This window comes from Vulpes lagopus, chromosome 11 (assembly GCF_018345385.1).
Source record: "Vulpes lagopus strain Blue_001 chromosome 11, ASM1834538v1, whole genome shotgun sequence".
NCBI lineage: Eukaryota > Metazoa > Chordata > Mammalia > Carnivora > Canidae > Vulpes > Vulpes lagopus.
Window position 1 is genome coordinate 52,228,335 of NC_054834.1, and position 72,089 is coordinate 52,300,423.

Sequence of the window (72,089 nt, forward strand, 5' to 3'; positions counted from 1 at the left end):
TGTGAGGAATAGTCACATTGAGTATCTTCCAACACCATCACTGGGTATTTAGCATTTTCAAAAGACTTTGACTTATTTGTAAAGGAACCAGGAAAAAAAAAAAAATCATGTTCCTTGAAAACTGCCTTCTCTGGAAGTCTTCTATTGGACAAGGAGCCAGTCTTATGCTCTCCGTTCAGTTTTCTCTCTTCTCCTGTGCGTAGTTACAAGTTGCCCATAAATGTTTATCAGATTGGACTGAATCTCTTTCTCTGCAGAGAATTGCAGTGTTATTCATCTTGGAAATATGAGAAAAAAATAGCTTTCCTTCCTATTCCAGTCAAAAGTCACCATGAGGGAACGGGTGACTGGGGGTGAATAATCAGTCATGTTCATGGGGGTTCCAGAACAAATGAGGATCAGAAAATGCATAGGAAGAGATTTGATTCAGACCGATGATTCAAAATTAGATTAGCAACTCATACTTGTGATCACACATTTTCGTTTGATGACTATTCTGATCTTAACTAATGAGTAGTTCCAGTCACGCTAATATATGACTCAGTGAACAGTGGAAATGACTTAATATGACAATTAAGTTCTAGAATCCCCTAACACTGGGGTTGCCGAAGTATTTCCCCACAACACAGGCGACAAGTAGAAATTATTGTGCTCAAAACCGTTTCAGTTAAAATGCACTAAATATCCTTTTGAGGTAAAATGATTAAGACAGTTGAAGACTTGAACATTTTAAATAGGAAAAAAGCATGAAAAGAAACATATTAACTCCTTTTAAAATCACCTCAACGCAGATTTTTATGAGCTGAGTAACCTGAGACTTTCGAGTCTAGAACTTCTTCAGGGCTCCCCAACTCTGTCCTTCATTTAGTTTCTACCGCGTTAGTTAATCTATTACTACATATAACAGTATTGCCACAAACGTAGTGGTTTAGAAAACATATATTTATTATCTCACCATTTTTTACTGGGTCAGGACTCCAGGCCTGGTTTAGCTGTACCTTCTGCTTCAGAGTTTCACAAGGATGCAAGAAAGGCATCAGCTTGGTCTAGAGCTTCGTATGGCTTTGGCTGAGGAAGGATCTGCTTCAAGGCTTACACAGTTATTGGAAGAATTCAGTCCTTTACGTTTTATAGCACTGAGAATCTCAGTTTGGTGCTGTTGGCCTGAGGCCACCCTCAGTTCCTTGCCATGTGGGCCTCTCCATGATGGCCCCTTGCTCCATCAAAGTGGGCAAGGGAGAGTGTCCTAGCAAGAAGGGCATTTAATCTTGTATCATGACATCAGGAGAGTGAGGTTGTTTCACCTTTGCCATAATAGATTGATTATGACCAAACTTATAATCCTTATCCACACTCAAGGGAAGAGGTGGCCCAAGGGTGTGTTGTGCCTAGAGGCAGGGACACTGGGAGTCATTTTTGTCCTGTGCCACACCTGTCCAAGAAGTGACAGTCAGTGGCTCTTGCCTGGCTTGTGGCTCTGAGCCCAAAGAGCCCAGAAACATATTGCTTGATTTTTAGAGGGCAAATTTTCAGTCTAAGAGTGTGTTTTTAGTGGTTCCTAGAATTAGATTTCATGGATTGGTATAATTTGGTTGGGAAGAGAGAGAGAGAAAAAAAAAAAGAAAAAAAAAACAATGAGAAAATGATATAGGATTACCAACTTTTATTTCACTATGTAAAATATGTAAAGGAAAAACAAGAAGCTATTACAGTTTTTTTTTAATTTTTATTTTTATTTTTAATTTTTATTACAGTTTTTTTTAAAGAATGTTTAGTTGGAGATACCAACTAAACAGTAAAGACAAAAATCTCAAAATAACGAACTTTCCTTTTTAACAGATATGTTTTTATTTATAAATTACAGATTTTTGTTTTTCTCTTTTCACCATAGAGTGGTGAAAAGTTGGTGTCTGCTCTTCACCATTTTTCAGATTGATGTTTGAGAACTATCGTGGAATAGAAATGAGGTTTTTTTTTTCTTTAATAATTTAAGAAGTATAACATGTTTAACTCTTAAAGAAATTAACTAGATTTATAACTTAAATATGGAGCAAAATGAAACTTTTAGATATGAAAGTGAACAGAGACCATTAAAGGAAGCAGATGGAATAGACGATAGCAGATGCCAAAAAGAAATGAGCAGAAAGTAGGGCACTGAATTTGGCTCTAAGGTCTTTGGCCAACAAGTTTCCTTATGTAGATGACAAGTTTGGATAAGAGAATGTGTGACTCTAACTAAGAAGAGTGGGGTTTTTTTTGTTGTTGTTGTTTTGTCCCCCTCCCCCCCATTTGAACTCAATCAGAATTTAGCCCATAAGTTCTTCTGGGAAGGACTCATCTTTCTTGTAGTTTTACAGAATTTTAAGCAAGGCTTTTAAACAGAGGAAGTAATATTTCTTCCAACTTCTACCTTCTTCTTCTTTTCACCCTTTAAGCATTGTAATTGTATTACTCCTAGTAGGTAGAGTGGGTACAAGAGGGAAAGGCTGGGCAGGTGCTCAGAGACAATTTCTTGTCCCAGGTAGACCTGGTCTCTGGTGATCTTCCCTAATATCAAGCAGAACCTAGGAGATTTAAATAAAAGGTGTTAGGGATAGAAAGTAGCTTAATTGATCATGATTTCCTTGGTCTCTGTGAAATAAGATAGAGAAAACTTATTGAGGTACAGTTAACATATGGTAATCTTTTAGAGGCTTATTTACCTTCCTTTGTTTGCTTTTAATGTATTATACTGGAGAGAAGAGCTATTGGCCTCAGATGAAGAAAGAGGAGAAAGATTCAGTGATGAAGAGGCTGGCGGTTTAGAGTGAATGGGAAAGACAAGACGAAAAATTAACAAAGAGGTCCAAGCAGGCAAGAAAAGCGCAGCTAGAAAAACTCTCCTGGGAGAAGAGAAGAGGGAGAATCAGAAAATCACAGCATCTAAACATCAGTCACCAAAGAAAGAACGGAAGGGTGGAATTCAGACAGTCTTTGAAAAGCATGGTTTGCAAAGGTGTTACAGGGGTCAGCTCAAAATTGTGTTTAAAAAAAAAAACAAAACAAAACAGGTTATTGGAATATAATTCATTTTTTTCCACCACTGATACTCTTGGAGGAGCTGTCTTCCAGATGTGTTCTTTGATGAGCTGAACTCTTTGTGACAGAGGTAGTTGGGTGAACCATGTGATTGCTGTAGCATTTTAGAAGTTAGACTAGAAGTGGGATGACCTTTGTTCCATTACTGTATGAGTGGAAATTGGATTTGGTGAGGCTAATAACAGTAGTAGTGTATAAAAGACGTGATACTGTATTCGTTGTTCACTTTCTGTGTGGTCCACACATGCAAAGAAACCCAACTAACTAGTGCAAGATCATCTCTATTGCTACAATCACTAACTTTGACATATTAACTGTTCCAAGAGAGCTTTATGATGCAGAACAACAGAGAACTCTTGGAATGGAGGACACAGATTTTTATCCAGAGCTCATGAAGCCATAGTCTCAAGCTTCGGGATGCATAACATATTGTGGGAGCTTGGAACTCTTTTTTTTCTTTTTCTTCTTTTTCTTTTTCTTTTTCTTTTTCTTTTTCTTTTTCTTTTTCTTTTTCTTTTTCTTTTTCTTTTCTTTTTCTTTTTCTTTCTTTTTCTTTTTCTTTTCTTTTTCTTTTTCTTTTTCCTTTTTTTCTTTTTCTTTTTCTTTTTTTAAGATTTTTATTTATTTATTCATGACAGAGAGAGAGGGAGAGAGAGAGAGAGAGAGAGGCAGAGGGAGAAGCAGGCTCCATGCAGGGACCCAGGACTCAGTCCTGGGTCTCCAGGATCATACCCGGGGCTGAAGGCAGCGTCAAATCACTGGGCCATCGGGGCTGCCTGCCCTTGGAACTCTTTTTCACGTAAAGAAGAGCTTCATAGTTTCCAGCTCTTTCAGCTAGGAGAAGCTCTAGAATATAAACATGTTACAAACTCTCAGGGTGAGTCTAATGAGTGTTGTCAAAGGTTCACACTCTGAGAGGCATTTTCTTAGAGGAAATATCCACCTTAAGTTCGCCGGGAGGTAATTCTTGGATTGCAAATTTCTAGGTAGGCAAGGACTCTAGAACTCCTTTTAAGAACTCTTATTTATTGAGTGCTGCTATACTTGGCATTTTTCATATATTTATGTGCAGTTGGACATCAATATGTATGTTCAAGGAATGTAATAGTATATTCATTTTTCAGATGGATGCACAAGCTAAGAGAGGTTGAGAGAATTTTTCCTGGCCACAGAGATGAAATTATTATTCAAAATTAGTTCTGATTCCAAACAATGTATCCTCCTTTTTACTATGGAGGCTATGATGCCTCCAGAATGCCACCCTGATACTAACTACATTTATAAGTATATTTGGAGTTCTCAGAGAAGATGGTAAAAACAAATCTGTAAATTACCATTTACCCCCAGAAAATAGACTATCCCATCTGATGGGTTAATCCCATATCCTGCTGTTATGGGTCATTAGTAAATTCGGTTTCATCCACTAGAGACTTATTGACTGCCATCTCTATACAAAACATTGTTTTGGATACTGTATAGACCAGCAAGACAAAGTCCATGCCTTCTGGAATCTTCCACAATGCATTGGTAGCCTTTCGGTCATTAAAAGCCACCATCCAGATCTCTGGATTCCCAGTCTTAGTTTATGTGATTCTATTCAGAACCTCAGAAACATTATGTTAATGACAAACAAAGAACACTCTTCCATCTTAGTAAATACCCAGAAATTCTATTACTTCTAAATACAAAATTCATCTTATATCCGTACTTCCACTTGGTCCATGCCGCCATTATCTCTCACCTGAATTAATACAGTAACATCTTCCCAACCATTCTTTCTGATTCCACTTTTGCTTTTCTCCAGAACACTTCCTACAGAGCAGCATACTGAGTTAACAGAATTAATGTTCCAAGGGCTAAATTGACTCTGGGTATGTAACTGCTTCAATCCTTTCAATGGTTTCCCATTGCTCTTAGCTGAGGACTTAGCCTCCTAAGAAAAGTCTATCAAACCCTGTATAATCCAGCACTCAGCTCTTCAAACTCCTTTCAAAATGTCTCTCTATTGCTTGCAATTCTTCGGTAATTCCAGCTTCTTTATTTCAGATCCAGCAAGCCAAGCCCTTGTCTGTTCTTAGGGTTTTGGACTTATTTCCTCTGCCCAGTGTTCTTTGCCCAGCAGGATCCATGTTCCTCATGCAGAGTTCACCGTAGTCTACCCCAAGGTACTCAGAACAATGTCTAACACATGGAAGGTACTTGATTAATATTTGCAGTGTGAAGGAACACAAATTCAAAATTTTAAATTCTTAATATAAATCTGTATTCATCACCAAATGATACCATGGTGCTCCCTGAGATAAATGAAAAGGGAAAATGTTGCCAGGTAACTTATTAATTATTATACAAGCAATGCTAGACATTTTCAAAAGGAGGTATTTCAAGGTGAAAAAAATAAATAAATGAAAGAGGAATTAAAGCTAAACTGAAAGTCTTGAGTATAACATTTCCCTTTTCCCCATTCCCAGCAAACTATGCAAAGTTGTTCAATTTGCAATTTATACACCTGCTCAGTTGCCTGCCTTTTCATGAATGCACTTGTTTACTTGTTTTTAGTATCTACATCTTAAAAAGAGAAGGTTGAGAAAAGTATCTGCTTTGTTACCAAGGATTTTTTTTTTCTTCCAAGGATTTTAGCATGAAGAAAAGTTATGACAGGGACAAAAATAAGTCTCAGTACAAAGTTGACAGGCAAATGTACTGTGTGAGAGATCTATCGATAAAATGCTTTGAGAGGTCGGAAAGGGAAGAACTCTACAGAGGAGATGAGGGTTAGTTTTATAATTTGATCTCAGAGGAAAAAGGACTCAAAGAGCAGAGATGGATAGATCCCCAGTAGAGGAACACATGAGAAATGTAAACAAGAAAGAAAGTCTCAGCAAGTTGGGTATTTCTGGACTAGAAGAGGTCAAGAGGAGTTGTGAAAAATAGACAGATAAGGATTGAGTTTGATTATATACCATCCTAACAAAAATTCCTGGGAACTGAATTTGATTTCTGTGATTAAAAAACATTATTTTGAGCAAGGAGTGGGGTTATAAAAGCTCTGCTTGCCGGAGATAAACCTGGGTAATCTCTCCTAATTAAAATACATACGCTATTATTATTTTTCATCGACATATCATTCACAAAATATGGAATTCATTATTTTAATATGTATGGTTTGGTAGTTTTTAATATATTCACAACCATTACTATATCTAATTTGGGAACATTTTTGTCATCCCCAGAAATCCCCGAACCCATTAAGCAGCTACTCCTCATTGCTTCCCTCTTCCCAGCTCCTGAAAAACACTAATCTGCTTTCTGTTTCTATGACATTACCTCTTCTTGGGATTTCATACAAATGGAATCATATAGCACATGGCCTTTTGTGACTGGTTTCTTCCACTTAGCATAATGTTTTAAAGCTTATTCATGACATGTTGTGGACCAGAGCTTCATTCCTTTTAATGTCTAGTTCTCCATTGTGTGAATAGCCTACATTTTAATTGTGTATTCCTCAGTTGATGGACATTTTTTAACTTTTTGGCCACTATGAGTGATACACCTATGAATATTCATGTACAAATTCTGTATGAATGCATGCTTCCAATTCTCTTGGGCATTTACTAGGAGTATGCTGTGGTCACCATGTAGAAATGGGATGGACACCACCCACCCAAAATTTGGTTTGCATATCAAGATTGATAATGCAACACATACTGAGAAGGTATAAGATGTTTATTATAATGAGACTTTCTAGGAAAAGCAGGGCAGATCTCTCAAGTTGGTCCAAATACTGCTCAAGAGGGGAAGAAAAGGCTTTTTTTTTTTTTTAATTGTGCTAGGGAAGTGGAACCAAGATGATGATTTCCACAGGAGGGAAGGAAGATGAGCCATTTGAATCTTCCAGTAATGCCAGATGAGAGACTAGTCATGCCTTCTTATCCATTTAGGCAGATGTGGGGTACAGGTGGAAGAGGAAGGGGTTAAGACTTAAAAGCTTTCAGCAAAACTCAAAAAAAAAAATGGAAGACTCTAGAGTGCAGTTGCTAGGAGATAGGATAATTCTTTGTCTAGCTTTTTTGGCAATTGTCAACCTGTTTTCTAGAGTGGCCACACAATTTCTATTAGCACCAGCAGTGTTGAACAGCTATAATTTCCCTAAATCCTTGACAACAGTTGGTACTATCATTATCATCATCTCGTCATCACCATCATCCTAGTAGTATTAAGTGGGATCTAATTGTGGTTTTTGATTTGAATTTTTTCTAATGACTAGTGATATTGAGCATCTTTGTATGTGTTACTGGCATTTTGCTTATCTTCTTTGGAGAAGGTTCACTCAAAGCCTTTGGCAATTTGTAAATTGGGTTATAGATCTTTCTGCTGTTGTGTGGTAAGTGTTCTTTGCATATTATAGATACAAGACTGTTATCACATCTGTGATTCACAAGTATTTTCTCCTATTCTGGGAGTTGCCTTTTCACTTTCTTTGTAATGTCCTTTGATGCAAACAAGTTTTAATTTTTTTAAGTAGAAATATTTTTTTTCCTGTCATTGCTTTTGGTGTCATATCCCAAAAGTCATTGCCTAATATAACATCTCTAAGATTTATACCCATGTTTTACTCTGAGATTTTTATTTATAATACTCATTCTTACATTTTGGTCTTTTATCCATTATGAGTTATATCTTGTGGATGGTTTCAGTTAGGGGGTCCACATTCATTATTTTGAATGTAACTATCCAAAACATATGTAATCTTGATATTCACGAGGGTTATATTGTCAGTTTGCATATATTATTTCTGTGCTGGTCCCTAGAAACCGTTACTGACCCCTTAAGATCTGCCAAATTGAAGTCAGTTATAGAGAGTTTTATTTTGTTTGCTTTCATGGCCAAGAATTGTCACATTCTTAGGGTACTTAATTTTCTCTGTAGTACAGTAATGAGGATGGGTAAGTGGCTTTGTTTTCTAAGCCACTTTTCAACATGAAACTAAGTTTGCCATTTCACAAGCGTTTTGGTCACAGCAGTGACCTTGAGAGAAGGACCACTTATTCTGAGGTGCCTACCCTGGGTGTTTCAACTAGTCTTGCTCCCAGCTAACTGCTTCATTGATGCACAGTGGCCAGCCTAAAGATGTGTGCAATTTAAATTCTTGTTGAAGCAAAATTAAAAATACCTATAACCCAGGGATCTGTAGAGTTGCTTTGGATTGTTAGAACCATGATTGTTCTATCCCCGTTGCCATCACACTATACCAAGTGATTTCTTTAGTCTCCTCTGTTCTCTGCCCTGGAGTCAGACACTTATTTATTTATTTATTTATTTATTTATTTATTTATTTATTTATTGGAGTCAGACACTTTAATATCAGTAGCACTGGTCACAAAACACATACATATTCTCTTAGTAGTGTTCTGTTTCCATATTCCCTCTAGGGCCCAAGAATTAGAGTCAGAAAAACGTAATAAAGGGTCCTTCCACTTATTAGTTGTATGATCTAGGTTACTTAGTTTAATTAAGTCTACGTTCTTGTCTGTTTAAGAAAAGGGGGGGCAGCCCTGGTGGCGCAACGATTTAGCACTGCCTGCAGCCCGGGGTGTGAACCTGGAGACCCGGGATCAAGTCCCACATCAGTCTCCCTGCATGGAGCCTGCTTCTCTCTCTGCCTGTGTCTCTGCCTCTCTCTTTCTCTGTCTCTATGAATAAATAAATAAAATATTTTTAAAAAGGCAATGATACTTTCCTTACATCGTGGTTATAAAGAGAAAAAGAGATGAGCCATGGTACAAAGCACCCAACCCAAAATCTAACTACTAAAAACACAGTAGTTAGTGTTAAATTCATATTGTTATAAGAACGAAACATAACTTTTACTTATTAGCATTTCTAAGAGCAAATCAACCATTAAAACTTTTTGAGGTGAAGATGTTAACCATAAATGTAGCCAGTTCAAGTATCATAGGAATAAAGCAGAGCTAGTTTCTCTGCTCCTTTTCTTCCTACTCATCAGCTTGCTGGTCTTTAGATCTTTGGAACCAGGTTAAAAAAAAAATAAAAGGCACTTGTATTTCTGTAAATTTTGTGTTTATTACTTCCTTCTATGAGAAGCAGTGGCTACAAATTGAGAAGTTTGTTGTGAATTTTATATATACTTAAAATTTACCATCTGGAAGGTAACATTATTCCCTGGAGTGGAAAATACCCACAGGGTGCTCTTTGACTCACCTCATCAAAGGCTCACGTCTCTCTGAGCTAGTAAAATGCTTTCCAGATGGAAGTCAGCACCCTGCAACAGCTGTTCCTTCCCTGCATTACATGGAGATTGCTAATCCAGTCTGGACAGGGAATCCTTGAGCCCTCACATCACATGAGATAGTTGTTTTTTTCCTACCAAAGCTTTATGAACTCATCATTTGGCTTCTCTAATCCCTTCAACACCAAGGAACATAAATCTGTACTTGAAGTTAGCAGGGGCTCCCAGAAAAGGATGGACGTTTGGACCTGGCAGATTAAAGACCCCAGCATCCAACCTATCTCTCTGTCTCCATGGTCTGGATTTCTCTGTCCATTCAGTGACACATGTTGAGTAGTAATTATCTTTCCACTAACTTGTTTCCAAATGTCTGGAGAGTGTACATCTTCCCATGGGAGTGCAACAGCTTGGAGAAGTATAAAAGGAGGAAGGAAAAAATGGGTCTCCCATGATGTCAACCATTAACTAAGCCATATGGGCTTGCCAGTTAACTAATCGAGCTGCCTCAAGTTTCCTCACCAACAAATGAAGGAAGTCAAGTAGAAAACCTGTAAGATTTCTTTCAACTCTAAATCTGGTGAGTATTTAAGAAGCAATAGCCTTTGTCTTAGCATAGAAATTATGAGACTGAATGACATTAGTATACAGCTTGGCCAGTAAACAGCAACCAAAGGGGGAAACAAATCAGTCACGAGTCATGATTTTCAGGAAATGTTTGTTGAAATGGACGACAGGAAGCATCTAATTAAAGCTCAGGAGAAATGGATTGTAACTATAAAGAAGGCTCAATGGTAAATATTCAAGGGGAAGAACAATAGGCTTCAGGTGTTCTTTCTTATCCCACATGATGAAATGCCCCTGTAGCTCTTCTGATACAGTAAAGATGTTCCAGAAGAGATTTGGCTTACCACAAGCACTGAACCACAAAATAACATGAAATTCATAGGCAATTTAAATGTCTGTTAGCTGGTAGTTACATTAATTTCATTGGAGGTATCTTGAAGACAGTTTTTCTGTACCAGTGTGTCATGTAATTGCATTTCAAGTAATTTGTTATGAAATGAGTAAATATTTACTCTGTTCTGAACTTTGGACATCTATTTAGCACTATCATATCTGAGCATGTTTTATATGTATGTATTGTCACCATATATATTTGTAAGTTCCCTGATGGCAGTTAACAAATTTGATTCTACTGTTATTCTGACTGAGAACTAGCTCCAGTCTGGTCAAAGGGTTATCACTCCAAAAACTATGACTGATTTTCTCTCATTATTTGGGAGTCAAGAAACTCATCAAGATAAACAGTGGACAGTTGGGGAAAGACTACTCCAATTGTGCTAATTTCCTGAATTCTTCCTCATTCTAAACTGTCGTCCAGATGATTTTGATGAATTCTTTGGCAAAAACATGATCCTGGGCAGCCCGGGTGGCTCAGCAGTTTGGTGTGGCCTGCAGCCCAGGGCGTGATCCTGGAGACCTGGGATCGAGTCCCACGTCGGGCTCCCTGCATGCGGCCTGCTTCTCCCTCTGCCTGTGTCTCTGCCTCTCTCTATATCTCCCATGAATAAATAAATAAAAACCTTAAAAAAAAAAAAAACATGATCCTACATTTACACCAAATGGCTTTGTTTTATATACTTCCACCACTGTGACATGGTGCAAAGTTTTTCTTCAGTCCTTCCTTTTGTTAGTAAAAAGTATATACTTCCTCTCACACTTATGCAATATGCCACCAAGAACATTATTCATCATCTTGTCCAGTTCAAATTTTCTGGAAGACGTGTGACACCTATAAATTAGCTTGTAAGAGATCACCCACAGGAAATGACAGTTCGCAGATTATCAAAATGTGGGAGTCTCCCTTCTACTGCACTATGTCATGTTCGCATGATGATGGGTGGGGGCATTCCCTATATGTTTTGTCAATTCTTTTGACCTATGATTTCAAGGTTCTCATCCACCAAATGGGGGTTATTAAACCTTATCTCTCATTCTTGGTGGTTGTGAGGTTCAGGTAAAAAGTATGTTAAAAAGCCATGGAAACCATATAACCCTGAACAGTGTCCACTAATGATTTAGATTGTTGTTATACCTGATGACTTAGTGTCTATATGATTTTGCCTCTATCATGTCATGATGGTAAAAAAAAAAAAAATTAGATGTGATAGTTCAGTGTCAGACAGCTGTGGATACGATGGCTCATTTTATCACTGTTTGACCTTGGGTGACTTGCCTCGCTTCTCTAAGCTTCAACTTTCCCATCTGTAAAATGGACGTAAGAATGAGTAAGCATTCTGGAGCTAGACCTGGGATAATAATGCACACAAAGCACTTAGCCTGACACAGAGTAAGGACTGAAATATTAGATATAGAGATCTATGTAATAGATAAATATCAATAATAGACTTGGAAAGTAAGCGGGGAGAATAAGCTTTGACACAAACTTCCTTATACAGCAAATTTGAAGAACATGAGTCACACTTAATGTTTTCAATTAGTAAAATGCCCTACTCACATCTAGCATCTTACTGGGACGGGGAAGAGCTGCTTACAATTCAATAACATGCTTTCTAGGCATGTCGATGGTTTGGTCTGAGGCCATAAAGTGCAAGAGCCAAGAGGGTCTGTGTGTCTCTTCCCAGAACTTGCCTATTTGGGGATCCAAGTCAACCTCAGAGAATCACGTCCTACCGTGTCCTTCCTGGGCACTGCAGAAACATGAGAAGGAACAGGTCAAACCTATCAAATCCAAACTCCCAAATGAGATCCCTTCCCTCATATCCCTTCTTATCATGCCAGAAGGTTCTATTCGGTGTCATCCTCTTGGGTTTCTCTGAGGCTGGGATAAAACAAAGAAACAAACAAAAAGAAAAAAAAAAAAACAGGTGGCAATAGTTCATTGGAATGCAAAGGTACAGACCAAGGCATCCTTTTATCTAGTAGTTGTTTCATGGCTCACAATTACTATCCATGCCGATTAGAGCGAGATAAATGTCTTTCCATGTGGCAAGAACTGAGAGACAGCTGCTCCTTTACTACTAGTCGTTTGTGTCCATGATTTGTCTGAGGCTTTTCATCTATTATTTCACCCAGGACAGAAACATTTAACAGAAAAAGGAGGTATCCCTGTGATTGACACAAATTAACGCGTGGAATATGGGTCAGCATGCAACTCCGGCTATTATTCTATTGCCCATTAGCAAACTGGAGATTTCATTACCCAGCACAGCTCCCTGAAGATCTAAGAGAAAAATGATGTGGGTGAACCACAGAGAAATATTAGAGAGAAGATGATGAAGAAGGGACCTTCAGGGAGGTGGAGAGAGCAGAGTTGCAGCAAGGAAATGTGCATTAGACAGTGAATTATGCTTCAATTTTAATCTTTCCACCTACACTCCGTATGGTCTCTCCATGTGGCTCATTTTTGCTCTGACTTTTTTTAAAGTAACTTAAAATTACAAATTGGAGAGTTTTGTTTTCTGAAGGGACACAAAGTTAGATGCCTATAAAGAGACTGAGAGGTCAGATTTGGGAACTCGTTCATTGTATCAAACGACAAACAGACCTACAGACCTTGAAGCCCACCCTTGTTCCCCAGGGTCCCACACCTACGTGCTATCCCCGCTGAGGGCCTCTGCCTCCATCTACGAGCACTGGAACTGCGAGTCAGGGTCCAGGCATAGCAGAAACCCAACAGATTTTCTGTCGTTTGATGAAGACATATCACCATGGAGCAAGTAGCCTGCCCTTTACCAAAGAAGAGACCTTCAAGGCACGGAAAGGTTAAACAGTCGACTCTCCGACTTACAAATCTTTTTGTTGGAAATGGATTGCAGTGCTCTTTCTTCCTCAATTTAGGGACTTAGGCTAGAGAATTTAGGTGGGCAAGTTCTTGTCAGCATATCGATTTGGGAAGCGAATCTTAGTACGGTTGTGGAAAGCCAACAAACGAGACCCCTCCAGATTTCAAAAACATCCACCTGTGTGAGCATATTGCACATGTGACTGTGTTCGGGAGGCTGGACCTGCACATGATTGTGAGCAGGTGTGAGTGTGGAGTGCAAATGTGCAAGTGTGCATGAGCGATGTGCGTATCCGGTGCCCGGGTGTGTGAGCCGTGCGGGTCTGTGTGTGGGTCTGTGAGTGTACGTGTGTGTCTCATTGTGAATTATAATTGAGTCCCCGACTGTGACTCCCTTAGCTTGTAACAGTCACGTAGCAGACATTATTTAGAGGATAATGCTTTGTGCGATCCACGGGGCTGCATATTTCGTTATGACACAAACCTGCGTGAAAACACAATTTTAAAATTTAAAGAATGGAACAGCACAAGCCTATCGCCCTACCATCTGAATGACTGTATGTGGTTAAGTCCCATCTAGAACATTGACATATGTACACGTATGGACTAGAACGTGTTCACGCTTTCCGTCCTTCCTCGCTCGTGAGCGTTGCTTTCTTGAATATTCTGAGTTAGCATCTCTCACAACATTAAAAATTAACTCCTTTGTTTATTGATCGCCCACCCCAACTTGACCTCCGTGATTGTAGCCATTCTTGCTAAGATTTCCCCCATTAATATTTTTCAGTTCTGGAAAAAAAAAAAAAGATACTCCTCTCTGTGCAGAAAACTGGATATATGAAGGTGTTTCGAATGGGATGGTTCTCATTTCTCAAAACCTATTTGCTGTAATAGACCAGGAAAGCACATCCTTTTGTTGGTGACCTCTTAAATTCTCTTAAAAGATAAAACTGAGGTATATTAAAAATTTTAAGGGTTTATTTAAGCAAAAATCAATTTGAATGGAGTAACATTCAATCTAGCCGACAGGAAGGAGCTCCGAAGGAGCTGTAGAAAATGAAAGACTTTTATAGCCAGAAAGGAGCAGGAATAAGGAAGCTACTCTCATTTTTTAATTTTTATTTTTTATTTTTTATTTTTTTTATAATGGGTTGTCTCTTGCAAGCTTACTTTCCCATAGAAGATGGTGGAGGTTTATCAGGCAGGTTACCTAACTAGTCCTGAGCAGGCTACTCCTTTCTTTTTTTTTTTTTTTTCTGTTAAAATTTTATTTATTTGACAGAGAAGGAGAGAGAGCACAAGCAGGTGGAGGGCAGGCAGAGGGAGAGGGAGAAGCAGGTTCCCCGCTGAGCAGGGAGTGCAACATGGGGCTCAAACCCAGGACCCTGGGATCATGATGCTTAACCGAGTGAGACCCCTGGCGCCCTGATCACGCTACTCCTGATGGACTGATTTAAGATTACATTTCTGGGAGAGCGAGAAGTGTAATTGGTGAGCTGCTGCTAAGCATAGGCAACTTCACTGGGGCCTGTTGTCTTGTTTAAATGACTCTAAAATTTATTTCAACAGCAATCCTTTTCAGTGTGATGAAAAATTTCCCCTAATTTTAGCAGATCTTCAATCCAAGTGGTGTGATCATATCTGCACAGAACATAGACAGAGCTGGCCTGGGGTATATGCCACTTACTGTAAAATATCAAGACAAAGAAACAACCCCCCCCCCCAAAAAAAAAAAGCTTTTAAACAAAGGAAAGGCTCTAGCTTCTTAGGACATTTCTTAGGAAATTTCATATGGCTTCAAGGGTCCTTAAATACCAAAGAAAGTTCTTGTGTATTTAATCAGAAGAAATACTTTGGATTGAGTTGAGTCAATATTAAACTCTTTGATTTTCTCAAATGTCACACTTTGTATAAATCACAAGTGTTTAGAAAGAGGATGGGAAGCAGTGTTTGGAATTTTAGTTGTAGGTAGGGAAGTTCTTCATCGCAAGCCTTTTTCTTTACTTGGATTCCTTCTTCTTGGCAGACGTGTGGAGGCCAAGAGTGCATCAGAGACCAAGGAAACTGCTGCAGGGAAATGTGCGCTTCAGTTGACGGGTAGTATTGGGAGAGAACCATGGGGTTTGAAGTGCAGCGTTGACTTCAGTCCAGGTTCCTTTGAACCTTGGATAGTTTGGCATGTGTGCAGTCTTTGTTAAAACCAGTGTGTGCCCACATGTGTGTAGACACCTACGTATGTAATTTAAGAAATTTAGGTTCTGAAAGACCTGGGAAGTCTTAGGACTCTGCATATGGTGGCTAGTCCCTAAATTATTGCTTATTGAGTGTCTGGTCCCACGGTTCTTGAGGTTTTTTGTTTGTTTGTTTGTTTTTGTTTGTTTGTTTGAGATATGCAGTCTTTAGAGAACATGATAAAACTGTTCCTGAGAAAAAGCCATGTATAAACTCATAGAGAATTTTATATAAAATGGCCAGGGAATTAAGGATCCATGAAAGCCTGTCTGTGGATATGTGGACATTACTGACCCTCTTGATATGCCTTGTACTTGCTCCCAAACCAATTCATTTCCTTTTTTGCACAAGCAGAATCTGAGAAACTGACATCTAGAGGTCAAATGAATAAAGGAGGCCTGGAGTAACTAATAGGAAATAGAGGGGGTCTGTGGCAAGGTGAAGAGCACATAAGCCTCCTACAGTGGGGGCTAGGAGGTCTTCACTGGAGCCTGTAGCTGGCAGGTAGGGGAGCAGACCCAGTGCCATCAGATTTCCCAGTGAGGCAAGAGAAGTCTGTAGGAAACATTTGCTTGAATGTAAAATTTCTTGATATTTATTTATTTATTTATTTATTTATTTATTTATTTATTTGAGACACAGAGAGAGACAGAGACGCAGGCAGAGGGAGAAGTAGGCTCCCTGCGGGGAGCCCAATGCAGGACTCGATCCCAGGACCGGAGTCACACCCTGAGCTGAAGGCAGATACTAAACCACTGAGCCACCCAGGCATCCCAAATTTCTTAATTTTTAAGAACAACAACTAATTCCAATTTTTAAAACAAAACAAAAACTAATCAAACAAACAAAGCAACAAAAAAACAAAACTATCCTGGGTGTCTGGGTGGTTCAGCCAGTGAAGCATCTTCCTCTAGCTCAGGTCATGATACTGGCATCCTGGGATAAAGTCCCTCCTGTGCAGGGAGCCTGCTTCTCCCTCTGCCTCTGCCCCTTCCCCACCTCATACTCTCTCTCTCTGACAAGTCAATAAAATCTTTGAAACAAAAAAACTATGCTAACAGTTTGTTTCTAGACATAGGCCAACAGTTCTTTATCTCTCTTTCAGATCCTGCACTTCTTATATGCTCAGGTAGTTCCATTCATATTATAAAAATTCATTAAGCTTAATTATATTCAAAACCCTGGGCTAAGCTCTGCAAAAAAAGAATAAACATGAATATGAGAATATTTCCTATCCCTGAAGTTAATGCAAGGATCTTAATACATAACAGACAAAAAAGGGCATGCAGATGTGTATGTGAAGAAATCGTGTAGTAATGAAAAAAAAATCCACAATGTGCTGAGTCTTCGGATGGTTTGCTGAATTTCTATCATGTTAACCCACTTGACCTGTCATGCAGTGGGGTTATACCTCCTGTAACATCCACAATTATGCTCTATTTGTCTGGCCTGAAGCCTACCTACTGTAGACCATTATTGATTTAGTGGTGGAACTGGGAAGGGATACAAGTCCACCCGCTCCTGTGGATGAGAAGCTCCAAGGAAAGAGACTTGACAGGAAAAGAAAAGAAAAGAAAAGAAAAAAAAAGAAAAGAAAAGAAAAGAAAAGAAAAGAAAAGAAAAAAAAAAGAAAAGAAAAGAAAAAAAAGAAAAGAAAAGAAAAACAAAGAAAAGAAATAAGAAAAGGGAAAAGAAAGAAAAAAAAGAAAAGAAAAGAAAAGAAAGAAAAGAAATAAGAAAAGAAAAGGGAAAAGAAAGAAAAAAAGAAAAGAAAAAAGAAAAGAAACAAAATAAGAAAAGGGAAAAGAAAGAAAAGAAAAGAAAAGAAAAGAAAAGAAAAGAAAAGAAAAGAAAAGAAAAGAAGAAAAGGAACTAGTCTCCAATGCTCCTTTCCCCCCCTTTTTTTCCCTTTAACTACCACAGAGCTTGATGGTCCCCTAGCAGCTGCAGATGCTGAGATTCCCCTCCAGCCAGAATCTTCACAACAGTACTAGAGCACACACAGATCATTCTGCAAATGAAAACATCCCATTCATTCATATTTTAAAACTGACAGTATATTTAAATCCAACTCTGCAATGTCTGCCTACACATGATTATTAGAACAAGTATTTGTGAGTGGACTTTTTTTTTTTAATGTGGAATGGATCATATATTTAGGCGTGTGTATGTGCGTTTCCTTCCATGTTCCCAGTTTAAGGAAGTAAATGCACATTTCTTTCCTTGTTTTCTTGAGTTTATGAACTTGAGCTTCTACAAGGCCCCCAGAGACCATCTCCAAATGTCCATGTGACCAAAGGTGAGCTCAGGTGCTCTACATCATCTCTTCTCTGTCATTCTCCGTCATTAGGAAAAAAAACCCCAAGACCCACCTCTCACCTCATGGAGCGCATGGTAGTGCCAGATTTAGGAGTAGGCAGCAGGAGAAATTGTGGCTGGAATTAGAAGGATTGGGGGAGGCAAAGACAAGAGAAACAAGACAGAGGAAATATCTCATCCAGGGATTTTAGAACCTGGTGGGAAATTAGCATTGGAGATGTAAATGAGGTTAGGGAAATTAAGAGGATTAACTGGCTTACAGGGATTTATATAAAAATAAAAAGAAGATCACTGAAAACCTTTGGGATCTACTCCCCCTCAACAGAATTAAAACTGGTTTTGTTCTAGGTAGGGGTGTGCATGTGTGTGTGTGTGCGTGTGTGCGTGGGCTCCTCCTGTTTTGCCACTACTTCTGATTTGAAAGCCTTGGACCAGTAACTACAAGTTGTTCTCAGAGCCTGTGTTGGTTCTCTCTTCCTCCGTGTGCTCCCTCTGGCCCAAGGCTAGCACCCGGGGACACCGGTCTGTCCCATCCTCGTTGTCGCTATGTTGTAACTTGCATCGTCGTTAAGGGGCCACTGGCTGGAATCTAAGGAGAAGGTGTATCTAACAGCCTTCCCAACCTTTTTAGATTTTTCTACGAATCTCAAATGCAGTCACTGCATTAGAAATAATTATCGTGACATGCAGGTCCTGCGACACGTGTCGCAGAGCTCGCTGTTCTTGAGTCATGGGCAAAGGAGGCAGCCGAAGAGTAATCGAGCTTTGGATTGTATTGTCTAAGAAATTTCAAACCACACCCCCCCACACACACAAAACAAAACAAAACAAAACAAAAAACTTTAAACCACCAGGGGGTGAGCCACAACCTGGACAACAGGTACACATTGTCAAGCCTCTGGTGAACGGGGATGAGATGGTGATGGTGGGTCCCTCTGCGTGGGGACCCCGAGGATGGCTGAAGTCTCCCTGCTGTTGTTCAGTGCACAACCTGGGCCCTTCTGTGCTCTGAGCCCTGCATCGGTCACCAGCCTCCCCTGTGCCCCTGCTTCCTCTGCTCAGTGCTCCCACCTACCTGAGGCCACGTAATGAGGCCGCCCTTCCATCTTGGGGCAGGAGACTGGTTTCCTCCTCCCGTGTCCTAGTTTCCCAGGCCAAGATCACTCTAAACTGACCTCCGACTTAACCCCAGAATTCTCCTACCCTCATCCACCCTATGAGCAACCTAAGCAAGTGCAACAACGCGGCGAGGTCCTATTTGCCTCTGTGGACTATCCCTTGGTTGACAACCCCAAAGGATGCAGCTTTGATTGGGGACAGAGCCCAGCAAAATAATCGATCAAAAATAGATGCATCTGTTTTTAAAAAGCGTACTGGTAACATTTCATCATATCCAGCATATATGTGTGTGTGTGTGTGTGTGTGTGTGTATATATATATATATATAATTTTTTTTCCTAGTCCAGAGGATAAGGCATAGACCTTCTTAGATACCACCATTACAGAAAATGAGGCTTACCTGTAGGTTGAGTATGGCTGAATTGTGATAATTTAGTGTTCTGCTTTGATGGAATTATCTTTGTAAATATTTAGTTAAAATGAGTAAAGCAAATGCATTTACCATAACTAATTCAATTATAACCCAGATGTGAAAACTTATTGCAATATGTTATTACATTATTTTTCTTTTTTCTTTTCTTTTCTTTCTTTTCTTTTCTTTTCTTTTCTTTTCTTTTCTTTTCTTTTCTTTTCTTTCTTTGTTTTGTTTTGTTTTGTTTTGTTTTGTTTTGTTTTGTTTTGTTTTGTTTTGTTTTCAGTTACTAAAGGACAACTGACATGTAGAGTGTGTTGAATGAAAAGAACTAGGTTTCCTTCTTGGGCTAGACTTTTTCACCACTTTCATATGTGTGCCCTAGAGTGAGTGACATTGGATCTGTCGGGCCTACTGATGAGCTGTTTTAGGAGGAAACGATGAACCGTGTTGAGGAGTCGACTAATAGCAGACAATACTGCAGATTTTGTGACACGGTTTTTATCATAATGGAAATGTTAGAACAACTGACAGGAAAACCAAATGCTGCAGAAGGTTTCAATCAAATCTTTCTCTTTGGGGGATTTACAAGGGGTTTTTGGTTTGGAGCAAGATTTTCAAGTCTGTTTTAGGGATCCTATAGGTGGGTGGGTGTTAATTGCACAACAGAGAAAGAAGTCTAAGAGCTCTCACTTCTCCCCAGAATTTTGATCTGTATTACTTCAGCCTGAAGACCCAGCTCCCTAGGAGTCAAGCCTGAGCATTTCATCCCTCGTCAACCCAACAGGAGTTGTGGAATAAATTTCCTGCCAAAGGCTTGAGGGTTTTACATCTGGAGTTGGCGTTTCCCAAAACTCCCACTGTACGTCTCACCTGCCCAGGTTATCTTTCTCTTGTTTTTCGTCTCCATCTCCAGTTTCCTACTGGAATTAAAGATCTTCCTTGAATCCCAGCTCAGCTGGGGATCTGACAACCTGCCTGACCCTGGAGCCAATTTGCCCCCAAGGAGATTTTCGGAAATCACGGGTTCTCCTTTCACGCCGATGTACTTCACTAACCAAAGTGACAGTATGGCCCAGCGGCATCACCTGCAGTCAGAGATGGTGCCTTGCGTGTTTTCAGTGTAGCGGCCTCCTTAGAGATGGCCTAACCACCCAACTGATGCTGTCACTGTCTGGAGCTTGGCTGCCAATCTTCCAAATTGAGGTGTGTCATTAGAGCCACTTGGTATCTGAATCCCACTTTTGCCTGGTCTTCACTTTCTTTCCCTCTTCTGACTGGACTTCATGTGCACCCAGCTTGTCCGAACGCTGTGCCCACCCAGGATATCAGGATGGACCTTTACTGGTTTATCTGCTGGCAAGCTATCTGGTGGGCATAGAGTCACATCCGGAGAGGGCCTCGGGCGTAGTGCTAGATGTAGGATTGGTTATCTGTAGAACCATGTCAAGTTATTTAGAGGCCATGCTACTTTTTCTTCATGCTTGATTAATCATCATCATCATCATCATCATCATCATCCCTAGAAAGTTTGTTTTACTAATTTAAAAAGTGACATATATAAATAGTCCTTTGTAATCTGCATCACCTATTTCTTTTTTTATTTAGGAAGCATATAGTGGATGCCCACAATAGGATAGGTACTGCTCTGGTGCTGGCTGCGAAGGCAAGTGATATGATCAGAGCCCAGAGAGTTTACCACCTGGAAGGGACACAGAATGGTGATGGTGTTGGTATCTGTGTATAGCAGCGGCTTCTGGGGTAAATGTGAGCCATTGCTTGATCTTTGGCCCCTTTGGGCACATGGTACAAGTACCTGCAAATCTTTTTCAGCGATCTACCTCAGGTAGGGAGCCCTTCGGCTCTAAGGAGCTTTGTGAAAAGTGATAATATGATTTCTTTTAAAAGCTACTCGGGGGGATTCCTGTGTGGCTCAGCGGTTTAGTGCCTGCCTTTGGTCCAGGGCGCGATCCTGGAGTCCTGGGATTGAGTCCCACATTGGGCTCCCGGCATGGAGTCTGCTTCTCCCTCCTCCTGTCTCTCTCTCTCTCTCTCTCTCTATGTCTATCATAAATAAATAAATCTTAAAAAAAATAAATAAGAGCTACTCGGTGTAAGCAGTGTCGTAGACCAAATTGTGCATTGGTCATTTACACCAACACATCTTCCGTTTCCTTTAGCAGGACAGAGGAAAGTGAGGTAAAGGAAGAAGCAAAAGAAGGGCATAGGATTTTCAAAGACAGAAACATTTTAGGAATGCAGATGTATTTTTAAATGTTTTCTACCTAATAGCTGGCCTTGCATATAACAGGAGCTGTAGAGTGTATATCTCTTCTCTCTCCTTACCTTCCCCTGCACACCCCAGAAATGTGTAAACACGCCTGTGCATGCACACACACGCACACACACACACACACACACACACACTTTTCCTTTCTCTTACATGCCGGTGTTAGCCTCATTCCAAGAGCTCTTATGCAAGCGGAATGTAAGCAAGAAATCTGTCTTGAGATCATACATGATGATGGAAAATAAAGTCTCCTGTTTGGAAGGTTTCCTCAGGGGCTCGTGGGTTAGCCTCATGGCCCATGTCTTTGTAGCCTTCGATGGGGAAAGAAAAGTGACGAGTGTCATGGGGCACGTTGTGTGACGTTTGTTGGGAGATTTGCACAGCGTCGTTGGTTCCATGGGAAAGCATCCGGCTGAACTCTGTCCAGGCTTTTGATAGTGAAGGGAGGCCCGTCCCTAAGGGCGTCGCGGAGGTTACGATACACAATTGGTCTGAACACATCCAATACAACGTCGCCAAAGCCTCAAGGATTCCTTTTGAGGCTGTTGGCACTGGTTGACCCTCCCATCTTCTCCCTAAGGTTCAATGATTTAACTGTTTTCTTGAGGGATAAATAGCTGCGTGCCTAGTGTAGCGTGGCGTACACAAATAATTGCGTAAAAACTTACAGAGAGCATGGCCCAATGTCTTCGGCACATCCATGCCTTTTTCCCTGCTACACTTTCCACAGTTGAAGTTGCCAGTATCAACAGCTATTTATTGCGAAATTTAATTATGCATGTTTTTTTCCAGCCTTTATGATATCCTGCAATTTCAAAAGACTCGTGAGCGTTGAGTTGCAAAAAAAAAAAAAAAAAAAAAAAAAGTTATAGTTCTTTTTTTTTTTTTTTTTTTAAATTTATGATAGTCACAGAGAGAGAGAGAGAGAGAGGCAGAGACACAGGCAGAGGGAGAAGGAGGCTCCATGCACCGGGAGCCTGACGTGGGATTCGATCCCGGGTCTCCAGGATCGCGCCCTGGGCCAAAGGCAGGCGCCAAACCGCTGCGCCACCCAGGGATCCCTAAGTTATAGCTCTTGATGTTGTTTCCTCTTTCCCCCTTCCAGCACCCCAGCTTTTCCCCTTAGCTTGACAAAAATCTCTTACTTGTCCTCAAGAATCCTCTCTCCCAGGAACCAATTTTATCCCCTCCGTCCCACCAAGCATGACTTGTATGGCTCTCCTCTGTGTTTCCAGAGCACCCCATCCACACCGACATTATTTATTCTTTTGCTTATTCACTCACATGTCCTTTCCTAATATATCAAATGTTAACAATGACCTAAAAAAAGAAAAAAAATGATCTAGAGTTTTCTACATTGAAATTGCCTATTTACAATAGTCTCTGGCCCTGCTTTATAATCATTTCAACGCAGAGATCGAAACTGATTTATCTTCTAATCCCTAGGTGCCAGACCGAGTCTAGAGGCAGTAGATGCTTAACAAATGTGTGTTGTACAGAGACACCGATAGAAGCTTGGGGCAGTTTTCCCAAAGCTAATCGAATTACAGGGGTAAATGAGCCAATGTCCTGGGCGTTACTCTTAAATCATTTGATCATTTTGATTCGTAAATATATTCTGAATTGTTCTCTGTGCTTTCCTCGGGATAGGAGGCATGCTTACCGCAGAAGGCGAAAGCCAGGAACAGTGAGCAGCCTGAATGAGAATGCAAAAGTCGGGGGCTCAAACCTGCAGTCGTTGAGGCATCTACTCCTCAGAATGTATTTCATCTGACTGTTTGATAGGCCCACGTAGTGTTTTAAAGGATGTGAAAGTAGGCAGGTGTCATGCTTACAGAAGCGTACAAACAGCTCAGCACCAGCTGCCTCCCTGGCTGCAGGTGCGCGGCCTCCGTTCTCTGCAGGTCTTGCGCTGGGGCCCTCTCTGCCTTACGGAAGCGCGGCCCCCAATAAGACATGTCTACTCCATCAGGATGCAATGGCCTGGTTTGGGCAACACCGTAGGACCAAATGCAGGCTTTAGGGTCAACTTTGCAAATGATTTACCAGCTAACGTCTCTTTAGGGTGAAAGATTCAGATCCCTGGTGGAGAACCTGCTAGCATGTCTTGCCAAGGCATGTACCCACCCCTGGCTCCTGTGCCGTACTTGCCCCCCTGCTGTTCCTTTCCCAGGGGCTCAGTTGCCTGTGATCGCAGTTGCCCGCACCCAGCTTTGGTCTGGGAGCAGGGGGTCTCCTGTGCTTTCAGATTGTCAGTGTCGTGGCCTCGCAGTCTGGCCAGCACCCACGTCCTTCCCCTCACCTGGGCTCCCCACGTGGGCACTTCATCATCTCACGTCATCAGAAGCTCGGTGCGGGTGGTGCAGTCAGAACCTTGGAGAGAAAGAGCACGCTCGCATAACTTTCATTCCAGTACATTGTTATGATCGGCCAACTTTATTATTTGTTATTGTTAATCTTTTACTGAGCCTGATTTATGAAATAAATGTTATCGTAAGTGTGTACTTAGAGGACAGAGCACAGTCTCTGTCAGGTTCAGGACTATGTTCATCCATTGGGTCTTGGAATGGATCCTCTGTGGGGAGGAGAGACTACACTATGTGAATGGATATACTTATATATACATGATGCCAATTATCAAAACATGATACATTATCCATTTATTGTATGACGCTGTGTTGACTCTAAATCTTCTCTATATCAAGAGAGGATCTTTTGAATCTCATCAGTCAGTTCCTATGAAAACGATCATTTTTTTCAGTTTAAACAATCAGGTAATATATAGGTACACACAGAAAAGGAAAGAGGCAGAGTGCTTGGTGGCTCAGGTAAGGAGTTGACTCTTTTTTTTTTTAATAGTTTATTTATTTATTCATGAGAGACACAGAGAGAGGGAGAGACACAGGCAGAGGGAGAAGCAGGCTCCATGTGAGGAACCCAATACGGGACTCGATCTCAGGACCCTGGGGTCACGCCCTGGGCCAAAGGCAGATGCTCAACCACTGAGCCACCTGGGCGTCCTTGTAGAATTTTTTTAAAGAAAATTATATTGATATACTGTTACCAGGTTGGTTATGAAACATTTAAATATTTATATTTCAATTACATGATTAGTTTTTTAATGGTTCTCCCACTTTATTATTTTTTTTGTTTTCTTTCTTTCTTTCTTTCTTTCTTTCTTTCTTTCTTTCTTTCTTTCTTTCTTTCTTTCTTCTTCTCCCACTTTAAGAAATGGCATTCCTAAGAGAGTTTGCATGTGGTTAAAATTATGTGAATTGGTTTTGTCAACAATTAGCATCTCCTTCGTGCTAGGAAAGTTCTAGGCCTTCCTTTGTCACAGAAGTGATTAGGAATTCTCACTATTAACTTCTAATCTGCTTTCTTGGATTTTAAACCAAGGCTTTAATTTCTACACACTGTAAACAAAGACTACCAACCCAGGGGTATTTGGATGTGAAGTCAGCACCAAACAAAACTAAATAATTCAAAACTGTTTCAACTCACTCTCAAAAAAGTGATCGTGAATGAACAATACAAAGCCCAAAGCCCAAATTATTAGAAGAGCAAATGCCAGAAGCCCACGGCCCTCAACATTATGCCAATTAAATTATTGATATTTTAATTAATTGTACTGAGTTTGACTAACTTGAATCTTATGCTATCTTTAGGAAAACTCTTAGAGTCTCCTTATGACTGTCTATTTAAATAAAATAGTTGTCTACCAAAGGGTGAGCTATAATAAATAAATAAGCTAATTCATGTTCAGTATTTGGAGAATGATGGTGTGCACGGTCATTGTGAACACATAAGAAAAAACATTGAAATTACTGTGGCGATTCAACGCTTCTTTCTAGCCGTTCTTTGTTTGGTGACCTTATTAGCCGTCTGTGTGGTAGGACATGTGAGCGCATTATTTCATAACCTCTGAGTGCTAAGTTTCGGATTGTTTTTTAATTAGCATTTTAATTGCTCATCAAAGTAATTGAAGACAGAGTCAGAAAATGGAGCATTTGCTAATCCCTTTGGTACCAGTCAACGCTAAGTTTTCTCAAGGTCAAGTGCCTTGTGGTAGTACTAATGGAAGCTTGCATTGCTCTGAGCTCCCTGACACATGATATGACAATTCTGGAGCTGGCGTCTTTGAGAGCAAGGGATTTTTTTCTTCCTTTTTCCTTTCTGAGATTTTAGCTTATTAAGAAAAAAAAGGGGGGGAGGGGGAGTTGATCTCTCTACAATGAAAAGACAAGAGACCAAGGGAATATTCCTCAGGGCCAAGGTTAGGTCAGATTAGGTATTTGCTACCTTACCTTAGCTGAGGTGATATCTTGTTGGATCAACGCTGGGCTGTCTGTGAGAAGAGAGATTTGACATGACTTATTCAATTTTTTTTTTTTAAAGAAAATGTTTAGTACCTTCTATGTTGCAAACACTAGGCTGGTAACAAGCAAGATATAAATTCTAATTACCAAAAATAAAGAGCAGTAAATTGTGTTGTTGTATAGACTATACAGGGAACTGCACCCACCACCACCGAGTGGAGGATAAACAAATGGAAGGCACACCTACAGATGAATCCTAGGAAGACAAGCAGTGTAGGGCGGTAGCTATAGCTACGTGCTCAGAGGCTGCGGAGGTCTGAATTCAGGATTGCTGTCTACTTGCTCTCTCTGTGCCTCAGTTTCCTCACTGATGACATAGGGATATAGGGATGTGTCTCAGAAAACCATTGTGGGGATTCAGGAATTAATGTCTGTAAAGCTTTAGAACCATCCCTGGAACATTTCAGTGATATTTTATTCTATTATTTTGACAATATGAAAACAAGGTTAGTCCAGCGTGATGCCCATGGTATGAAGACCAAGATTTCCTGGCAAAATGTGTGTTGCTGTTAAAAGGTAAACATCTAAAAAATAATAATAATAAAAATAAAATACTATTATAAAATAAAATAAAATATTAAAATAAAATAAAATAAAATAAAATAAAATAAAATAAAATAAAATTAAATTAAATTAAATTAAATTAAATTAAATGGTAAACATCTCAGTTCTTAAAATGTGATCCAGGTCATTCTTACTGGTATTAAGCTGCTTGGTTACTCCTTCGCTAGGATGTGACATTTTTCTTTCTCATTCATACACCTGTGCTTACCTTCAGCCTAATATTTTGGCTAATATGTCTTTCCAGAGAGCTTTAAGGAAACCAATATGCCAGCATCCAGACTCGGGGAGTAAATAAATTAGGGAATAATTTGGCTATCAGAAAAGACTATCTACTTTACCCAAGGTGGGTGTTGAGGAAGATAGTCACGAATAAAACACTGAAGTATTGATCCAAGCCCACATGGAAAAAGAAATTAATTGCTTATCTAATTTTGATTATGTCAATTTCAAGCCAATCGTTTTACAAAATAACGGGACAACTGATGAATGGCCAGTTTGCCCCGAACAGCAGATCCTTCTGTCCTTCCATTCATTTTTAAAATATAAATACATAAATATATTAATAAATATATATAATTAAAATATATTATTAATATATTAAATATATAATAAAATAAATGTGTGAATATATTAAATATATACTAAATATATTTATTAAATTAAATTAATTAATTAATTAATTTTTAATTCCAGTTTTTCTTTCTGCTACTCTGGCCAGATTTGGCCTTTCTGCTTCTGATCTCCTCTCTCCATGTACAATCCTAACAATAAGTACTCTCTATAATTTTTAATATAGACAATTCATAGCCTCTCAACCCTGTGTTAAGTGTGACTTAAAGTGTTTTTAGAAAACTTCACTATTTTTTTAAGATTTGTAATATGCAATCCTTATTCAGTCTGCCTGCTATGTAAACACAAGTTTAAAATATTCCCCTAGCTCTCTTCTCCAGCCTCAGCACTGTTTTTAAACTTCTTATGTCTAGAAATTCTAGATTTTCTCTGCTTATAATTTTATTCTGTTGAGTGAATAAAAGACCATTAGGGATGCTTTTGAGCATATATCTTTTCACAGTTACATCTTTATTTAGTTTTTCATCTTTTTAATTTAGATAATTTAAATAAAGTTAAATAATTTAAATTTAAACACTCTTTTTTTTTAAGATCTTATTTATTTATTCATGAGAGAGGCAGAGACACAGGCAGAGGGAGAAGCAGGCTCCATGCAGGGAGCCCGATGTGGGACTCGATCCTGGATCCTGGAATCATGACCCAAGCTGAAGGCAGACGCTCAGCCACTGGGCCAGCACCCAGGCATCCCTAAATTTAAACACTCTTCACCCCACTAAGTGCTTTTATCTTGATTTTATGTGATATTGTTGCTTTTTTTTTCTTACTTGGTTGTTTCCAGATCCTCACTTATTTTTGTATTCTTAGTCTTAATATATTTATTTGGGTATGAAATAAACTGCCTATAGTTGGGTATTGGTTTGACCAATATGATAATCTTTGTCTTATTATAGGAGAGTTTACTCCTAGTTAAATTTGTTGATATAATTGATATTATTTGGTTTAATATCTTTCAATTTTTAGATTTCTGTCTGCAGATTCCATCATTTTTTAAAAAGCAGAACAGGGACTTAGCATTATGTTGCCTACTGATAAGAGCAGTTCTCGCTCTTTTTCTTCCATGTATTTTATCTTTTAATAAATCAAAATGTATTTTAGTTCTATATAGTTAGACTATAGAGTCAGGTTATATGACTTTGTGAAAAGCCAGACAGAGAAATCGATGAATCATACAGCACACGAGTACAGTACATTCCTGAGAGAAAGTGCCCTGGGCCTGCCCCTTGATCCCAAGAGAATTTATACTGACCTGTGCCTTCTGTGGTTTACCATTTTTCCACTCTGGTAAAAGAATGCAGTTTTAATTTTGAAGCATTTGCAGCTTCTAAAATGTATTGTCCTAAAAAAAAAATAATAAAATAAAATGTATTGTCCTTGGTTGTCAAGTTGATGATGGGAAAAGAGTTGCATTTCTGCTTTTAAAGTCACAGTAGAAAATCCCTCCAGTTGTTCTGTTAAAGTAGTATCATCTCCTCCCAACCTTTGAAGTGTCCATTATTTTAGACCAAAGCCAGACCAGTGTGTGCATTGACAGATTACGCACACATACGAGGCACTGTGTGGCCTCTGATGAAAAGAGGAGATGGTACTATTGTACCTGGGATTTTTAATTTTTTTTTCCCTCTTGGTACCAGCGAATGGCCTAACGACCCGACGTAGACTTAATTCACATAATGATCTACCGTCCACGACCTGACACGTGTTTTAAAACAAAGCCTGTGGAGCACCGTGGACCTCTCTGTTGCTCTTGCAACACTCAATCTAGTTCTCCCAAAGGTCCATGCAGAGGACAATTGTCTTTGCTTGCCTGTGACCCCGGTACTTCCAGAGCACTCGTGATTTTTCTCTAATTGAAGGCTTCACCACGACCCCAAACTCGGAGCACCTAAAGCCAAATGACGTTCATCTCAGTAGTTTGCTTCTACGTGTTGTAGTGGCGTATACATTTAAGTGCTGTACGGATATATTTAGAAAGGTGAACTGCTTTCGGTGTGGTTACACATATACTAATAAAATCGTAAGCTCATAAAATAGAAGTTAGCCAAGTGCTCAGGCGGACGTTCCTGTGGCGCGCTAAGATAACATATGGTGCATATTGATTCAGTCAACATGGATTGTCTAAGCGTATACTGTGTGCTCAGCACCATACCAGCACCATGGAGATAGGAAACAGGAAAAAATTGATTTCCTTTCAACTTTTTTCAATGGAAAATATTGATGCGAGCAAGTCTTTATGAGGGAACATACAGAACTTTTGTTGAAAAGATTCTGTGTTTATGATTTTGTCACAGAATTCATTACATCAGGGTGTACATGGCGCCTTTGCCGAATTAGAAGGCTGGGTGAAGGGGATGCTTTCTGAAAAAATACTCACTCCTGGGAACCTGGGTGGTTCAGTTGGTTATGTGTCTGCGTGTCTGCCTTCAGCTCAGGTCATGACCCAGGGGTCCTGGGATCGAGTCCCTCATCGGGCTCCCAGCTCAGTGAGGAGTCTGCTTCCCCCTCTCCCTCTGCCCCTCCGCTCCTGGTGCTCTGTCTCTCTCCCTTTCTCTCAAATAAATAAATAAAATATTAAAAAAAGAATACTCATTTCTGAGTATTATGAAACAAATTATGTTTCTTGGCAGAAAGCAAGGACTTTAAGGAATAGTCCTTATTACATAAATTGTGGGAATCAGTTCCCTTATCTGGGCCATGGTGTTATTTATCATCGTGCCTGACATAGACTTCCCACAGGGTGTTTCTTCTGATAGAGTTAAAATACCGAGAGTGGCGGTTATAGGATAGGTTTGAGTTATTGGATAGATAACTAAGCACTTTGTGTATCAGGCTCTCAGGAACCAACTATCAGGAAGTATTAAAATCTCGTATTCCCTTAGGGTCTGGTAGAGTCTTTGAAATAGTCCAGTGCACCTCAGCAGTGTTAAGGGAATCCAGGGTAGGGTGTTGTCTTTCTTTTTGCTTGTATTAGAGCTACGGGAAGGGTGGTTGGGGGACGGTAAGCATTCTAGGACTAGGGATAGAGTTGGCCATGATAACTGAGGTAAGAACCTCAAGGGTCAGGCTTTCCTCGTTTTTTTTGGAAATTTTCTTTCTAGCAATAAGAGCTTGAGACTCAGGAATTAAATTTCCTTGATCAGATGCACACACACACACACGCACACTCACACAGGATAGGGAATACCGTAACATGGGTCTGGTCCTCGCAGCTTACAATTTATTGTGAAGAACAAACAGTAAACAAATAAGTCAACAGATCTTTGATTACAAATTGAAATGAGCACGGCAAAGGAAAAGGTCACCGGAGCAGTGCAGCTCAGCCTAATTTATTTTAAGGGATCAAGGAATGCTCAGGAAAATGACATTTCAGCTGAGCCTTGACAGATGAGCAGGATTTTAAGCAGGCGGAGGACAGAGGAAGGGGTGTTCCTGGAAGAGGGAAGAAGCTGTTTGAAGCCTTTGAGGTGGAAGAGATGCAAGGCTTTGGAGTTGCTGAAGACCAGTCCTGTCGGAGGAGGGCCCACCCCATTCCCGTGTGGCCTCATCTGTACTGACCTCCTAGTTGCGTTTGCAGAGATCCTGTTTCCAGAGAAGCTCCCATTCACAGGCCTCAGGGGTTGGTGCTTCCACATGTTGTTCCAGGAACATAAGTCAACCCATAGGAACAGGGTCTACAGACTACAGTGAGGAGTCACTGCCATTGTTCCGTGGGAAGCGACTAGAACGGCTCAAGCAGAGGACTGGCGTGTCCGATGTATTTCACACCATATGACACCATGTATATGACATGTAAGGAAGGGCAAAAGTCGGCTCAGTAGTTGCCAGGGGTTCGGGGCCGGGTCAGGGGATGGGCCACAGCAGGACTCCAGGCCACGTGGCGCATGGATGGAGATGTCCTATCATCCTGATGGGGATACAGGTTGGTCACCTCATATGTTGTGGCCCTGGACGTGTCGGTGATGACATCGGCATCCATGAGGATGGACTCAGGGGGACCTGCCCTGGTGTGTAATGGGGCTGAGGTTACCGCCGAGGTGAGGGAGGCCCAATGCTCTCGGACTCCACCCCACGGACATGCAGAGTCAGCCCGTGGAACCAGGTGTTAACTTGTCACCTGCTTCCCACTGTGGCAGCTTCGCTGAAAGGTGAAGAGAGAGGTTGAGAACCTGGGGCACCCGCCGGGCATGGGGGGTGGTGCATGGAGGTCAAGGGGGGGTTCGGTGTCAACAGGAGAGAGGACAAGGATGGCACTGCTTCCCCAAGGGCTGTCCCTGCTCAGAAGTTAGGAGGAAAGAGAAACGAAGACCTCGAGCAGGAGGGTAGAGAAAGCAGAGGACTCGGGGTGCTGAGGTGAGCCCGCCCAGGTGTGTGGAGGGGCGCAGGGGGTGGGCCTCCCATCACCTAATGATGCTGCTCTATCAGAAGCTCAGCCCGCCGCCGTGCTCTGCGAGTCCTCCCCCAGGAAAGGAGCCAGGGCTGGTCCAGCAGCGCTCAGGTGCCGGCCACAGAGAAGACAGCTACAAGCACACAAAGTAGATAGAAAGATATGTTTTTCTTATCGTAGTCACTTCCATTCCTGGCGGATTTTATTTGGGGGCAATGAAACATTTCCTCACTTGTTTTTGTTCAACAACAATATGCGCTTTCCCCCTTTCCTCCCCCCATTTTCAGTCTCGTTAATAGGAGAAATGATCAATTAACATTCTCTGCCTATTGTACTGCCATTGTGGATGGAAAAGGCTAAACGCTAATAAATCTTAGCAGAGATAATGTTGTGCCCGTGGGATGGAATATCATTTTGAAGGCTTTTCCTATTAAGAGAAAACATACGATAAATACATTAAAACTCACGCTAATTCCGGATGTTGCCATAGTAGAAAGCCGGAGTTTGATTCCAGCCTGTGAATTAACAGTCGCAGGATGTTGTGCCAGGTACTATGACTCTTCTTTTTTCTGTTGTTTTTTTTTGTTGTTGTTTGTTTTGTTTTTGCTATGGTTCTTCTTAAATCAGATATCCTCCTGTGCAATCTAGCATATAATATATATAATATATAATATATATATAATATATATTATATATAATATTAATATAATATAATATATAATACAATATATATTTATAAATATATTTTTATTATATTATTACATACAATATTAATATACTATTATATATGTTATATAATATTAATATAATATATATTATTATTATTATATTATGATATATAATATTCTATATAATTATATATATATATAGAGAGAGATATTATCTGCTCCCTAAATTTGGGTATTGGGATTATTCTGTGTAGAGCACTTGGTAATGTCGGACACTTATTTTTCACTTCATTGATCCATACCCCCCTTTGCTTTTCTCCATAGCACTTATTATATAGCAAATATTAAAGCTTACTTGCCTTCCCCCGTCACCGCAAGAAGATGTAGGAAGCATGAAGATAAGAGTGTTTTATTTACTGCTAGAAGCCCAGTGCCTAGACCGGTGCCTGGCAGGTGACAATAAATAACTGTTCAGCTCCTGAACAAACGATTGTTAGCGATGATACTATCCCCTTCCTTTGTTCAGCATCATGTAAGTTAGCAGAGTGAAGTTTCTTAGCAGCAGGATTCCCTAGCTGTTTCTTGGAAACAATCAAAGGCTTTGCCTTGGGTACAAGTGCAAATAAAGGCTTTGCAGCCTTAAATTGGATGAAAACCCTGTTCTTGCCCAATCAGGTGAAAATAACAGAAATTCAAGAAGATATCAGTAGTTGAGAAGAGGGAGCCCACCCTGGGAGATCATCCTGACCCAAATGTTTGTTCAGTTACTTTACTCTGGACACTGCGTGACCCTCCACGATATAGAGATATTCATGAATAATGGAATGGAAGGAGGAAGAACTTTCCTTTATTTTTATCCTTGTTCACCATAAGAAGTGAGTGTTCTCAGTATAAGGGTATAAGGCAGGGTGAAAGGCTCTCTTGATTATTTTAAATTCTGGCTCCGATATCTACTGATCCTGTCCCTGGAGCAAAAAAAAAAAAAAAAAAAAGAAGAAGAAAAAAGGTTTTATTCATTCATTCCTTTGATTGATCTAATCTAAAAATTCTCCAAGTTGTGTGAGTTTGGCAGGGCTGAAAATCCTTCGCATTCCTTCAGACGTGGCCGTGGCTTATAGGCACGTCTAATGGCACAGCACCTAATGATGCTGCTGCCGCCGGAGAATTTTAGGGGCAAAGGTCTCCTCTGGAAGGAAAGTCAAGTCACAGGACCACACGTGCATTTCTGGTGATTCTCACACCAGCAAAATTGCCGGGTGAGCTGCTAAAGGGGAGCCGTGGGTTTAATTCTCTGCTTCTCCACTCCGAAAACCTCTCTCCGTGCTCAGTCACTGGTAGAGTGAATAGAGACGGTGTGGCCTCAACATCATTAAGGACGCGCATCCTCTAGATTCACCACGGGGCAAGACTCTCCTGATTCCTCCGGAGCATTGCATTGCCATGGAAAGGACGGTGTCAAAGGACCAGATCCTCGTATTAGCAGGATCACAAATCTTGGGAAGACGTGTGTTCACAGGAATATATATATATATATATATATATATATATATATATATATATATATATATTAATTTGCAGTTGGGAAACTGATTGAGTCCAATTCTGCTCGTCCTTGTTCTTTTGTCTTGTCTTTTCTAGTTGTGCAGCATCCGAGACTATGCTTATTCAGAAATACGTCTTTCCCTTTCTTCTAAGCACTTCTGCTCCTGGGGTTTTGTCCTCAGTGGAGCCACTCTTGAAAGTCTATATAGTCTTCCGGAAAATATCATCTCTACTCTTGCCTCAAGTGGTTTGAGATATACAGAAATGGGTGAAGCTGTTTGATTTGTCCTTGTTCTTTTTTTTGGGGGGGGGGAGGGAAGGGGGAATTGCCCTGACGTAAACGGTATGAGCTAATAGTTTCTTTTGTTCTTTCCTGTACTAATGTGAATATGTACGTTATTATTTTAGGTCTCTTTTCTTTTTATGCAAACGCCATTCCATCTATTGCTACCCCTACACCTGAGAATGTAGATTGTGTCTACACCCCATCTTCAGATTCTTGAAAAATTTTAAAGAGAAAGAGATTCACATCACTAGTTCCTTTTGATTGGAGCCACTCCAAGGGATTCCAGGAGAAGGAAGGGTATGCAAGAGTTTTGGGTTTTTTGGTTTTTTGTTTGTTTGTTTGTTTTTTCCTATTACCTTCAGTTCCTTGCCTTGCCCTAGGAGTACAGATATGGCCATTCTGAGTCTTTAGTGCCTCTTCCAATGACCATTTCAGTGGTCAATCTCCCTACTGTTCACTCGTGCTACTACTGATTTTAAATTTGCAGTAGGATGTCTCCCTGAATTTCATACCCTACTTTGGCACCTTCTTGTTCCCCCCCCCCTCAAATTTAAATGACACCAGTAATATCCCAGGTCACTCTCTTGAAATACATGTGCACGCCCTCACTGACAGAAATACCTAACCCGTACAAAAGCGTCTTTTAGTAGCAAGTTATTATCAAAACATTACTTAGATGAAGTGCAGGTAAAAGAATGTATGTGTTACAGTGTAACAGGAAAAACATGCTTATTGTTAATTCTCATAGCCCTGGTGGGCTCCTGACCTGTTCGTTCTATACCTGCCCTTACAAAAACAGAGAAAAATCGAGTCGGAGCAGAAGCTTACTGTTTAAATATTAATATTTGCTCTTGCGCAGCCTGGGTGGCTCAGTGGTTTGGTGCCGCCTTCAGTCCAGAGTGTGACCCCGGGGTCCTGGGATCGAGTCCCGCATCGGGCTCTCTGCATGGAGCCTGCTTCTCCCTCTGGCTGTGTCTCTGCCTCTCTCTCTCTCTGTCTCTCATAGATAAATAAATAAAAAAATCTCTAAAAAAATATATATATATTTGCTCTGGCTGAGAAAACTAGATTGCTGTGCTAGTTTATTGTATCATATGAGGACACTCATTTAGCTCCTTGTAATTGGAGATTTTCCTACTTTACTAGAATAAGTTGACCTTTCTCATGTGGCAGATTGTGTATTGGACATTAAGTAAGAAAATAGCAATTGGGGCTCCTAGGGGGCTCAGTGGATTAAGCATCTGCCTTGGGTTCAGGTCATGATCCCGGGATCCTGGAATGGAGCCCTGCATCTGGCTCTCTGCTCCACAGGGAGCCTGCTTCTCCCTCTCCCTCTGCCTGCTGCTCCCCCTGCTGGAGCTCCCTCCCTCCCTCTCTCTCTCTTTCTCTCTCTCTCTGTTAAATAAATAAATAAGATAGAAAAAAGAAGAAAAGAAGAAAGAAAGAAAGAAAGAAAGAAAGAAAGAAAGAAAGAAAGAAGAAAAGACAAGAAAAGAAAAAAGAAAAGAAAAGAAAAAAAGAAGAAAAGAAAAGAAAAAAGAAAGAAAAGAAAAGAAAAGAAAAGAAAAGAAAAGAAAAGAAAAGAAAAGAAAAGAAAAGAAAAGAAAAGAAAAGAAAAAAAGAAAAGAAAAGAAAAGAAAGGAAAAGAAAAAGACAATGCGAGCTGATACTTTGGGTCCGCCAGGTGCCAGCTGTGTGGCTCCAGCCTGGGCTTCTCATCTGTAAGATGGAAATGATCCTCTGTCCAGGGTAGACCACGTGCTTCAGTCGCCCCAGAACTTTCACTGGTTTTAGCCCCAAAGGTCCCATGAGAGGCCTGATTCTCTTCATTCCCAGGTGGACCCTCTTCGCCCTGCTTCACAGACTTGGGGTAGAGATAAGGATCTAAGAAAACATTTTTGGGGAACAGGACTGGTCTCTACACGTGGAAGCAGTTCAGGTCGCAGTTACAATAGTGAAGGATTTTTGGTGGGATTTAAGGGCCTCCAAGTGCATTTCCTGCCGAGCGAGTATGCCATCCACGACAGCGTGTCCTCCAAGTAAAACTGCAGGGAGCCTGGGTCCCGGACCAGAGTCTGGGGTAAGACAGGCCGTCTCCCTTGTGCGCAGCCACACGTGTGTGCGGCCCTCCATGTCTCCCATCCGATGCACACCCTCCTCTCTGGGGGGACGGAGGTTTCTTGGATGTAGCTCTGCCTGGATTGTGATTGCTTGCTCCCCCGTCCCAACGCATATAACTTTTAAGAAATCTACATAAATCCTGCAAATTCTCATGTCGCATTTGTGAAATTCAGGGCTTTTTAATGTCTATCGAAGACGGTGTCTATTAAGGACTTAGCACAGCCCTGACTTCAGATTACTTTTATCAGAAAGATGTCTATGCAGCACGAGTAGTCATCAGTATGACTGGTAGTCCGTAGTTGAGTCAGTAAGCAACAGTCCTAGGAGTTAAGCATTGACACTTGAAGCCCAGGTGAGAAGCCAAGACCCAGGAAGATAAAGGAAAAAAAAAAAAAGCTGGACATTTCCAATAAGTCTGTTTTCAAAGCTAAGGTGGGAACCAGGTTTAAAGAGTGGAATACGTACAAGGAGTCACTAGATGTTGAAGATGAACCGGGGACTCCGCTGAGAAATAATTCAATAGCTCAATCACCGGTTCCTGAAGGGTTGACTCACCGTCCCAGTTGAATTCCACCGAGCAGCCCTATAGGACTTCCTGTTCCCCAGAGGAGCAGCGGGACACACTTTACCTGCACAGCACTTTCCCAGGATCGCCTCGCGTGATCTCAAAGCAGTCCTATGAGTCATGCATTCCTTTTTCAAGCGCAAAATTGAGGCTCTCGGAGATTAATGACCCACCAGGGCGACAGCTTGCAAAGGACAGAATCTAGATCCAGATCCAGGCTTATGTCTGGATAACCAGCGTGTGCAAACCCTTGTGTCCTCGGAGGCATTGTGATTTGCAGCACGTGCCCCCTGTGTCTGACACGCCAGAGATATACCCACGCCGGACAAAGTTTCTGCGATGCCTGGACTCTCTGTCTTGAAAGACACGTTAGCAGCAACCCCTGCTTCCTCTTTCCTAAAACAGTACATGTTTAGGTGTGTTTCATTGCTAGTGCAAATCATAAAGACACAACGATGACAAGTTTACAGAATCGACTGAACAACTGATGCTGAAAGACCCCAACAGCCGTGTAATATTAGAACCATTAAGCATTTGTATTTCATGCACTGTTATTGAACGACGTATGATACAGCTCTTCAGTTTTTCTTTGGCCCTGAGGAAAGCCTAAAGTGGGGAGTTTCACATAAACTTTTAAAAATTGACCTTCTGGTGGATAAAGGTCTTAAGTTCCATTAAATACATTTCCATGAAGCAGTAGTGATGATAATGGGGATCATGATGCTGAGGACGAAGGCAACAAATAATGTCAAACACCCTTCTGTGGAGTTTATGGATCAATTTAATGCATTTTCTTCGGTTGAACCCATACACAGGAGAACAGATGGGTGTCCTATTTGTAGGTTATGCCGGTGAAGCCCCACGCTGGTCGGATCATGCACTCAAGTCAGTAACAAAACCAGAGTTGAATAAAATACTGGCCTCGTAGCCGTCTACTTCGTGCTAGTTCCACGACTCCGCTCCTTCCTTCTGGCCCTAACGTTTTTGATCTTTCCGCTCGCTCGTGAAGTAGTTACACTTGCTCATTTGGCAACTTTATCTTGTATTTTCAAGAGTCACCCTGTGACTGTGTTTGGAACATGTGCATTGGCTCTCCACGAGGCAGTGATGCCACCAGCCATGGCCCTGTGCTCACAGCGATGGGGAGGCGGAGGCGGGTAAGCCTTCCTGGTGGAAGAGTGAACTCTTCATGAAGTGACCACTTTTTTTTTTTTTTTTTATCATCCTTTCTGCTCTCTCTCAATAATAGGATTTTGCATGCTTTCTTAACATCCTCGTCTTCACATGAATCTGGCCATCACAGTACCTTAAAAATAGTTGGGAAGATTCTTTTGGAGACTTTCTAGGCAAAGCATCGGTTCCCAGCGAGTGCCCTTCTAACTACCTCTTTGTTGCCAAACCAACCCCTACCGTCTTGCTCCACTTATACAAACTCACCCAAAGACTTTGCCTGTGTGAAAGCATTGTGAGGTTGGTATTTGAAAGCCTGGTGCATTGTCACTGCTGATTTTAGGATGCTGTCTCCGAAAGCGACTTTTCAAGTCTAAATTGTGGGAAAACGTAAATTATAAAAGCAAAGAAGAGGCATGAAATTCATCGAGCCTAAAGGACAAGGCGCCGAAACGGCTGCAGAGGCGGGACAGGCCATGCAGGTGATGAAGGGGCATCAGGTGGGCACTGGGGTTGTGTTGGTTTCCCAGGGCGACTGTAACAGAGTGCCAAGCCTTTAGAGGGCTTACAACATGGGTACATATTGTTCTGCAGGGCTGGAGGCAAAGAATCCCAAATCCTGGTATCAGTAAGGCCACGCTCTGACAGCTTGTGGGGAAAATCCTGCTTTGCCTCTTCTAGCAGTAGGTGTTGGCTGACCGTCCTTGGCATCCCTCGGCTCGTAGCTGCGTCCCTCCAGTTACAGGACTACCTCCTCCCTGTGTGTCTGCGTCATCTCCCCTCTTTGCACGTCTGTCTCTGGGTCGACGTCCCCCCCCCTACTTGTATTGGATCAGGGCCCACTCTAATGACATCATTTTAATTTGATTACCTTTGTTAAGACCCTTTTTTTTTTTTTTCCCCAAATAAGGTTAATGTGTGGAGGTACTGCGAATTAGGACTTCCAACATCATGACTTTTGGGGAGGGACACAGTTCAAACTGCAACCGAGGTAAACTGGCACATATACTGTCTCTAAAAGGGCGGTGGCCACTCAGTGCCAGCCTATTGCTCAAATTTCAAACCTTATTTTATAAGGGCAACTGAGAATCTGAATATTTTATGGAAAATATAGGCACATTAATCATCTCCTTTTGTGATGACTGAACTAAGCATGTCTTCAGGTCTGATTGAGTCTTCCGCAAGCCCCCAAACTCTCTGACTGTGTGTGAGAACAGTGGCCTGGCTGGCTGCCTGGCCAACTCGCCTGCGGCTGCCTCGCTGGAATAAGAGAGCACAGTTCAAAATCTCCTCCTAATGTGGTTTGTTTTGTTTTTGTTTTTGTTTTTTGGATTATTTTTTTTGGACAAAACAGTAGTATTTCTAATCAATTCCTACTTCTTAAGTAATCAGACAGGCTTCCTTCTTGCATTCAGCTACATTCAGTCCTCTCTAGAGAAATCTTTTTTTTTTTTTTTCAGCTTCCCTAATTTTGCCAGATAACGATATAAAAATTTTTAAAAGCATCTATTCCAAAAGTGGTGCATATAAATCGTCATATATATGGGACCCCTGGGTGGCTCAGCAGTTGAGCATCTGCCTTCGGCCCAGGGTGTGATCCTGGAGTCCCAGGATCAAGTCCCGCATCAGGCTCCTTGCATGGAGCCTGCTTCTCTCTCTGTCTCTGTCTCTGCCTCTCTCTCTGTGTCTCTCATGAATAAATAAAATCTTTTTTAAAAATTATCATATATATGGCTGTATCTGTAATCAAAGAAGCTATTTAGCTTTCCAAATATCTACCGGAATCCGGAAGATAAAAATATATATATTTTTTCCTTTTTGCTATTTTGGTGTATCAGGTCTCTTTCTCTGTCTTTTTAAACTTGAGCTCATACTGCATATAAAGTTTTAAATTGTACTTTTTGTTGAGCTTTTTCTCCTTTGTAAAAATAGTTTAACTGAAGAAGAAACAAGTGCCTAAGGTAAAATATTTTTTTAAAAAGGCAAACAATACCCAGAATATACTGTGGTTACACTGAAAAGGATTTGGGAGTCATGAAAGAAGCTGTAAAAGAGTTTATAAATCTCTCATAAATCCTCTTTTTTTTTTTTAAAGGAATTTGGTCAGAAAAATCTAATACTGCAAATGTACAACTCACCTAAGCGACAGGGTGGCCTCCACATCTCAAATACGAGTGGGTGAGGGAAACCATGATGGCTGCAAACCCACGGTGGTGCCCAATCCGAGAGGAGCCCCTAGAGCCAGGAGGGGTTCCTGCGGGATATGCATGTGTGGGGGCGCAGGGACCAGGATGGACACGGTCTAGGTTATCAGTTCTGGAAATTCAACATCTCAAAGTAGCTCTGCTCTGAATCACTGTTACCCGATTTCTGTGTTTGCAGTCAATTTTCTTAGCTTTAGCAAGAAGGGAGTTGAGGTCACAGAGACAGGCAGGGGCCAGATGATGAGCTAGTTAACGAATCAGGCTTTCATTCCCAACGTTATAGAAAAATATTATAGGATTTTAGGCCAGGAGTGTCTTATGTGTGAAACCATCACTCTACCTACTGTGGGCAGTATGGACTGTAGCATATGAGACAAACATCTCTGGAAGAGAGTGATGGCTTGGATTGGAGAATCGATGGAAAGACACCAACGTGGACGGTTTTGGAGACTGAGGCAGTAGAACCTGCTGACTGATTGGAAATGGGGGAAGGACAAGATGGAGATTCGGGCCTCAGTATCCTCCCTTGATGCCTAGGACTGCTAATTATTGGGAAGGTCTCAGGAGTAGGTTTTGGGAAGGAGGGAAATCAAGTGTTGTGCAATGACTGTGGAAAGTTGGATATAGATCAAGTCTGTCTGCATTTCAGAGTCATCAGCATCCATATGGGATGGAGAAGTTGTTTTTTACACAAAATGGAGACTTGGTTAAAACAGTGTTCTATATTTAAAAAAAAATAACCTATTTGGAAAGATTTCCATAACAATATCCCTGTTAAATATCATTCATTTAATGACAATGGATTTCCATTGTATTGTACTGACAAGCATTTCATGTCTGTAACGGCCGGCTTTGTACCTACTTCTCTCTACACATGTGGGTGTTTATCTGTAAGAGAAATTCCTAGAAGTGGGATTGCTGCATTCAAGCATATGTGCATTTAACATTTTGATAGATATTGCCAAGTACTCCCAACAATATATAAGAATATCTGTTTCCTCACACCATCTCCAAATTTCATAATCTTTGCCAATCTGATAGGTTAAAAAAAGTATTTTTTGTTATTTAATTTGCATTTTACAGAATAATTAGTGAGGTTGAGCATCTACCCATATGGTTTTAAGCTTCTTGAATCTCTTTTCTTTGAGCTGAACTGCCTGTTTGCCTGTTTTACTCTTTGCCTATTTTTTCATCGAGCTGTTGTTGTTTCCTTCTAGAATTTTTTTCCTTTGTTTATTGTACAAATATAAATATTTCCCAGATTTTCACTTGTCTTTGAACTTTGACTTTTTTTTTTTTTGGCAGCAAGGTTTTTGAAACATTTTTGTTTTTTAATACAAGTTTATGACTTACGTGATCATAGTCATCTCTTCAGCATGACAACACTGGAGATGAAAGGATGGAAGTAGTAGGAGTTAATATATTACAGTTCTTATTCTGCTGCAGAGTCGCTGGGTGCCACTGGGACACTCATTTAATCATGTGCCTTAGTTTCCTTCTTGTAAAATGGAAATCACAATCTCTGCCTTAACTTCCAGAACTTATTTAAAAAGAACTCTATGAATAAATATAATAACTCTCTTTTGGGTTTTAAATACTCTCAACATATGAATTTATGCATGCAAGATAGATTCAATAACATATTGAATGTGCAGCATTACAAAATGCTAGAATTTCCACAGTGTCATGTAATCTTTAAAGCTACTTCTTCTTTAGCTCGTCCTTCTCCTTGTTTCTTGTCTTCCCTTTTTTTTTTTTTTTTTTTTTTATCCTCCCCATTTTCTTCTCTCTTTCTTTGTTCCCTGTGGCGGTATGTTTGGTTGCTGTTATGCTGGTGGAGACCCGCGGTACATGCCCATCTGGGTAAATTTGAAAAATTATAAAGGAAACAAATGCTTAGTGATCACTAGAGGCTCTGTCCTCTGTGTATTTTTAATGATATCTGCATGATACTTAAACATGCTGATGAATTGGGCCAGCTAATTTGGGAGTTGTCAATACATATGAAAAGAGGAAGGATGAGTTCATAACCCCCTGAGAAGTGGTAAGACTATGGAGCGGAAAGAGCACTGACCCAAGGGTCTGCAGAGCGGATAGCAGGTTCAGATTCTCTTAGTAACTGGCTTGACAGTGGTGATTTATGACTATGTCTTTTTATAAAATAAAAAGTAAAAAAAAAATCACTTATTTTAGAACTCAATCAGAAGAATGTGGCTGTTTCAATGAACAAAAAATAAATTAGGAATGAGGATTGTGGATGATAGAATCAGTCATGCTCTCATCGTCTACAAAAACAAAATAAGACACCAACACAGAAGGTTTGCAGAGTACTTAGAGAATCTTTGCGAAACACACTTTGAAGATCCTTAATCTGAATTATTGTTTCTTAATTCCTGACTAAAATGTTGAATTTTGTGACTCCTTTGCTATAAATAGCTGTTAAAAAGGAAGGGAAAAAGGAGGAAAGAGGAAGGAGGGGAGGGGAAGGAGGAAGAGAACAAAATATATCATAATCCAGCCCCTACCCTGTACCCTAAAGGGACTAGGAAATATTCCCAGAAGTCTTTTCTCTCTTACCTCACAGTAGATAATCCATATGATACTCATGTTAAATAATGAAGTGCCTGACGGGATGAGCACTGGGTGTTATTCTATATGTTGGCAAATTGAACACCAATAAAAAATAAATTTATAAAAATAAATAAATAAATTTGTACTAAGTGCCAAGAATTCTTATGTATATATAATTTGACCTTCACAATAAACCTATTCCTGGATCCTAAAAAAAATAAAAATAAATAAATACAAAATAAATACAAAATTAAAAAAATAAGAAATAAAAAGTAAAAAAAAAAAAAGAAATAAAAAGTAAAAATAAATAAATAAATAAATAAATAAATAAATAAATAAAAATAAAGAAGTGCCTACAGCACTGCAGGGGGAGATGGGGCAGCCAGATTCCTGGCACTCATTTTGAAGTGTTTCTTATTTGACTGTGACTCTATGGTCCTGAATTCTGCAGAAAGTAAGTTCTACAAAATTCCTTAATGAGTGAACACATTTCCCTAACATGTTTCCTACCTTTTATCTTTTACCCATGATCACTAGGATTGCATGATTAAAATGACATGCAGTTCTACTAAGAAGAGAGCCATTGATAATATGCAAATGTCAGGGCTTAATTTTGTCCAGAAATATACTAGGTATAGATGAGCTTGGACACTGAACTTCTGCGTCCATCTACTTATGGTTTATCTACAGTATGTTAACTCCTCTGTTGCGCAGGTCACGGTGTTATGAGAATGAATAAGGCACTCTTCCAATGAGTGTGCCCCCTAAGGAAAGAGATAAATATGTAATTTTTCACATCTGAGTTGATCCATCTCGCATGGTGGCTGATGGGGGCTTTTTCATTGTTTTAACCTGCTTCCAGAATCAATAGATGTCAATAGGAGTCTTAACCCTTTCACATATTTCTCTGACATGGGAGTGGGCGCAGGGGGAAAAGAGCACTTTGCTGATAATGCCCATACTTCCTACCCAGCAACAGAAGACAGATGGCCTTGTTACAGCAAAGTTCAGGAAAGACAGAGAAGGTCACCGCATGATGAGAAGTAGCAGCAGATATAGGTTTAACTTGGTGCTGGTAACAGTTTTGGCTCTTGGTTGGGAGGCACCTGAGGCTGAGAGGGAGTGTTGAAGACACCGAAAAGAGGACATTATTAAATGTGAAGCATCCCTGCCTTATCTATCTTTTAGCTAATCTGGTGTGTCAACTTCCACAGACTTATTGACTAAAGAAGTGAGGAATAAGTGTTCCGTGGCTCTTTATAACCCTAGCCTCTGCTAGACAGCTCCCCGTTTGGTATTCACCGTCTATTTATCTCATCCTTGTCCTTGACTCCATTTGCTGCATGTAGGTACCCTGGCGTCTCTGTTCACTAGGCTTTGGAATGTGATCTCTTGAGTGGTCATTCTGATGAAGTTCTGGAATATAGTTGAGGTCTGGAGCTGATGACCAGGAAAGAGTTCTTGAGACTCTTTGGTGCAAAGTGGTGGTTTTATGAAAGCCCAGGGACAGGACCTGTGGGCAGGAAGAGCAGCTGCCCCAGACCTGGGAGGGGAGGTGATGATGTACCTGGGAGTTGGGAGGGGTTTGGGGACAGAGTCTCCTCTAAGGAATTTTGGAAGCGAGGTCTCCAGGACCTGGAGGCGCCTGGCTCTTGTTGGGAAAAGGGCACTGATTACCGTCTAATAAAACCTGAGTCATGAGATCCTTTAGATGTGTATCAGTGGGCCATGTGCTTGGGGGATGATGGCCAACACGGATCTTGGGGGGATAGAGATAAAGGGAAATTCTAAAGGGATTTTTATGTGTTAAAGTAGACTCACAGGCTCCTGGGGGTCGGGCTAAGATTGCCTTCTGCCCTTAGCAAAGGATGAGCACTGAGGGAGTTGAGTCCCTAGAGGGAGGTCCCTCTGACTGTTTCAGGGATTTGTCAATGTGTTTTGTCCTCAGCTGGTCCTCTGGTCCCCCATCAGTTCTTCCAAGACTTGATTCAGAGTCAGCCTACCGGTTCTTCCCACTTAGGAACCTCTCAATGTGAAATACCCTGGTGTAAGACATAGCTCAGAGCCCCGCAGTTCCACTTGGTCTTCAACAAAAGAATGAAAGTATATTTTGATCGCCAAGGGTACTTAAAACCATGCTTAACGAGTAATATTTTAAAGTATTTATGAAGGCATGCCAGATGACCTCATGGTGCCTCTCCCCTCCCTTGCAACTGCTCACAAAACCGAAAAATGCGCAAGCAACTTCCCTTTGTGTTGTGTCTGTTTTTATGTGTTTAGTGAAGCATATCAGAAGAATTGGATATGGGAAAAAAATCTTGCCTTTTTATCTTGTCAATCCCTCAGCTGTGTTGGTTGACATAATCTCAAATGGATCTCAAATAACCTTCTTGTAGCCTCCGTGCCTCACCAGCCAAGGTGCCTGTGAATGTAGCATTTCCAAATGAGTCAAAGTCAAACTAGAAGATTCCGGATGTCCTTTACCTTGCTTGCTTTATATGACTCCTAGCTCGTCAGCATTTAGCATGTTATTTTGAAATACAGTCATACCTGCCTACTTGGCTGTTTTGAAATTTGTCTTTCTCCTTTCAGCCAAGAGCGTGCCTACAGAGAGACCTGCCTTTTTGCGTTTATTAATTTGAATAGTGATTATTCCCTTGGGAAAGGTGTTATGTAAAATTATTCGGATATTAAGAAAATGCTTTAAGAAACTATAACCTATCTTTAAAGTGGTTGTATTTATGGAGGTAGCACTTCTCATGTAAAAAATGAGAGAACTTCATTGACAAAAGATCATCTTTTGCGTGTTATTTTGTTTTGTGTTTGTCACTGCTTTTCAATTCTTTCATTATAGAAGTAACCTATCTACATAATAAGAGTTTGCAAAAGGGTATAAATAAATCATTCTTAGCTCTGTAGCATTAATGCAACGTCTCAAATTAATATTTTAAAGTATTCTCTTGCATCTGTTTTCTTATGCATATTTTAAAGGTTGTAACCATAAAAGGCATATTTTTCCTGCTTTTTTTTTCCCCACTTAATACATATCCTGAGCATTTCCCCATACTATTATGTAGTCATCAAACACACTGAATATTGAGTGTTCTCTCCCTTTCTGTGATTGTAAATGGCCATAAGGTTTACTTTAAACATAAATCACTGTGGCTCCTCACCCCATGCACTGAAATATTAAGATATGCCATTATTTAAGGCTACGAGACTAAATTGTTCAGCATCGATAAAATAAATACTGTTTGCAATTCTGGCCTTAATTTGATGGTTTGTAGCTCCTTCTCTCTACCTACCATGTAATGAGGCGCTTGTTGATGAAGTTGGCAGGAGAAACAGAGACACAAGTCTGTGACTCATGACGCTGTCTGATGACTACCCAGACTTACAGCTTGGTGTTTGGAATTTGGATTCCCTTGAGATTTGTTCCAATTTTAATAGAAGCTGCTCTGCTCAGGCTTAACAAAAGCAGGCAGATCCAGTGGCAAGATGAATAATGGGCAATCTGAGAGCAGCACTTGGATAGACCTGTGGCAACCTTATATTAACAGGGTGACCTTGAATTTATTAGGATAAAGAACCACCAGCAAGACAGGGTCGCGCAAATCAGTCACATCTATACGTGGGTCTATGTATAACTTAGGTGTGCATTTCCCTTTATCCCTAGGACTCTGTTTATTCAGAGTCTGCTACTTAAATTGAAGTAGCTATTAGATGACAATTGTTAATTTGTTTGTGATATTGAACTTCAAAGTGCAGAGAGGAATTCAAAGAAGAATTAACATAAAGCTCTGTTGCCCTTCAAAGACTTTGCAAAACTGCTACCCGATTATGGAATAACTGAAAAAAGGAAAAAACACTGGGAGCAAATCTAAGCATTTGCTAATTCCTTCATTTAATGCAAGCACATGTTAAATAGAAGGCAATTTTATCTCAGCATCACAAATATCTATATTTTCCTAGGAATCCTGGTTGTTCAAAAAAAAAAAAAAATCCCATATATCCTCAGAAGAGGTTTGAGCCTACTGACCAGCAGAAAGATGTGTGAGGCTGGAAAAAAATAGAGTAAGCTTCAAATATGGCATTGCTTAATACATGTCAGAGGTGGAAAGTAGCCAAGCCAAGCTCTGCTAAATCATCTCTTCTATAATCAAAGTCTTTTCCAGAAATCTCATTCCATTTGATTAATACCTTGGGTCAAGTAAGGGTTACATTAAAACTCAGAAGATATTTGCATTGTGGGTACATTTTTTTAATTATGTAGAGCCCTCTTAGCTTGTCAGACAAAACATTAGACCAGATTTAAGGGAGGCCAGGAAGGGGATGCCGTGTTGGGCGACTTTCAAATGTGGTCTTACAAGGCTCCCGGTAGTCTGACTCCCTTATGTTTCTCTACGAACTTCACTTATCACCAACACACTTATTTGCATGTCTTAAGAAGTTAAGAAGTTTGTCTTAGTAGAGTAAAAATAAATAAATAAATAAATAAATAAATAAATAAATAAATAAATAGGAAAACAAGGTAACACATAAAAGGATTTAGTTAGAAATTGAATTGACATATGACAATAGATTTTTCTTCCTGTTTTATGTCAATAAATGAGGCATGTGGCTGACTGAGGATTCACTTCAGTGAGAAGGACAGAAGGACAGGCCAGTACTGGTCAGTGGAAACTCCTAGGTTCTGAAGGCCAGCAGATTAAACTTAATTATAATCCAAAAATTTATTACCTGTGTGACCTTGGTCAGAGCCTCCGAATGTCAGTTTTGTTAATTGCAACTTACCTTTAATTTAATCAATCAAAAATACTTATTGGGCACCTCCTTCATAGCAGGCATTCTTCCAGCGACTATAAATTTTGCAGTAAAAGATCTCTGCCCGTCACAGAGTTTATCTTCTAATACTTTTAGGATTATTAAGCTGATTAAGTGAGAGCATGTATTTAAATCTTCTAGCATAGTGCCTGGTGCAGGGCATTCAAAAAAATGTTCAGTTTTCTCCTATTACTTCTAATTCATGAGTAAAAGTCTCAAGCCAGCTTAGTTGGGACTTGTGCACATGTTGACTTAACCTTTTTCTGCCAAATGTAGTCTTATTAAACAACATACAGGATTAGTCCTGTCCATTTCAAATATAATATCCTGTAACCATTGACCACACGCTCAAATGCTTATAGTGCCCACGCAGAGAAGGAGATGAGTGAATCGAGTTACAGCAAAAAGAACAGGCAGTGTGAGGATTGTGTAGCCAGGAGGATACATGGCCAGGCCATAGGGACTTCTAGCCAATCATTGTCATGTTGATAAATGGGCCCAGTATTGCCATTTCTGCTAATTTTGTAAGGGAAGTAGGAAATCCAGTTTATTATGTAAATTTCCAGATTGTGAAGTATAGGCCCCTCATGAATACACATTCATGCACATGGAGTATAGCGATTCCATGCACACCTAGTAAAACAAATTAATTGGCCACAAGTTTGTAACATCTACCCCGGTAGGTATTTTGTTCATACAGCTACCTACAGGATTGATGATTATTAAACCCAGATTAGATTGAATCCTCTCCCTTCCCGTGTGTCCTTCAGAGTCTCTGTTTTCTGCCCTGGATGAGGTTCAGATGGTGAGCATCACAGTCACTGCTGGAACATCTTAAAAAATACAAGTTTTGCAAACTTGTCCCCTATTTACTAATTAGAATCTCTCGAAATATAGCAAAAACAATTTGCGCCTTTAGAAAACTTTCGCAGGGGATCCCTGGGTGGTGCAGCGGTTTAGCGCCTGCCTTTGGCCCAGGGCGCGATCCTGGAGACCCGGGATCGAGTCCCACATCGGGCTCCCGGTGCATGGAGCCTGCTTCTCCCTCTGCCTGTTCTCTGCCTCTCTCTCTCTGTGACTATCATAAATTAAAAAAAAAAAAGAAAAAAAAAAAAAGAAAACTTTCCCAGATGACTCTGAAGATAAGCCAGGCGTGGAAAGAATGGATGTACAGAATGAAGGATGAATCTTTTAGCATCCAAGGTCCTTCACAAACTTACCTTTTTATTTTTTTTTTATTTCACTGCTCTGTATTTTCTCATCCTCACATGCAGCCACTCCATGCTGCTTGCATTTCCGTGAAGGTAACACCTCTTTCAGGCCGGATGCATCTGCACAGAGAGAGCCCACTTCATCACCCTTCTACTTTCTCTTGCAGAAAACCTGTCTTGAGCTTTCAAGCACCGGTAGTGCGGTCATGTCTTCTCCGGTGCCACCTATGTCCTGATGGGAAAACCTGGATCTTCCTTCTTTTGCACTTCCTACACACTTTGGACTTACCTGAATTAATGATACTTGCTGGGATATATTTTCATCATTTGTTCCCATATGGTCTTCCCTCTTACGTGTTGTGATAGTCAGCTTGAGCTGCTCTAACAAACACCTTAGACTGGGTACTTTGAACAGCAAACATTAATTTCTCACAGGCCTGGAGGCCGGGCAACCCAAGATGGAGATGTCAGCAGATTCATCATCTGTTGAGACCGAGCTTCCTGGCTTCTCACTGTATCTTCACCTGGCCTTAAGAAAACCCATCTGTCGTGTGTCTCTTCTTAAAAGGGCACTAAATCCTTTCATGAGGACTCCATCCTTAGGACCTATTTACTTCCCAAGGCCCCATCTCTAAATACCTCCACTTTAGGGATTATAGCTTCAATTTACAGATGTGGTGGGGGTTGGGGTGGGGGGTGGGGGAGAGGCACGAACATTTGGTCAATACCATATAGTATTCAGAGTATGGCAGTTTTCTACCAAATGTTTGATCAATCAATCAATAAATAAATGAGAAAAAAGAAAGAAAAATTTGGCGTAACAAGTGTAACAAATTTGGTTTATTCTTCACTAAGTTCGCATTTCATCAACTTACAGGAGCTGTTCCATTAAGGAAAAGAGAGAATCAGAACTGATCCATTAGGTACTTAATTTGCAGAGCTTAACATTTTTAAACCATGTTATTTTCATACATTAATATTATATCGAGGACCAGGCCCACATTTATTATATAAATAAATAAATAAATTAATTAATTAATTAATTAATTAAATATATATATATATATATTTTTAAGAATTCTGCTGTCGCTTGTGAAATACATGATTTTGGCAATGCTGCAAATGACCGAAGACCCATGGTGGTGCTGTAATTTTTGAAGATGTCTATCCTTTTGTCAGAGTTTCTGTCCCAATTTAAGTGAAACCTTCGTAAGGTCTAGAAAACTCTGTGAAGGCGAGAGCTAGACAGAGTGGCAGGGAGGCGTGCAGAGAATCCTGTTCAACAAGACTAATACCAGCAGACATTTACAGTCTGTAACGGTAGCCAGGGACTCAGACAGCTTTATTGATGTGTCATCAGGCTGAGAAGAGAAGGCACCACAGCAGGGTGACAAGGACATGTTCTGTGTGTTCATCGATCTGCAGTCTCCCATGGGAAACTCCACATATTTCTGAATGTCTTGAGTGGTTTTATTGATGCAGCTCCTGCCAGCTGAGTGGGGAATGGAGTCACCACATTTATTTTTCATGTCGTGTTAGCACTGTCATTTAAAAATTTAATGTGTACATAGATGATGCGAGGGAGAGGGGCTGTTGAGTATCTCATCTAATCATTTGGGGGAGGGGGTCTGCCGTGGAGAATTGCAAAACTCCAGTAAGTGAAAGGAGTACAAAATTCGCCTGAGATGTATTGTATGTGGCTGCTATTCTGGAATTTCTGCAATCCTTTGTTACTGAAATCCTGTATTGCTGCGGGTGATGGATCTTGACCCATGAACCAGCCAATGGAGCAAAACTGTCATCCAAGAAGATGATAGGGAAAGCTGATAGAACTTTAATACATGTCTAGTTTGTGAGTGGGTATATTCATGGGATAGATTGAATTAGGGCATGTCAGTGGATCATAAAGTCATAGGCCTAAGAAGGACTTTGAAAGGTTATGTAATCCATTTTTCTTATCTACAAGCTAGAAAGACTTTATACTTTATATTGTATGAAGAAAAGAACAAAACAAAATTAAAAGAAAAAAAAATCCCGCAGTCAGTTTGGGGTATTAATTTCAATTTTGAAAGACATTCATGCATGCTATTTGCTTATAATTCCCTTTTATCATTAAATATTAAATTCATAATTAGTTTCTCATAAAAACAATAAATTCTGAAGCCTTTGTTCCTTGAATCTACTTTCTGACTTCTCTTTTCTGTAGTGTACTTAATTATTAATTTATCAGTTACCTGAGCCAACTTACTATATGCCCAGGTATGATGCTAGGAATGATGTTCTAAAAATGTTCATCACAATTAAATGGGGGAGGAGGGAGCAATCCTTACTCAGGACATTTGGAGAAGTCAAAGGAAAGCCTGCCCAAACCTGGGTTGGGGTTGGGAGAGTGTGGGCAACATTAGTGTAGTTTTCTTGGAGGTAACTGAAAGTGTGTATATTACTATGTATATATTTCACAATTAGCGTGTTTCAAAAATCTTTAAAACCATTGGTCACGGTGGAACGGGCCTTCCTCTTTTCATTTAGAATGTTTTCGTCTGTCTCAGAGCCGTGCATCATTCCTTGCTCTTTGTTAGGAACCTTACACTTGTAGCTTTAAAATAATTTTTTTTTCCATCTCAAGATATAACCCAAATCACAGCCTTCCCTTCATGACCAAGTTTTCTGAAATAATTTTACACAACCCTTCACTCCTTAACCTATTAATATCTGGGCTCTGTCCCTACTGCTCCTGAGAAATAGCCGTAGCAAAGATTGTTTAGGGACACCAAGGGGTTTTGAAAGTCCATATCTCATTTGATGTCCAAACAGCCTATGGCCTCCTCCCCAGCTACTCTAGAGTTAGGAAACCTGAACCTTTGGCCTCTGAAGACCTTCACTCATTCTTCTTCTGTGGTTGCCCGCCATTGTCTCTGGTGGTTTCTTTTCTCTTCCCTTTCATTCCAAGTGATGCTGATCACTATGGTTCCATTTTTATCCTTCTTTCTTCTTTCTCTCTCTCTTTTTTCTTCTCACAAGTGGTCTTATTTATTGATTTTATGAGCGTGGGCTCTTCAATGATCCTTAACATTCTGGTAATTCACAAATCTCTGTCTCCCACACAGACGACTTCACACCAGGCGCATGTGCATAGCTTCATTCACATATACTGCGAGCCTCTGTAACGCAAGGGTCCAGCCCTGAGCTCCTCATCCCACTCCCAGCTGCTCCTTTTTCTGTCTCCTGATTCCTGACCATCCACAGAATGGCACCACCAATCACAGTCTGTTTGGCAGTCTTCACTATTTCCTCTTCTTCAGGAACCCCATCACTTTGCTCCTGATTTTACCCCTTTGATATTCACCCACAGTTGAGAAGCATCAGTGACTATTTCTAAGGCCTTGACACTTTGCTCCTGATTTTACCCCTTTGATATTCACCCACAGTTGGGTAGCATCAGTGACTATTTCTAAGGCCTTGACATTTTTTTTCCTATTCATTTCAAGACAGGCAGTGTGAAATCTTGCAAGTAGAATCACCAAGAATTGCTAGATAAGGTCCATTCCTGGTTCAAGGGCAAAGAAGATTGGGGTCCGCTGTCAGAAAATGGGTAGAGTAGATGATAGCTATTATCCACCCTCATAACTTAGCCATTCCTCTTTCCATCCCCTGGAATGCCTCTGATGCCATTGGGCACAAGAAAAAATATATATATATCACCCATGGATTATTTTATTTTGTTGTAACAACCACCATTGTCTGCATTTTTAAAAAGAATGCTTCAGAGTCGTAAACACAAAGAAAATTATTCCTATTGTGAGAATCATAAGAACTGAAGTTAGGTTTAGCATTTTTTTCCCAAATGCATTGGGAAGCCTCCTAGGCTTTTGTAGCTGGAGCATCATATAATTCTATCAGCTGTGCGAATTATGTTTTATATAAGCAAAACAAAAGAAACAAGGATCAACATATGATAATATCTAAAATTAGGTTATCAATAGACCATGGAGAGAAAACAAACAAGCAAATGATTGGAAATACATCTTGAAATTAGCATTATCAAGTCTTTTTGATGGATTGGATTAGAAAGTATCAAGTGATTAGATTATCAAATGATTGGATTAGAAAGTATCAAGGTTCTTTGCTTGACAAGTGGGTGGATACCTTACTAATTTTCTGAAATGAGGGAGACTAAGGAGAAAAAGAATTTGGAGAGGTGTCAAGAGTTCTGATTTAGTGGAGTTAAGTTGGCGATGCCCATTCAATGGCTAAGTGAAGTAAGCAGTTGTGCATAGAGGCATGGAGGTGTATCAGCTACTATATTGTATAGGAGGGATGCCCTTGCCTGTTCAGCTATTCTTATACGAATACGAACCAGGTGTTTCCTCTGTGTTGACACAATTTGTAGATATAGACACCTACAACCAGACGATACAGCATGGGTTGTATTTCAGGAGCCTTCTCGCTGGGCACAAGCTGCATGGTCAAACTTCACCCTGATTCCCAGTCTACTTGCTTGCACAACTTTATCAATTAAGAGAAAAGGAAAGAATCAGTTCTCAGGAGCTTACTCAGAGTTGTATTCCTAGAATGTTCCTGAAGGATGTTGGAAGGGCATCAACAAAGATTCCTAGCTCACAGATATAGGTCAGTCCTCAGAACTTCACTTCTGGCACTTTTGGCGCATGTCTGTGTAAAAGAGCCCTAGTTTCTGGTGGAGTCAGGTTTTTGGTCTGTTGGTTATGTTAAAGAAGCTGGCATGTAGGTGTAAGGGGAAGACAAGGTGCTTAAGAATTAGAGATCCCTGGGGAAGAGTGGCAGGTGATATTGTAAAGGAAGTATAATGGAAAGAGAAAAGTTAGACTGAAGGGAAGAGAGTGGAGTTCCAAGTTGGGATAAATGATTTATCCTTTTGGCCTCTAAATATTATTTTGTAATAATTTGGTGGAAAATAGTTGCTATGAAATATGATGATTATCCTAAGGGATGAGGATTTAGAGAGCTGCAGATTGGGGTGGGGGTGGATTCTCAATGTGGAGGAAGCTTTGGCAGCAGGGGAAATTATATAATATACCTTGCCAGGGTTTTCAACTATGGGTAGGAGTAATACCCAAGACTTAATGGTGGACCTCCAAGCCAGAAAATCTGAAAGGCTCTCCCTCATCCCATGTTAATTGCCAATTAACATATCTCTAGCAGAGGGAAGCCCTCACTTTGTCAACATCCCCCACTGCTACAGTGCAGCCAGTGTTTATGCTTCTGGGTTGAGTGTTGCCAACTCTCTTCCAGAGCAATGCTTGGGTTGCCAATTGGCCAGCAATGTCACGTTGCACCTCACAGTTAGTTAATAAAAATGCTGAAGAGAGAGTGCTTTCTTTGGAGTAGAGTAATGCTCTGTGCTGCATTCATGAATTTTTTGGTAGAAGAGACTTACCTGGATGTTAGTAAGATTTCATGATTCTGCAATGCACTAATTATGCCAAAGTGTGTCAATGGTTTTCCTCGAAAATTGAGTAACACTCTATAACATGTTGAACTTTAAAACAAACAAACAAACAAAAACAAACAAAAACCAAAAAACCCAACCACTTTCCGATGGTTAGAGGAAAAAGGAGCCAGAAGCAATAGTAATACACTCCATCCAGTTCCTGTTCTCCGCAGCAGAGGGGTGATAATAGCTTTTATAAATGCTGAAGGCCAGTGTTTCCTGCTATTGGGATCACTTTGAGCTTCATACTCCAGCTTCTGCACAGACTTCCTGCCCTATCATCCTCAAATTGTTATGTTCAACTGATGCTTTTACATTGTCTCACTGCTGCTCTCCTAGTTTCTAGTGTCAGATTCTTGACTTGGGATTCACAGTTAAATGAACCAAAATGTAGAGTCATTACTTTCTGCCTTTTTGTCTCCAGTGACTTGTGTAACTCCGTGTTTTTCTCTGTGTGATGTTTGTAATAGAAATATTAGATGTCAACAAAGAAAAGAAAAGATACAAAGGATGCTACGAAGATTTCTGAAGAGGGAAAAACATTCAAATCTGAAGTTTTAAACTGCAAATCCCTTTGTCAAAAAGGGAGAAGGAAAAAAAAAAGGGAATCAACAGAAAGTCTCAGAAGTTCTAATTCTGCAGCCTTTTCATTAAGAAAGGTTAAAATATATTCTCTCATAAGCCAATGATTTTAGTGGGTGCTTAAAAAATCAAACAGGCCCTAATTCGTCTGGAACTTTTCTTAATCTCTAAATTATTATGGATGGACTGTACATGATGTACGGACAGGGTCAAATACGATACTGATGGGGCCATCCAAGAACATCTAACTCAAGATTTTATTTGATAATTCAGCAAATTTAAAACCAGAGAAAAACAATTACACATGCCCCAAATTTCCCACTTCTAAATAAAGGCAGGGCAGGGGGAGCTTCCCTCCAAGACCAACAATTCCCTCAACAACTCCGTAAAAGACACTGCCATGGTACCCCTGCATCACATAAATTCATATACACAAAAATGGAACTTGGATTCATAAATAATTAGTCAACTGAAATTATTATTATTTTTTGCTTTGGTTGAGATAGTCCCCTAATAAGTGTGTCAGATTTCACTCAAGCATGAATAGTTTGTGAGCAGTTAGGACAGATCATGGTGGGGAACTTACCTCATAACTTCCTTCCTTTAGGGTTCCTTCATTGGCAGATGAGGAGAAAATAATTTCTATTTACGTCTGCATCTCAGAAAGGCATCTGGTGGTCTCTCAATATCTATGAGAAAGAGAAATAAATGTTAGTTGAGAACACCAATTGGTAGATCCATAGTTTATAACTGTCTTATACTTTTTAAGGTCTGTTTTAAAGAGGAGGGGTTAGCTCTCCTTTGTGTGATATCAAAGCATGCTCCAGGACAAACGTACAAAAGCCAAAGATATAATTTGCTTGGTTTTAAAATGTAATGGGGTTTCTTAAGTGTAGTGAATTTCCTGTTGCTGGGAGTTGAACACTCTCAACAAAAGAGAGAAAAACCTACATCTGACACGGTTGGATGTAGGTACAATACTTCTCAGGATATTTGTTGTCAAGACCCATGTCTATTATAAAATTATTGGGAGTTAAAATTGAAAAAAAAACTTTCGTTCATATATTTTATTATCAATAAAATGAAACAATGTTTTATTCTATTTTTATGTATTTGTCTTGAAACAAAATTTTAAAGCAGTTGTGAATTCACTAAAAATATAGTAAGCTTATCACATGTTAACACAGATAACGTAGTTTTATAAGCCTATCTATCATTCAATAAATTTTAGTGAGAGAATGGCATTGTTTCACATTTTCGGGAGAGAGCTGGATTTGCATATCGGTTTCTCATTCAGCCTATTGAGATACTTGGTTTCATTTGGAGTACTGAGAACACCTGCCCTCTCACAGGTTTGTAGTTTGAAAGAAGGTGGTGGTGGTGGTATTTTAATCACCTTTTCAGATAATTGTGCAAAAGTGTGTATGTGAGAACTCAACAAGTAGAAGTCTCTTGAAGGTTAATTGCAATGTGGAATCTGAAGCCATATTGCTTTTTGTATTTGTTATATTAAGAGGCATTAGTCTAGCTCGCACTTTGATCTTTCACCAATGCATGATTTTGTAACATCGTGCATTTGGTCGTGTAAAAAAACAGGAGATGACTAAGATATACAGCAATTCTGAATACTGGTGGATTTTATTATCTCATATCAAAAAACCCCACATTTATTAATATCACTCATCTAATCAGAAAATTCTTCAAGTATTGGGAAGCGGTCACACTCACTGGGATGGATGCAATCAAATTTCAGATTTGTGTTTGAAAGACAACATTTTACCATAGGTCACAATGCAGGCTGTTGTTTTCTTTGAAGTGACAGATTTCTCTTTGTTAATTTTGGGGAAAGTAGCTACCAAGTAGCCGAGTGTACAAAAACAGTGTGTCTGTCAGTTGTTTTATCAAATGAAAATGGAGCTCCAAGGAAAAGCGTGTGGTTCAGTTTACAGCTTAGTCACGCGAGTCCTTTTCCTTGAGGCGGCCGTCGTACTTCCTTATGTCATGGGGATTGAGTTAAATTGAGGAAAATTAGAAGTTTCTACTGCTTCATGGAGGAACATCTTAAGTGAAATGGGTATTCTCTGGCTACAGTGTGGGTTTGAAATACAGTAACTGCCAACTTGGTTTGTGCCGCTGCGTAGGTTACTGCTAAGGCACCATCACTTGGATCCACCGTTGTTTCTGAACCATCATTGAAAATATCCTCACAGCAAAAAGGCAAATAACATCTTCCCATCGTTATGAATCTGCTTTTGAACTGGTGGGGTCCCTTCGATGGCCTAGGGGCCTCCCAGCGTTCGGTGACCCAGGCTTTGAGAATCGCAGGCCGTGATTAATAGCACTGGGTCTGGATGAGATACTCTGTTTTGATTTCCGGCTCTACTACTTACAAGTCGGTGGCTTGGGCAAGTTAACAAAATCTCTAAGTCTGTTTCCTTACCCCTAAAGTGGGGGTGACCATGGTACCCACCACATAGGTAATTGTGAATAGTTAAAGACACGATTTTATAAGCCAAGCAGCACGTTCCTTGACTAGAGTTAACGTATTTTGACATATGTCGCCGGTATGGTGAAGATGTCCAAGCTGTTAAGGTTGGTTGTGTGATTTGGACCGGTTAGAAGTTAGGATAAAGGACCTTCAGATCATATTCGATACTGAGGTTCTCTGACTATTTTGACCTCTAAAAGCTACTGCCACCACCACCATGAAACTTAGGATTCAGCTACATCGAGAATTTTTTTTTTTTGGGGGGGGGACGAAGTTTTATGTCTTTCACTTCTAAACAGAATCAACCCAAATAAACATACCAAGTGTGTGAAACATAGCACATGAGTACATAGCATGCGATGTAAGGACAACCTCAAGCCTCCCCTTTCCCGTCAGAATAATTGTGCATAAATCTTTTCTGTATAAAGTGGTAGCAGCCTTTTGCCTTATTTCTAGCTTTTTTGGAGCATAACAGCGGGGTTGACGAAGACCTGAATGTCTGGATTTGAATCCCATCTTAGTCTCCTTCTAGAAGTGCAACTATGGGCATTTCTTTGAAGCCCTCTGAACCTCCATATCCTCACCTGACAACTGAGGGTAACCCTTGCACTACTTCATGGAGCAGGTATGGAGGTTCACATTTGTAAAGTCCCACATACAGAAGAGACATGCAAAAAAAAAAAAAGTTCTCAGGTTCCTTTGTCAGAAAGACTCTACTCCTGACGAATTTTCGTATGTGTCAGTGTATATATTCCATGTTTTGTGGAATCGCCCTAAGGTTGGGATTTCCAAGACAAATGAACTCATCATATGTCCTTGAAGCTCTTGAAGTCAAAAGGTGAAGGTGGCATTTTTTTTTTTTTTGCATGAATTGTTGGTGAGCATGGATGACATGACAACATGGCAGGTATGGGAGAGACAAGGGTGACACATTGAAAATATTTAATAGCTAATAAGCCATGAGTACCATTCCAGAAAATGGATGCAAAAAAAAAAAAAAAAGACCAAACAAACAAAAAACCAAGTGCTAGTCCTGACCTGGAGCAGGGACCTGCATCCTTAGCAGGCATTAACTCCTCATTTGCTGGGTCCCAGGAGATGCACCACGTCCTATGACCAACACATTTTCTGTGGGCTCAGCGTAGCTGGACTCCTGCGTGTCAGCTCATTCCTTCCAGAAAGATGCTAAGCCCAATTTCCCTGGTGGCGGGTGAGTTTGTTTCACCCCTCTCGATACTAGGAGAATAATTTCCCCAAGTGAAGCGACGTTCATGAGACTGAGCACAGGAGTTCTATTCCTAACTAGCTTCTTTTTTTTTTTAATTAACTTTTATTGGTGTTCAATTTACCAACATACAGAAAAACACCCAGTGCTCATCCCGTCAAGTGTCCACCTCAGTGCCCATCACCCATTCCCCTCCAACACCCGCCCTCCTCCCCTTCCACCACCCCTAGTTCATTTCCCCGAGTTAGGAGTCTTTATGTTCTGTCTCCCTTCCTGATATTTCCCAACATTTCTTTTCCCTTCCTTTATATTCCCTTTCACTATTATTCATATTCCCCAAATGAATGAGAACATACACTGTTTGTCCTTCTCCGATTGACTTATTTCACTCAGCATAATACCCTCCAGTTCCATCCACGTTGAAGCAAATGGTGGGTATTTGTCATTTCTAATTGCTGAGTAATATTCCATTGTATACATAAACCACATCTTCTTTATCCATTCATCTTTCGATGGACACCGAGGCTCCTTCCACAGTTTGGCTATTGTGGCCATTGCTGATAGAAACATCGGGGTGCAGGTGTCCCGACGTTTCATTGCATCTGAATCTTTGGGGTAAATCCCCAACAGTGCAATTGCTGGGTCGTAGGGCAGGTCTATTTTTATCTCTTTGAGGAACCTCCACACAGTTTTCCAGAGTGGCTGCACCAGTTCACATTCCCACCAACAGTGTAAGAGGGTTCCCTTTTCTCCGCATCCTCTCCAACATTTGTGGTTTCCTGCCTTGTTAATTTTCCCCATTCTCACTGGTGTGAGGTGGTATCTCATTGTGGTTTTGATTTGTATTTCCCTGATGGCAAGTGATGCAGAGCATTTTCTCATGTGCTTGTTGGCCATGTCCATGTCTTCCTCTGTGAGATTTCTCTTCATGTCTTTTGCCCATTTCATGATTGGATTGTTTGTTTCTTTGGTGTTGAGTTTAATAAGTTCTTTATCCCTTTATCTGATATGTCATTTGCAAATATCTTCTCCCATTCTGTAGGTTGTCTTTTAGTTTTGTTGACTGTATCCTTTGCTGTGCAAAAGCTTCTTATCTTGATGAAGTCCCAATAGTTCATTTTTGCTTTTGTTTCTTTTGCCTTTGTGGATGTATCTTGCAAGAAGTTACTGTGGCCAAGTTCAAAAAGGGTGTTGCCTGTGTTCTCCTCTAGGATTTTGATGGAATCTTGTCTCACATTTAGATCTCTCATCCATTTTGAGTTTATCTTTGTGTATGGTGAAAGAGAGTGGTCCAGTTTCATTCTTCTGCATGTGGATGTCCAATTTTCCCAGCACCATTTATTGAAGAGACTGTCTTTCTTCCAATGGATAGTCTTTCCTCCTTTATCGAATATTAGATGACCGTACATTTCAGGGTCCACTTCTGGGTTCTCTATTACCTTATACCTTATTATAATACCTTATACCTTATTATAATACCTTATATAATAAGGTATTATAATACCTTATATAATAAGGTATTATAATACCTTATATAATAAGGTATTATAATACCTTATACCTTATTATAATACCTTATATAATAAGGTATTATAATACCTTATACCTTATTATAATACCTTATATAATAAGGTATTATAATACCTTATATAATAAGGTATTATAATACCTTATACCTTATTATAATACCTTATATAATAAGGTATTATAATACCTTATACCTTATTATAATACCTTATACCTTATTATAATACCTTATATAATAAGGTATTATAATACCTTATATAATAAGGTATTATAATACCTTATATAATAAGGTATTATAATACCTTATACCTTATTATAATACCTTATATAATAAGGTATTATAATACCTTATATAATAAGGTATTATAATACCTTATACCTTATTATAATACCTTATATAATAAGGTATTATAATACCTTATATAATAAGGTATTATAATACCTTATATAATAAGGTATTATAATACCTTATACCTTATTATAATACCTTATACCTTATTATAATACCTTATATAATAAGGTATTATAATACCTTATATAATAAGGTATTATAATACCTTATACCTTATTATAATACCTTATATAATAAGGTATTATAATACCTTATACCTTATTATAATACCTTATACCTTATTATAATACCTTATACCTTATTATAATACCTTATACCTTATTATAATACCTTATATAATAAGGTATTATAATACCTTATACCTTATTATAATACCTTATACCTTATTATAATACCTTATACCTTATTATAATACCTTATACCTTATTATAATACCTTATACCTTATTATAATACCTTATACCTTATTATAATACCTTATACCTTATTATAATACCTTATACCTTATTATAATACCTTATACCTTATTATAATACCTTATACCTTATTATAATACCTTATACCTTATTATAATACCTTATACCTTATTATAATACCTTATACCTTATTATAATACCTTATACCTTATTATAATACCTTATACCTTATTATAATACCTTATACCTTATTATAATACCTTATACCTTATTATAATACCTTATACCTTATTATAATACCTTATATAATAAGGTATTATAATACCTTATACCTTATTATAATACCTTATACCTTATTATAATACCTTATACCTTATTATAATACCTTATACCTTATTATAATACCTTATATAATAAGGTATTATAATACCTTATATAATAAGGTATTATAATACCTTATACCTTATTATAATACCTTATACCTTATTATAATACCTTATACCTTATTATAATACCTTATATAATAAGGTATTATAATACCTTATACCTTATTATAATACCTTATACCTTATTATAATACCTTATATAATAAGGTATTATAATACCTTATACCTTATTATAATACCTTATACCTTATTATAATACCTTATACCTTATTATAATACCTTATATAATAAGGTATTATAATACCTTATATAATAAGGTATTATAATACCTTATACCTTATTATAATACCTTATACCTTATTATAATACCTTATACCTTATTATAATACCTTATACCTTATTATAATACCTTATATAATAAGGTATTATAATACCTTATACCTTATTATAATACCTTATATAATAAGGTATTATAATACCTTATATAATAAGGTATTATAATACCTTATACCTTATTATAATACCTTATACCTTATTATAATACCTTATACCTTATTATAATACCTTATACCTTATTATAATACCTTATACCTTATTATAATACCTTATATAATAAGGTATTATAATACCTTATACCTTATTATAATACCTTATATAATAAGGTATTATAATACCTTATATAATAAGGTATTATAATACCTTATACCTTATTATAATACCTTATATAATAAGGTATTATAATACCTTATACCTTATTCCTTATATATAAGGTATTATAATACCTTATACCTTATTATAATACCTTATATAGTTTTGATTTGAATTTCCCTGATGGTGATTATGAACATCTTTCATGTGTCTGTTGGCCATCTGGATGTCTTCTTTGGAGAGACGTCTGTTCATGTCTTCTGCCCATTTTCTAATTGGATTCTTCGTTTGTGTGTTTGTGTGTTGAGTTTTGTAAGTTCTTTATATATTTTGGATACTAACCCTTTACCAGATATGCCATTTGCTAATATTTTCTCTCATTCAATAGGTTGCCTTTTAGCTATATGTTGATTGTTTCCTTTGCTATGCAGAAGCTTTTTATTTTTTTATAGTCCCAATAATTTTTTTTGCTTTTGTTTCCCTTGCCTCAGGAGACATAGCTAGAAAAAAAGTTGCTTTGGCTAGTGTCAAAAAAGTTACTGCCTGTATTCTCTTCTAGGATTTTTATGGTTTCAGGTCTCATATTTAGGTCTTTAATCCATTTCAAATTTATTTTTACACATACATATATCTTTGTCCATTAATTTATCGATGGACATTTGGATTGCTTTCGTCATGTTGATTTTTAATTGTACACTTTCTAGTCTTCTCTGTACTAGACTTAATCATTTTGAGGCAGGGCTATTGTCCATTTTCTATTGGAATTCTTTCATTACCGAGCATGGTAAATGATATATGAATGTACTTACTATATATTCATTATGAATGAATAAATGAATAAACTAATGAGCCAGGTGGATTGGAGCAATAGTGTATTTATTTATTTGAACAGACTTGACAGATGTTCATCAAAACAGCAGCATCAACCACAACTATACAAACAAATAATACTATGGCACACACTTGGGATTCATTGGGAAATCACACAGGGATGTATGTGAATAATCATAGCTTTTTATTCCTGTATTTCTCTCATTAGAAGTATATCAGAAGGTGAGAGGGTGAATGGACAAAAACACATGGACAGATTAAGTTGAAAATGTTGAATTGATGTACCAACTGGATAACCTGTGTTTGCCCCCCAGCATGAGCCTTATTTGTTTTTCCTGTCATGGGCCTTGAAAGTGGCTTAAGAGAATTGAAACTGAAAATATGAAGACTGTGGATGTTACCAGTCTATGTTGTAAATGCTAACTAGAGTAGATAGTGCAAAATATATGAGGATGTTCCAAAGAACGCTGTTGGAATTATATGGAAGGATAGCTGTGAGATCCAAGAAGGGTGTATGCAGTGATATTTGAGTTAGAAATATGGGACTAAGGAGTGAAAGGGAAATACAGAGGAGAGAGAGAATGAGTTTAACCATTTAGCTGTAATTGGCAAAAGCAGGAACATAAGCATGGTAGGGGCACATATTGAATATGGTTAAGAGTTCTTTTGGGTTTCATAGTAGAGTTCTAGGATTCTTGCCTGGGAATAGAAGCGAGGCTGTCTGGATTTGATTTTATAAATGATACAAATCGTTGAAGATTTTTAAGTCTGTTTGATGAGAGTTGTGCTAAAACTAAATGGAGATGTATCTATCTCCCAAGAAGCATGCAGCCCATCTCCATTTCATAAAAGTTAAGGCAAAATGAATGTTTATTGAACCTTAGTGTACATTACATCAACATTCCACATGGCTGTAATGTTATTCTTCTAATGGATATTTCGTAGCTATTAAAACTTAAGTAGAAAATCGTTTGGGGTTTTACTTTTAATGACAAATTGGTTAAGACCTTTGAGATTTGCCACATCCTAGAGTTAAATATCTGCCAATCTACAAGAAAAGAAAAAAAAAGTGCCTTTGTTACCATAGTTACAATGAAGTACTTGTTTCCTCCATTAACTGAAAGACAATATAACAAAAACAAAAAAGGAGACAAATTTATCTTCTCCTACTCAGCAACAATTTAGGGGAAGAAAAAGCAATGGACTCAGAACTGTGTAATTTTAATGACTGGCTCACTCTTTCTGAAATGTGTACAAGGGGGAAAAAGTGTTTATTTCAAAAGATGATGTGTATTTCAGAAGATAGTGATGATGATACTGAATATTATTGTTTTCATGACAAACTAAACCCATTAGGAAGGAATCCTGAGAACTATTAATAAGCCGCATAGACCCTTGTATTGCTCCCCTCCCTGTCTTGCTTCTCTCTTGTTCAAAAGCAGGCACAGCTGGAGTTCCATTAATGAGTGTCAGCGAGATCAGATGGGTTTTTTCCAGACCACAGACCATCAGTTGTCATGACAATTTGATGTGGTTCTTTAGGTCAGATGTTGCCTGTAACTTAACTATCACACCAACTTATTTCTTCCTTGGGATGGGGGAGTGTTGGGTGTCAACCAGCTTTTCCTATGATCGTTCGTGATTCTGTCTGTTTTCTCAGAGAATTTTATCACCATCCAATTGGTATGGAGACGGCTCTTCATCTAGACTTTCTAACTAAAGATATAAGATTGCAGTGATATGGCAACTCAGAAAAAAGTCTTTTCCTATATTTGAAGGGGTATCCATGATTAATATAGGCCTCGGCAATGTAAAATTCAACATGCCATCCTCTTCTCCTGTCCACCTTGCTTTTATTGTTCCAACCATATTCACAGGCTGCAGATCCCTTGCCTTTGAGCTCTTAGGAAAATTGAAGACCAGTTCATTCAACTGGAACATGTTGATACATCATGCCCCTTCATTTCCTCCTCTTCTATGCTTCTGTGTCATTCTGCTAATAATATCATTATAGAACTAACATACCAACAATCTGTTTAAATATATTCTTCTCTATTAGTCAGTGAGTTCTTTTTGATGAGAATGCACTCTCCAATAATGCAGCTGCTAACCACATGGGGCTATTTAAATTTGAATTTATGTAATAAGGGTAAATAAAATTAAAATTTCTTCAGTCATTCTAGTCATTCTAGTCACATTTCACATATTAAGTAGTTGTATTGGCTATGGGTACCATACTGGGCAGAGTTGATATAGAACGTTTCCACTATTTTAGAAATACTAGTTAGAGAGGCCTGGGTGGCTCAGTAGGTTAAACATCTGACTCTTGATTTCGGCTCAGGCCATGATCTCAGGGTTGTGAGAGAGACCCACATGGGGCTCTGCACTGGGTGTGGATCCTGCTTGGGATTCTCTGTCCCTCTTCCTCTGCCCCTCCCCCCACCAGTACACACATGCATGTGCATTCTCTATCTCTCTCTGAAAAGAGAGAAAGAAAGAAGAAAGAAGAAAGAAAAGAAGAAAGAAAGAAAGAAAGAAAGAAAGAAAGAAAGAAAGAAAGAAAGAAAGAAAGAAAAAGAAAGAAAGAAGAAAGAAAGGGAAAGAAAATAAAGAGAAAAAGAAAGAAAAGAAAAAAGAAAGAAAAGAAAAAAGAAAAGAAAAAAAGAAAAGAAAAAAGAAAAGAAAAGAAAAGAAAAGAAAGAAAAGAAAGAATAGAAAAGAAAAGAAAAGAAAAGAAAGAAAAGAAAAGAAAAGAAAAGAAAAGAAAAGAAAAGAAAAGAAAAGAAAAGAAAAAAAGAAAAGAAAAAAAATGAACGAACCAGTGGGACTATTGTGATTTAACTTGCTACTCAAAGAGTGGTCCACAGACCAGCAGCCTTGGCTAGATCTCCTCTACAAATGCAGAATTGTAAACACTACCCTAAACCCAGTCTGCACTTTAGAGTATTACAGGTCATTTCTCTGCATATTAAAACATGTAAAAAAATAAAAAAATAAAAAAATAAAACATGTAAAGCATGGGTCTAGTTAATAAATGTTTTTTTGAATGAATAAGCAAATGGATGAAAGAGCCCTACTTTGGTATACACACAAGGGGAGGCTGGAAGAAGCCCTCAGAGTTCGGTGATTCCGTTTTAGATTAGGATCACCAGTTTCTACTCAGCATCCTATTTGCCTTTCAACATCATTCTTTAGGGAGAGTAAAAGAAGGATTAGTCTATGTAAAATATGCAGTTGATATATGACTGAGTCAAGTATTTTACATTTTTCAGACACTGTTTCAGGGTACCTTATTCATCAAAGTATATTAACATGTCTCCATAATCTCTGTCTGCCATTCCTTAGCTGTTGGTTCTAGGGGTGACAGTCAGTGATGTTTCTAGGTGCCTTAAGAGAAACATTGAATGATTTATCCAGAAATATTTATGGGAAGTTAGCCATAGAGAATTTAAGTTTGATTGAATAGAAAACTGCAGGTTATATCATATTCTCCTTCTTTTGGGACCTTCAGGGGAAAAAAGACATGTCAGGGAAATAGTCCCTTTCTTTGGAAATATTATAGATATTAATCTTTAATGTTTTGTTGTATAAATTCTTTGCTAAGCTGAAGGACCTGTCTTGAGATAAAGATTGGTAGGAGGAAAATCCTTGATACTTATCTGAATTGGTATTATCACCTTGGCCAAGGGAATATTGTACCTTGTGGATTTTTTTTAATTGATTTTTGTTTTCATACTGCTTAATCCATCTCCTTCCACTTGTTTGTGTTTATTGGGTTTATCTGTACCATCCCTGGAGTTTCATGGAGACTGCCCACTTCCTATATTCCAAGGAAAGATCTCCAATGGCTCGTGTGGATACCATAAGAATGTGTGTGTAAACTCTGCCCTGCCCTAGGAAACACATAGTCTACATACTATCCTTGTCCCAGGCTGAGATGGAAAAGATGAGAGGTATTTTGGGGGGTGCTGAGGCTCTGGGGTAGAGAGGCACAAACAGAATTCTCCAGCTGGAAGTGAAGAAGGGATATAAATGCTTGCCACAAATAAGCTGCATAAACCACAATATGTCAGATAGTTTGAATCTCAACTCTACTCTTCACGGGCTATGTCACCTCACTAATGTCATTTAACCTCTTCTGGCCTGTTTTGTCAGATGCAAAGTGAACCAGATAATAGTACCCTTCTCATGGGATTGTCAGAGTATCATTATAAGAATTAAATAATTTAAATAATTTAAAGGGAGCCCAGTTGGCTCAGTTTGTTAAGCAGCCGGCTTTTGATATCAGCTCAGATCATGATCTCTGGGTCATGGGATGGAATGCCATATCAAGCTCCTGGTCACCAGGAGTCTGCTTGAGATTCTCTCTCTCCCTCTGCCCTTCTCCCCACTCCTGTGCTGTCTATTTCTCTCTCTAAAATAATAAATATTTTTTTAAAAGAAATAATTTAATATGAATTAGATGCTTTATGCCTCACAGATATAAGTGTTGCTTTTTTTTTTTTTTTAATTTGGACTGTGGTCACTAGAAGCACAAAGCTCATATTAATAGAATTTGCCTAGGTTAGTCATTTACATAACCTTGAAGATATTCATTAGCTCAGCCCCTTTTGAATATGTCACAAGAAACTATAAAGTATGACTAACACCTCTTTCCAAAGAGGGTATTCCAAACTACTTAGTAGTTCAGCGGGCAGGGATCGTCATAAACTGCCACACTATACAAAAGATTAGGCTCTCTGTTTCCTCCTCACTTGGAAAACTCAAACATAACCGACAACAACTCCAATGAAAGGAAGTCTCTGTTCTTGATCTGTCTTGATCCAGTTCTTTTTGCCTCATTTTTGTTTGTTTGATGTTTACTGAAGTATTTGCCTGGATTCTGAGTTTTGGTGTGTACACCCCAGAAGTGGCTACAGAGTGTGCAGTTCAGTCTGTGCTAGGGAATATCCCCTTCTCCTCTGCTCCATATGACCAAATCTGAAGCTGCTCTAGCCTGAATTTGTTATAGCCCCCTTTTAATCTACTCTACAAGTTGTCCTTTCTCCCTGCAGCAAGAGAGGAGTACAGATGCCCCTTTGACAGGAACACACACTTCCTGCCCAGGAAGTGTTTCTCCTTCACAGTTGGCCAAGTCATCATTTCCTGTGTGGTTCCATTAAATGTCCTTTTGTTGAAAGAAACTGGTGTCATTCCCATTTCAATATCTGTAGACCCAATATTAATTACGAAGGATGCAGATTGTTCCAGTCACAATGGTATATACCCAAAAATACATCATTGTATTATTGTCTGCAGCTTGAATGAATTGCTCCATGAGCTGAATTTATGTCTATGAAAGCTGTAGTCAGCCACTTTCCTTTCATTTCAACCAAATGGGGCTTTCCTTTGTGATCAAGATATTCAAATGCCATCTACTCTCTGTCTGGAATTTTGAGGAAGCTAGTGGCTTATGGGAATTACATTTTTTTTTGTCCTGAAGAAATCATATAAAATTACTCATTGATTCCTTTGCAATGGGAAAGTGTTACTTTTATCCAGAGAGAAGAAGTAGGTAAATATATATGTGACTAGAACATCATGTCCAAGAAAGCACTGTTGTTTTAAAGAGATGATGGTAGGAATGGGTATTTTAAAATCCAATTATATGTGGATCTAGGCAAGAGATCAGTTTTTCTAGGTGAAACATAAAATGGCACCACCATTTATTATGATTGCAAGAGAGAAACTTTTCATCTCTCATTGATTTCACAACATTCTTGGTTATGGATTGTCAGAGGCTTTTACTGTCACTAAACGGTGGTAAGAATGGATTTAGGTTTTATAAACTTCCATGTACAGTGAGGACACTTGAAATCATACTTCTAAAATATAGAAGCCATAGAATGTTCACGAATGTTATTAGTTAGCCTGTGGTCTATACTGGGAAAAGAATGATGCTAACAGCAATTATAAAACAGTTGCCTTCCACATAGGCCAACTTTAATTTAAGCCAAGAGCTGGTTTGCCAAAATTGTATAGTATTGGAATTCTAATTCATTGATTCATTCATGCATGCATGCACTTATTCATTAAGTGATTACTTTAGATATATTTTGAGAGATTAATATTAGGTTCTGGAGTTCAAGTCAATGAGGCTGATGTGTCCTACCCTCAAGGAATTTATAGTATTGCGGGAAAGGCTGACAATAACGGTGTATTTATGAGGGAAGATACTGGGTATCTGAGAATATATGGGAAAGGAATCCAATCTAGTGTGATGGTTCAGGAAATGCTCCCCCGCGTAGGTAACTAAGCTGTGAACTAAGAATGAGGGGGAGTGAGTCAAGTCAAACGTTAGGGGTTAGAGTGGAGAATGTGCAGATTATTCCAGGAAGAAGGAATACCATACTGAAAAATTGAAGATGTGGTTAAATACAGTGAATTCATGGAAATGAAAGAAGCAGGGAATAGCTGAAATGAAGGGAGTGAAAGGGAAGAAGTGCATGAGATAAGGTGAGACCAGGGTTTATCAGTCTCAGCACTTTGACATTGCAGGCTAACTAATTCTTTGTTGTGAGAAAGTTGTCCTAGTAATGTAGAATTTTTTTGCAGTATCTAGAGGTTCTGTAAACTAGAAACCAGTGCATACTCATGACCATTACGACAAAACTAAGTCCAAACATTTGCAAATGTCCCCTGGGGTACAAAAATCTATGCACAATTAAGAACCAGATGGTAGGATCAATGAAGAATCAAAGCCTGTTCTGGGCTGCCTTGTCATAGCCTTGCTAGGAATTTAGATGTTTATTTTTGGAACAGTGGAAAACCTAGAAGAGTTTTAAGTTGGAGGATGATATAAGATTTACACTGAAAAAAAATTGCTTGGATTATAAATGTGAGTCTGTGGATTATGGAAAGATAAGAGGATTTGGGATATCAGAGAGGAAACCAATGCAGTAATAAATGGACAAAATGATAGTAGCTTGGACTAGGGAGATGGGGAGAGAGAAATGAAGAGATTTGAGAGCTCTCTCAAGGATAGAAAAGGCTGAGCTTAGTGATAGATGCAATGTGGGCACTGGGATAGGAAAGAAGTAGGTGCCCATTCCCATGCCTTATGACAGATTTCATTGTTTGTCTTTTACTTCTGCACCTTTCTCCTGTACAAATTTTATTCTATTTTATGCTTTCTCACAGTCTTTCCAGAATGCTCTCTGCATCCACTTGGGTTTCTGACTTGACCAATAGATAGAAATATCAGCATATTGTTAGTAATAGGCCCTAGAATGAAAAAAAAAATAGATGTGTTTGTCAAGAGAGCAATGACTGTGTTGCATTTGGGATTTGATAAGTTGCAAGGGGCCTGTGAGATGCCCAAATAGAACTACAGAACAGTAATAGTAGACTGGCTTGGCAACGTATGCACAGAGGCATGTCCTCCTTGGCTCCTAATTAATGGACCAGGGAAGAACTGGTACAGTCCTGAATATGTTGTAGTCACTGTGTCCCCTTAGAAAATGACTTGCACACCAAGTAGAAAATATTTGGTAGAAAGAGAATGGAAAGAAGTCTTTTGCCAGACACTCTAGATATACTGGGAAGGAACCAAGTTCAGTAGTGGATATTTGACACCAAACTAATGGTATATGCACATCCCAGACTTGAGAATCTGAATCAGTGCCCTCCTGGTTTGGTAAAATGATCTAGAATATATATATATATATATATATATATATATATATATATATATATATTCATGAGGGATGATTTGCCCCGCAGTCATCCAGTCCTTCCTGGAATCCTTTTCTACTTCCTATTTTATCATGCCCTAAATTTTATAATTGGAGACATAAAGCAACACTCCACTAAATCTGTGCCACTCCATTACATTTCACTGGATGTTGAGCTGTCTATGAGCTGGATTTTGAAACATTGTAGTTGGCATCACTAGTTTTAATTAGTGCCTTTCTCCACATCCTAAAGCTTCTCCCTACCTTATTTTCATTGTGGACTGTTTTTGATAACCAATGGCATCATGCTGGTTACAGACATTTTGTGACTAGTGTGCACAACAGGAATGCTTTGCTGACCTGTCAGATCACTGAATATGCCCTCAAGCCAAGATCTTGTTTTCTTTGGAACCATTGTTTGTTAATATTCAAGGGCCCCATAGCTGTTTTATGAGTGATTAGAATGGGAAATATGATCAGAAAATTCCTCCAATAGCCAAGGTAAATTAGGAAAGTAGCAGATATAACACTGATTGTCAGTTCACCTCTTGGAGTTAAAAAAAAAAAAAAAAAAAAGAAAAGAAGTCTCTTTCCCCAATCTGTTTTAGTTGCAGAACTGTGGGAAAGCAAAGTGAGAGGTGATAGCATCACTTTCATTAAACAAATGCATATGGGATGTCATGTGATAAAAGATCCGTGAAAAAATATGATCTGAGCCAAGGAGCATATAATTGGCTGGATGGCTCTGATCTTCTTTCTGAGTGAATGCATAGTGATTGCTGCCATTCAAGTTCATGAAGGGCTTTACAGTCCCCACATTTTTAGAATCCCTTTGAAAACCAGCAACTTCCCAGATGAGACACCTCTGTCCGTCTCAGTAGCTGTAGTGGAGACTGTGTATACCCTAATATCTTTGGTTCAAATCCACAAATACTGAAGCACCAAGACATTTAGGGAGTTTGCAAGGTCAAGAGGCATAGTATATGCAGCCTCTGGAATCTGTCTGCCTGGATCCAAATCCCATCCAGCTCTGCAACCTCTTTATGCCTCACTCTCTGTACATCTCATTTACATACTCATGTACATACTCATTTACATCTGTAAAATGGAGATGACAATAATACTTCCATTCCATCGAGTTGGAAGATGAAGTGAGTTCCCGTATGTGAAGCATCCTTGCCACACAAGAGATGCCATGTTGAGTTTTCTATTGTCATGGAGGCAGGGCGTATATGCAGTCATAATACAGTGCAATGCCAGAACAAAGTGCACAGCAAACAAGTCACAGAGAGGTGGGGCTATTTTACTCCATCATGGAAAGCAGCGCTGGCTCTGTGTTTTATAGGATGCAGAATTTACCATGTTGGCAACTGGTGAAGAGAGCAGCCATAGAAATGGAACAGCATTTGCAAAGTTGTAACAGATCAAGCAGCATGGCATTTCTTCTTTTTTTTTTTTTTCTTCCGTATCATTATTTTTAATGTCCAATGTTTATAGTATGAGGGCCAGGGCTTTCTCCCCAACTCAAGTTTATACATTTTTTATTGGCATGTGATGCCAATAGGGATACTTCTTCTTGTCTAATTTTGTTTCTGGGAAGACTTCATTCAGGTCCTCAATGGTCATCCGATCAAATGGAATTATGTTCATCATCTTCTCCAGCTCTTTTTCATATTCTTCTATCTTGGCCTTTGAGAGAGACAAAAACTCAGCACAGCTTTTCACATCTTCTTTTCCCTCAGCATCAACCTGGACAGTGTATTTATCCTCTGGCACAGGAACCTTCAGGGCATTAAATTTCTTTTCAAAGTCATCTACCAAGCAAGCCTTTGCCA

General features: G+C 39.3%; 1 pseudogene; it reads right to left on the minus strand.

Moving 5' to 3' along the window:
* Window positions 1-71,784: 71,784 nt before the first annotated feature.
* Window positions 71,785-72,089, minus strand: part of LOC121471778 — a 470-nt pseudogene continuing 165 nt past the window's right edge.